Genomic DNA, 72089 nt, shown 5'->3' on the forward strand with positions numbered 1-72089 from the left:
GAATATAGGGGACCATACAAAGATGTTGCACATAATAAAATGCGATATTTCCTTATAATGGTTGATATTATTCTAGATGGACCTGGATATTTTTGATGCACCATAAGTCTGATGTCTCTACTATCTTAAAATATTTCATTGTGATGATTAATACTCAATTTGATCAGAAAATCAGGGCATTCAAGTCGGATAGTGGTAGTGAGTTTTTTAACACACAGTGTTATGGCCTATTTAAGGATTATGGAATTATTCACCAAAGTTTTTGTCCATACACACCTCCGCAGAATGGTGTAGTTGAAAGAAGATAGACATATTTAGAAACAGCAAGAGCAATAAGGTTTCAAGGTCATCTACCAATAAGATTTTGGGGTAAATGTATTTTCAGTGTTGTTCATATCATTAATAGAATCCTTTCCACAGTACTACACAACAAATCAACTTTTGAGATGATATTTATGAGATCACCTGACCTGTCTTACATGAGAGTGATTAGATGTTTGTGTCATGCTGCAAATCTAAATAAATTAGATAAATTTGGACCAAGAGCTATCAGATCAGTTTTAATAGGATGCAATGATAGACAAAAAGGTTATATATTTTATGATCTTGAGCCTCATGCCTTTTTTATTAGCAGGGATGTGGGTGTTTGATAAAACGGTCTTTCCTTTTCAAATTCTTTCAGACATTGTGCGTAAAAATCTGCCATGGGATACTGCTCAATGTTTAAAATTCTCTATACTATCTACTAATTCACATCAGTTTATGATAAGACTGCAATAACTAGTCCACCTCTAATAGAAGAAGTTTCAGTCTCTCCTATGATACAGGATTATTCCTCTTTATTTGGTAATGAATGAATACTAAACCAATAGATATATACATAGATCACCATCTCCTGCTGAGATAAAAAGGTCTAACAGATAAGTAGACCACCTATTTGGCAAAATGATTTAGTTACAGGATCAAAGATCAAGTTTCGTCAGTGCTTGTATTCAATCACAAACAATGTTTATTATAGAAATTGTTCTTATTCATATCAATGTTACATTGAAAATATATCAATAGATACTGAGCCACAATCATATCAGTGGGTCATTACTGATAGTAGATGGATTCAAGCCATGAAAGAAGAAATTCAGGCCCTTAAAGACAACAAGACTTGGGAGATTACTTCATTGCCACCTAGTAAGAAAGAAATTGGATGTAAATGGGTATATAAGATCAAATACAAGGCTAGTGAAGAAGTGGAGAGATCTAAGGCAAGGTTGGTAGCCAAAGGTTACAATCAGAAGGGGGGATTAGACTACCAAGAAACTCTCTCCCATTAGAAGTGTTTTGGCTATGGCTGCATCTAGGAGATGACATGTCCAGCAAATGGATGTTTATAATGCCTTCTTACTAGGAGATTTAGTTGAAGAAGTCTATATGACAATACTAGAAGAATTCCATTATGATAAAAAAGGTGATAGTAAGGTGTGCAGGATGATCAAGTCCTTATATAGGCCTAAACAAGCCTCAAGACAATGGAATGTAAAGCTCATTAATAAACTTGTAGCAATAGGGTTCACACAAAATCATCTTGATTATTCATTACTGACAAAGAAGTCTATAGATGTTATTGTGGTCATTCTAATCTATATGGATGATTTGTTGGTGACAGGTAGCAGCATGGAGCTTATTGAAGATGGGTAACAAGTACTTAAATATAATTTTAAGATTAAAGATATTGATGACTTACGATATTTTTAAGGCATTGAATTTTCCAGAAGCTTAGAAGGTCTCTTAATTCATCAAAGAAAATATACACTTGAACTTATCTCTAATTTGAGATTAGGTGGATCCAAACCAATTAATACTCCAGTTAAGATGAAATTGAAGCTAACTATAAATGAATTTGATAATTACTTTGGATAGTCTTCTGATTCTCTACTACTAGATCCTAGTGAATACAAAGGCTAGTTGGGAGGTTGTTGTATCTTACCATCACTAGACCTGATATTCCTTTTGATTTTCACCATATGGGTCAATTCATGCATGCTTCAAAGATATCTCACATGACTGCAGCCATTAGGGTGGTCAAATATGTGAAGCAGGCACCAGGCCTTAGTATTTGTTTGAGTGCTCAATCATATGATTCTCTTCAGGCATATTATGATGCAGACTGGGGTTCATTTCTTAACTCCAGAAGGTCTATTAAAGGTTACATGATTAAGTTTGGTAACTCTTTGATTTATTAAAAGTCTAAGAAACAATCTACTATATCTAAAAGTTCAGTAGAGGTAGGGTATCGAAGTCTTTCCTCTATTGTTGCTGAAATTGTATAGATCTCTGGTTTATTCAAGAAACTCGACATCTTATTATCTCTTCCTATTCCCTTATTTTATGATAGTAAAGCAGCAATTTAAATAGCTTCTAACTTGGTGTTCCATGAACGTGCTAAATATATACATTGACTGCTATTTTATTAGGGAAAAGGTCTAAGATGTTCTGGTCCTTATTCAGTATCTGTCTACAAAGTAGCAGCCTGAAAATATCTTGTCAAAGGGTATTGGTTGTGTGCAATATTCCTATCTTCTTTCAATTCTAGGCTTGCAGAATATCTTTATGCCATATTGCTTGAAGGGGGTATTGAGGAATATGATTATTATGATAAATAAATAAATAGTTGCTAGGTGATTAATTGCCAGTTGTAATGTACAATTAAAAAGAAGGTGCTGATTTGGCAAGTTTGTTAGAGATAATAGATATTTTTGTATCTTGATCATAGGCGGTTAGTAAAACTAACCCACAGTTAGTAAAGATTGGAATTAGTATATAATCAACACTTTATCATTTTTGTACATAATGTACATACATAAAATCATTCACAGTTTCACTCTTCCACAAATACTCTGATTTCTCTTCCTCTTCTCTATGAATTAGCTAGTCAATAAACTCACATGAAGTTCTTGATAAGAAATTTATAGGGTGGATCATAAGAAAGGCTTCTAAATTGTTAATATTATGAAGACGGAGTAGACATGATATCTTATGAAAATATTCCTTATAAGAATGAAAAAGGATAAGAATAGCTTTTAGAAGTCATATCAGAAGTTTGCATGAGTACATACATTTTTGGGTTCGATAATGACATTGACCACAGATAATTCTGTGTTGTTTGGACCAAATTAAAGCAAAAAAAATGTGACCAAAGCCTTAAGTCATGAAATATAGCCAAACACTTAATTAGTACAATGTGGGCTAATGTAACACCCCATATTTTTGAATTAGAAATCAAACTGTTGTCCCTATATGTGTAATCTCTAAAATAAATTATTTCCAAGTGAGAATAAGTTTAATGATCTATATCCTCATGTTTGAAGTGCTTTTGAGGTGAAAAATCTTTATAGAAATCACTTAGAGAGAAGTTGAGCTAAGAACCTTTGATTCGGCTAAATCTTTATTTTTGATGTTACAAGGGTCTACTTTGAATGTGTATAACTTTTTATACATGTAGAATTTCGCAGCTAAATACCCACCAAATTATAGATAATTGAGTCATCTTTCCAACAATACTAATTTCGTCTTAATCTGAAATCCGAGCAAAAAGTTATGATTATTTTCATCAGAACCAGTAGCTGTGTGCGATAAGCATGCAATGTACGCTCTATTTTGGCACTCTAGAGCATGCGACGCACACTCCATTTCACCCATTTTTTCCAACTTCTGAATCTGCATAATTAGGGGCAATTAGGTCATTTATCTAACCCCTAAAATCGTCCAAAACACAAGATTTGAAGCACCAAAGAGAATTGTAACATCATTATTCACTTTTCCTATCTAAGAAAAAAGAAAACCCTAATCCCATTCCCCAAAGATCAAGAATCAAGCTCTTAGGTCAACGTTTCCAAGAAACAAATCAAGATTCGGGTTCTATTCTCCAAACAAAGTAATCTAAGGTGCATGGGGCTATCCTAAAAACTCCATGGGCATGAGTTATTGTTTTACAAGGTTTTGAAAGCATATTATGATGTTTATAAAAAGGGTTTTGAAAAATTATTTGAATAGCCAAATGATGAAATCCTTTTACAATGATATAATATTTTGGTCTTGAGGCCTTCCCTTGAAATTGATTATACTCGTGTATATGTATGTATGCATTTGAGTTTTGAAATTTGAATTGAGAGCATGAAGATTTATACTCCCTCTCTTGTTATGAAGCCTCTTGATTTCACATGTTATGAATTATTCATTTGCATATTGAGAAGTATGATGTAATGCCTTTACTATTGTTTAAGACTTGATATTGTTTATGAACTAAAGAGAGGGTGTTTTCTTGTTAATATAAATGAAAATAGATGATTTAAAGAAGTTCATAGTTTAATACGAAGTGATTGGCCACCATATGTTTGAGAATTGAAAGAGAGAATCTTTGCATAAGTTTCATGTATTTCGTTATACTAATTCTCTTGTACTGTTTGAATAATTTGGTGGTCTAAACATTATTCTTTGAATGAAAGAACTATAACACGATAATGTATGGCTGAGAGTGTATGACTTGCAAGTCTTGGTATGATGATACCAAACAGATGAATGCCATAGTAGATTTAGAATAGCTTGGAATACATATTTTATTTGGATTTTCAAATTTAGAGTTCAGAAAGATGCATAGTTTTAAAGAACTAAAATTGGGCTTAAATAGAGTTAGATGGTTACTCGAAGAAAGACGAGTTAAAAGACTCAACACTAGAAATCGTGATTTGCCAACACGGGGTTATGGTACCATGTTGTATGGTATTTTGTAGCTTGATTCATGCCGTCATAATCTGGGACTATGGTTAGGAGCCATACTTTGTGGTCTTGTGCACTACCATGACATATTGATTTGATTAGGAATAATGGAACCATGTTGTGTGGTCTTGCGTGTCTCCCCTTACTGATACTCCAATCCTTGTGGCAAACTTATATTGGAGGCTTGCTCGCCGAGTCAAGGGCAGATTCAATATAGCCCATGGAATTACAAATTGTAGGATGTAACATCTAGCTCAAAAAAGAAATAAAGAGTAGAGTTATGATTTCAAGAATGTATTTTGAAATTTATCAAAGAATGTCCATGTGTTTTTCCTACATCGTATGTAAACTATTTTATGAATTACTCTATGTACTAATACAATTGTATTGACCCTCTATATTTCAGGATCTGAGGCTTAGTCCCAGGGTTCCGCTAAGTAGTAGATTGATGTGTCTGACATTTGAGCTTCCTCTATTTTGGAAGGTCGGGTTTATAGAACATTGTTATTTAATTGATTCATGGTCTGACTAGAGGCCTTGTCCCAGTTTTGTTTTAGACAGATGTTGGTTTTCATGTTATCAGAGATTTTGCAGACTGGTGTCATGTGTTTTGAATATTAATCACTTTCTTTTGAACTGCTCAATTTAATTATGACATTGACCATGTTTTCTTATAATAACTTTCTGTATTTCTTTATATCGTATGAATGGTGTGCATGATTGCCAGATAGAAAGGGGTGCCCGAGTTGTTATGGTTCAGGATGCCCATCGTGGACAGGGTCTCAGCTCAGGTCATGACAAACTTAGTATCAGAGCATGGTTTATGTTCCTTGGGTATCTGTGAAATCACATCGAGTAGAGTCTTATTTATGGGTGAGTAGCACGCCACAAATATAAGTAGGAAGCTATTAGGCATTTAGGAATGTTTCACTTTTCTTCATGTTCTAGATAGTGCCATTATGTTATCTATGTGGAGGTTATCCAAGTTCCTTCTTTGCTCTGATTTTATTAACTATGTCTCAATGTCGAGTCAATTTAAGTGCAAAATATTCGAGTCTAAATGATGTGGTCCCTTTTGATTGAGTCATAAAAAGAGTATAAGATTACACAAGGACTTGAGAGAAGTCCATAAGTTCCTTAAAGTGCATTAATTTAAGCCTATACCCCTATCTACATTAATTTTGTGTTTGAGTCTGAGGTATGAAGTGTATTCAGTCTCTTTCAAAACTTTCATTGCAAATGTCATGCTAAAGGGTAGTGATGTATGTCTGAATGTTAAAATAATATTTCCACCCGAGTAGTAGTATGTGTTAAGGTGTCATACCCTATTGGTAATAAGATAATCCCAAAGTTAGTAATATGACGTCACAAGCTTAGGAGTCAGAATGAGGGTGAGTTTTGCATAAGGAAGCTAGTTTAGTTGTATATCGTTGATTAAGGGATGGGTTGCTATTTGATAGTGATAGACTAATGTGGTAGCAATATTTGTAGATTGTATGGTAGTCTGTGGAGGAAGTGTTTGGCCATGATTATTATTTATTCAAAATAGGGAAGAATCTCAGAATAGATAGTTATGGTGATGGTAGAAATCACGTATAGGTTGTGTATGGAAAGAGGTGGATTAGTCAGTAAGTTATAGATAGAGACTCTATGGCATAAATGGAATTTGAAGGTAGTATAATTGTATTCATGGGTAAGTAAATATGATGTAAGAAAGTAGGGTATGTCAATAGATGGTAATGGATTATATTATAAGATTAAGATCGACTATCTTTATTATGTGACTTTACCCCCTTGATTGTCTTTTCTCTAGTAGTTCTAAACTAGTACTACATATGAGAAAGTATGCAGTAGATTTTGAGGTGTAGTAGTAATGTTGTGGAGAGGATAAGCTTACGGGCCATAGTTAAGTGAAATATGAGACTTAGGTTGATATTTCTATTCGATTGATTAGTATAGTATATGCCATGTTATACAATAGGCTTGAACCATAGATATAGAGCATAGTGGTGAGAATAGTAGCTCAAGATTGATGATGCATATTTTGTGAGAATGAACTTGTAGGCTTGATGTGAGGTGTGAAATAGCCTAGGTTGGAAACTTGTGGAACAATGAGTGGTCAATTATGATGTATATGTATACATGAGAACAAGAGCAAAATGATGAATTGTGGTTGAATCATTAAGTGGATAAGAGCTCGAGTATATAGGAATAAGTTGAACCCCGACGTAGTGTATTGTCAGATAAAGTGTCTGGTGTACGGGTGCCATGCATACTTAGATTTTGTTCTTGAATCTTGTAGTATGGAGAAGTTTGGGAAGTTGTTGTTTGGTGTTCTTTAGAGCTGAATTGAGAAGATATAGGTAGGCAATGTGCGCCTTTGGTATAGTTTTACAAATTTTGTTCAGTTGTAAGCTGTGTGATTAGAGGTGTAATGCTAGTATTCTAAGGAATTAAAGATGGACTGTTAAGTGTTTAGAAGCGTGGGTGTCTATGCCCATGATAATAGTAGTCGTAAGTCAATGACTTTGAGGGTTAGAGGAAGTTATGATTAGTGTCCCAGAAGGGGGATGTCCTAGAAAGGATTTTGTGTCTTCACATTAAAATTATTGAGGGGATTCTAGCGTCGATGTGCCTGGTGATACCCCTATGTGTTAAGAGTTATGGGTATAGATTTGATGAGGGTTTGTATCCTCAAATTCAGGGGTGTGACTTTAATTTAAGGGGGAGATGATAGATTAAAGTGGTTCCCAAATTTTCTTGCGGTGTCAAGTTTCTAGTAAGAATCATGATAAACCTATTCCTATTCAAGTAAGATCCTCCTATGTCAATTTATGAGGTCATTGTACTAATGTATTATGTATTCAAGTTCTACCTATGTCTAAGGTTTGAGTACTCTATGTAACTTATGTCATGTCCCGACCTCTAAACTGGAAGCAATAATGTTCCTTAGTGATCCAAGATTCCAGGTATCCCAGCCCTATGTTATGTTTCTCATAAACCATAAATTCGTGTCCCAAAGTATGCCTAGTTCTAAGGAACTATGTTTTTATAAGTTACTAATTCGTTTATGTCGGGATTAGCCAAAATGATAAAGTTGTTCAAACTCATTACTACGTCAGCTTTGCAAAAAAAATTAGAAGAAATAACTTCAAGTATACATCTTTTTCTCAATGATTGACTTTATGAATTCCGAACTTATGTTATACGACTCATGATGTAAGCGCCCGTGTTTCAAACTATGGTCTGTCTTAAGAACTCATGCTATGTTGAGTTATGCTAAAGAGACTCTCTACTTATGATCCAGACAGTTGATATATGAAGCACTTCATGTCTATTGTATCGTATCTTTACCTTATGTTCCATATTGAGTAGATCAACAGATATGGGTTGTAATTGAGTAGTGTTTCTCCCGTTATACTGCTTGTACTCGGGTACCTTAATGACCCTCTATTTGTTAGTATGGTGGTGGTTGTGGAAGCATAGTAATGTGTTAGGTAGAGGAGTAGATGTTCTTGAAGGTGAAATTTTTTTATGTGAATTATTTAGCTAAGGCTATAGGAGAAGGGGGAAGAAGGAGATGAACTTTTGTTACGTGGAATAGTTAGAAAGGAGATATATGGCGAGAATCCTTGTGAGAATGATTGAATTGCTGGTCTTAGTGGAGAGATCCATGAAGTGGGGTGTTGTAATGATAGGCTTGAATGTGGTGACAGATGAAAATGCAAACCGATATGTTATGTGGTTGGGACTCCTTGATTTAAGACCAAAGGGTGTCTGATGGCAGTGATAAGGTGAAGTAATCCTCTTAAAGAGAGGTAGAGTGTGAAGTCCCATAGCTTAAGCTGGCATCATTTTGTTCTGGGTTAGGTGTCAACATGAAAATGCGATGCAATTAGATTCAAACTCATGTAGTTATGTGTTTAGCGGGGGAATTATAAGATTTAGTGTTGAAACATGCTAATCATGGCTGAAGACATAGTGGAGAGCGTATCAATTGAGGCAGAGAATGTTTCTATTCTATTCTTATATCCCGCGAGAATCTCATCTCATGCCTTGTACCAATCTTAATCAGTCCGAGGATTCTTAGGAAAATTCATGCCTTACAACATTTTGATCATGTGTCATAAAACACATGCAAAGATCATATCAATGTCAACTTTTGTTAGCTCATGTTTTATGCTTATACATTTCCCTAGGGGTTATCATGAAGCTCGTTTGATGTCTTTGCGTATTTCGATGGGGAAAAATGTTCAATGAAAAATTATATTTTGTATTCTACACTTTTAGAGCTTCAAAAAATCCTTACCCATCATTCGAGGATGAATGATTCCAAGGGGAAGATAATGTAACACCCCGTATTTTCAAACTAGAAATTAAACTGTTATTCCTATATGTGTAAGATCTAATAGAAATTATTTTTAAGTGAGAATAAGTGTCATGATCTATATCCTCGTGTTTGAAGTGTTTTCGAGGTGAAAAATCTTCATAGGAATCACTTAGAGAGAAGTTGAGCTAAGAACCTTTGATTCGGCTAAATCTTTATTTTTTATGTTACAAGGGTCTACTTTGAACGTGTATAAATTTTGATACACGGATAAGTTTGCAGTTAAATATCCACCAAATTGTAGATAACTGAGTCAGCTTTCCAACGATACTAATTTCATCTTAATCCGATACCCAAGCGAAAAGTTATGATTATTTTTATCAGAACCAGTAGCTACGTACGATAAGCATGAGACACACGCTCCATTTCGGTGCTCCAGAGCATACGACGTATGCTCTATTTCACCCATTATTTTCCAGCTTCTGAATCCGCGCAATTGGGGGCAATTAGGTCATTTATCTCACCCCCAAAACCGTCCAAAACACAAGATTTGAAGCATCAAAGAGCATTGTAACATCATTATTCACTTTTCCTCTCCAAGAAAAAAAAAACCCTAATCCCCTTCCTCAAAGATCAAGAATCAAGCTCTTAGGTCAAGGTTTCCAAGAAACAAATCAAGATTCGGGTTCTATTCTCCAAACTAAGTAATCTAAGGTACGTGGGGTTGTCCTAAAAACTCTATGGGCATGAGTTATTATTTTACAAAGTTTTGAAAGCATATTATGATGTTTATCAAAAGTTTTTTGAATAATTATTTGAATAACCGAATCATGAAATCCTTTTACAATGGTATAATATTTTGGTCTTGAGGCCTTCCCTTGAAATTGATTATACTCGTATATATGTATGTATGTATGTATGTATGTATGCATTTGAGTTTTAAAATTTGAATTGAGAGCATAAAGATTTATACTCCCTCTCTTGTTCTGAAGCCTCTTGATTTCATATGTTATGAATTATTCATTTGCATATTGAGAAGCATGATGTAAATGTCTTTACTATTGTTTAAGACTTGATATTGGTTATGAACTGAAGAAAGGGTGTTTTCTTGTTAATATAAACAAAGAGTGATGATTAAAAAAAGTTCATGGTTTAATATGAAGTGATTGGCCACCATATGTTTGAGAATTGAAAGAGAGAATCTTGGCATGAGTTTCATGTATTTCGTTATACTAATTTTCTTTTATTATTTGAATGATTTGGTGGTCTAAGCATTATGTTTTGAATGAAAGAACTGTAACACGATAATATATGGATGAGAATGTATGACTTCCAAGTCTTGGTATGATGATACCAAACAGATGAATGCCATAGTAAATTCAGCATAGATTGGAATACAAATTTTATTCGGATTTTTTTATTTAGAGTTCAGAAAGATGCATGGTTTTAAAGAACTAAAATTGGGCTTAAAGAGAGTTAGATGGTAACCCGAAAAAAGTACGAGTTGAAAGACTCAATGCTAGAAACCATGATTTGCCGACATGGGGTTATGGTACCATGCTGTGTGGTCTTGTGTACCTTGATTCATGTTATCCCAATCTGGGACTATGGTTAGGAGCCATGCTTTGTGGTCTTGTGCAGTCCCATGATATGTTGATTTGATTGGGGATAATGGCACCATGTTGTGTGGTCTTGCATGTCTCCCCTTACTGATACTCCAATCCTTGCGGAAAACTTGGATTGGAGGCTTGCCGTCGAGTCAAGGGAGGAGTCCATATAGCCCGTAGAGTTACAGATTGTAAGGTGTACCATCTAGCTCAGAAAATAAATAAAGAGTAGAGTCATGATTTCAAGAATGTGTTTTGAAATTTATCAAAGAATGCCCATATGTTTTTCCTATATCGTATGTAAACTATTTTATGAATTGCTCTCATTTATGTTGTATAAAATACATTATTTTGGATTGCTCTGCGTACCAGTATAATTGTATTGACCTTCTATCTTTCAGGATCTGAGGCTCAGTCTTGAGGTCCCGCTAAGCAATAGATTGATGTGTCTGAGATTTGCAGTTGGTGAGCCTCCCCTATTCCAGAAGGCCAGGTTTATAGAACATTGTTATTTATTTGATTCATGGTCGGACTGGGGGCCTTGTACCAGTTTTGTTTTTAGACAGATGTTGGCTTTCATGTAATTAGAGATTTCGCAGACTGGTGTCATATGTTTTGAATATTAATCACTTCCTTTTGAACCATTTAATTTAATTATGACATTGACCATTTTTCCATATGATAACTTTCCACATTTCTTTATATTGTATGAATGGTATGCATAATTGCTAGATAGAAAGGGGTGCCCGGGCCTTCATAGTCCAGGATGCCCATCACGGCCAGGCTCTTGGCTCGGGTTAAGACTGCTAACCACTGCGAGGACGCTAAGTCTCTAAGGGATTGAAATAGTGCCCATGACTAGATGTGGATTATAGAGAGATAAAATGCTTCTAGGTTGGAAAGATTCTAAAGAAGAGGTACACATGATACCATCAATATAAGATAGGAATCTGCAAAAAATTGTAAGGTATAGATAGGCTCACATGATGCATACAATTTTAGGATTGATGATGGCGTAATTCAAGGGATAAATTGGTGAGCTCTGTTGTACTAAGTGAACAATATGTGCTACATCTTTAAATCACGATAAATATAATATCAAAGTCAGACATTCTATGGTGATGGGGCAAACCTTATTGAGAGCAGAACATTTAGATGGACTAACATATTTTTAGGATGTCAATACACATGATCATATCTCAGGTGAAATTTCATATCAGGATAAGATAAGGGAATGAAGAATTTTATAAGTCATAACATAAATTCACATAGATATATGCACTTTTAAGTTCAATGTTTTTTTTTTTGGTTAAAAGATGATTTTATTTAAATACTAATATACATCATAAGGGATTATAGAGTTAGCTGACGGCAGCCTATCCAATACTATGGCATTACAAGAACTAGAAAAATAGAAACTAGTAGAGTCATAGTTATGATTAGACTGGGGCACAACAGGCCCTTCAAAAGATGTAGTGATGGTCGTATCTTCCAAAAACCTCTTAACACCAAGCGGAAACTTCTTAACACCAAGCGGAGGTTTGATCCAGATAACAAAAAGTTGGTCATCATCGGGCAGCTTTAGTCCCTCTTTGGCCAGTCGATCAGCTACTCCATTAGCTTGGCGCTGCTCATGCCTCATCTTCGGGTTCTCCAGGCTGTGGAGAAGAGCCCTGCATGAGGCAACAAGAGTATTATTAGAAGATTTCTTAGAGTGAAGCACATTAATTACCTCCGAAGAGTCCGTCACTATTTCTAGACGTGAAACCTACATGCTGCGAACGAGTAACAGACCGTAAAATAGGCTACAAAGTTCAGTCTCAAAGGGGGAGGAAATATTAAGTTTTGCACTGAAATCCCTTACCCAACACCCCATTTTATGCCTAAGACATCCACTGGCTCCACCAGATTTCGAAAAGTGGTTGAAAGCCCCATCAATATTAAGTCTAAGCCCTTTTTTAGGAGGAGTCCAGGCTATTCGGGGAATACTGATGGCAGGACGATAGTTAGTAGTTAGGTAGTGGAATTCTATAGCCCATTCGAAAGGGGTGGAGATGGGTATAAGTATTTTGTGTTCGTTATGATGATTATGATTTCGAGTCAACCATATGTTCCAAAGGTATAAGGGAAACAACTCTTCCCAACTTAGTAAAGAGGTATTGAGATTTGGTCTAGGTTTTTTGCATTTAACCATCTATTCAGACCCCGCACTTTGGTCCAAGGAATCGATTTGATGCTCTAAGTTTATAGCTTTCCAGAACATCTTGACATGGTATCATTCGAGGAAGATGTGAGTAACGGTTCCTGGCCTACCACACATGGGGAAGCTAGGGTCGATGTCTATCCCAATGTTATTTAATAAAGACTTAGTAGGCAGTCTTTCATGGTAGCAAAGCCATAGAAAAAACTTGACTTTGTTAGGACATTTTAATTTCCAAATCCATCCAAAGTGTTTATTCTCTCTATTGGTGGCATGCTTAGAATGGGAGAGGAGTAAACTATTATAGACTTGACTAGTACAGAAGCAAGTACTTGAATTAAGATCCCAAATTTGGGTGTCTGTTGTGTTACAGGGAGGGGGTAAAGAAATAGCTTTGATTTTATCCAAAAGGCCAAAAGAGATATTGTACAGATCCCATCCATTGTTAATAATGATATCTTGCACTTTTAGATTCCGGTCGTTAAAGTTCAAAGGTCCAACGAGAATTGTATAAAGAGGTTTTGTGTTTGGAATCCAAACATCATTCCAGAGGGAAATATTTTCCCCATCACCAATACTCTATCTAATATATTTTTTACAGATCGTCCAGCTATTATAATATTTTTCCAAATTAGACTAGTATTTTTAAGATGAAGAGAAGTATAATTCAGAGTGAGACCTTTGGCGTATTTATGAATAAGGATAGAGGCCCAGAGGGACGAAGGGACGAAGGGTTACTATGGAGTCTCCAAGCCAACTTTACCAACGTTGTTTGATTTTTAATGCTACACTATTGCATACCCAGGCCTCCCTTTTGTTTAGGAAGAGACAAAATATCCCAATTAATAAGATGAATTTTCTTGGCAGTGTCAGTAGTTCCCCAAACAAAATTACGCTGGATGCGGTCTATTTCCTTAGTGACGCTAGCGGGAATTTTCAAGTAATGCATTACGTGCGTCAGAATATTATTGAGACAAGATTTCACTAAGGTAGTACGGCCATCTATGTTAAGGAATTTAATCTTCCAGCCCGAAAGCCGCTTTTTCAGATTATCAATAGTATAACCGAAGTCAGCTTTATTGGGAGGTTTATGGAATAATGAAAATCCTAGGTATTTACCAAAGGAGGAACAACTCTTTATCTTGAATTTAGAAGAAGTGTACTGCTGGGTCCTTTTAGGACAATTAAGGGAGAAAAAAATCTTTGATTTAGAGTAATTAATGTTTTAGCCAGCCCATGAGCAAAAGTTTTTTAATGTGGCCGCAACAGATTTACAACTCTTGGGGGTTCGTAGAAGACATAAGGATAATGTTGTTAGCAAAGAATAAGTGGGAAAGAGCAAGACCATTCTGCGAAAGATAAACAAGGTACCAATTTTTTGAGGCAACAACTTCAGAGATGTTAAGGGAAAGGACCTCCATGCACATAATGAAAATATAATGTGAAATGGGATCACCTGGACGGATACCTCTAGAGGGGTTGAAGAAATCTGTACGGGTACCGTTAATAAGAACAGCAGTTGAGCTAGTACAGATATAAGACATAACAAGATTAATGATACAAAGGGGAAAGTTGGAAGAAAATAAGAGTATTCCGGATGAAGGACCATTTTAATTTATCGAAAGCATTTTCGAGGTCAATCTTCATAAGAAAGAAACTCTCTTTTCCTTTAATTTTACGAAAGTGATTGATAATCTTTTGAACAATTACGGCGTTATCACCAGCTTGCCTATTTTGAAGGAAACTAGTTTGATAGGGGCCTATGAGTTTAGTCATCAAGGGGCGCAACCTTCTAGCGATAATTTTAGTAACTATTTTGTAGGAAGTATTACACACGCTAACAGGTCGAAAGTTTTTTAGGGAGGAGGCATTGTTAAATTTAGGAATTAGACAAATATGAGTATTATTACAATCTTCAGGGATTTTGCCATTAATAAAAGCATCTTGACAGAATTTTGTGACGGAAGGGCCTACCATACTCTAGTACTTTTGATAGAAAAAAGGATGTAAATCATCTGGCCCAGGGGCTTTGTAAGGATTGAAAGAAAATACCGTGTTAACAATTTCTTCCTCGGAAGGGATACTGTTCATATCCTCTCTTTCATCAATAGTTAAGGTAATTTTACCAATGATTAGGGGGATTTTAAAAGACTTATGATGATTAGAGCGGAAAAGATTCTCATAGAAAGTACTGGTGTGGGCAAGAATATCTTCATGAGTCGTGATCCATTTGTTATTCTCATCCCGGAGAGAAAGAATTCGATTTTTCCTTCTACGTATCAGGGTAGAGGTGTGGAAGAATCGGATATTGGCATCGTTGTGATGAAGCCAGTTGATTCTTGATTTTAATTTCCAAAAATCATCTTCTATTTTTAAAATTTGATTAAATTCACGGATAAGAAGACGTTCAAGGTCTTGAAGGAAAGAGCTGAAGGGATATTTAGGGAAGCTCTGAATACCCTTCAGTCTATTTAAAATATTCCATCTTTTGCAAATATATTTCCAAAAGAAGACTTGTTCCAAATGGAAGCTTCCTTTTCAAAAATTTTAACGGCTTCTAGAAGAGAGGGTCTAGAATCCCATACCCGATTTACCAAACTTGGAAAATCTACATGTGAGGCCCACATGGTTTCGAATCAGAATAATTTAGTATGATTCAAGGGGCCCGCGAGCGGACAGTGGCCAGAATGGGTCCTGGGTAAATGGAGTACCTGAGCATTTGGATAATGAAGGAGCCAATCATTATTAGCAAAAACACGGTATCAAGGCACCTCTATTTTTGAAATTTTTGTTAAGCCAAGTAAATTTGCTACCACGAAAACCCATGTCAATAAATTCACAACAGTTAACAACATCAAGAAAATCATTAGTGCGGGACCCATTTACAGGGTTCCCACCTTTTTTGTCTGCACTATACAGGACTTCATTGAAGTCACCGCCAACGAGCCACTTACCAGAGTAATTGTCCTTGATTGATTTAAGATTATGCCGGAGAATTCTTCTTTTGTTCCTATAAGTACTAGCATAAACACAACTTAGAAGCCAAGGATAGTCTTTAGAATTTACCTTGATCATTGCATGAATTTCCTGGTCGATAGTAGAAATCTGATCCAGCTCAAGTAGAGCATCATTCCACAAAATAGCTAAGCCACCAGAGTTGCCTGCAGCTGGAACCTCTATCATTCTTGTAAAAGGAAATTTATCAAGCAAAGCTTGATGATTCTGTTTTTTGGTCTCCAGCAAAGCCACCAAAGGCGGCTTATGCCAGTTCACCAAGGACCTGAAGTTCCTTTTGAATTCAGGATTATTACCTCCCCTACAATTCCATATTATGATGTTCATTGATCTGTTTAGTCGAGGGGGGTTGATTAGAGGACGGTCCACAGGTGGGGCTATCGTCAGTTCTGGGTCCGAATCTGGAGCACTCATTGTAGGATTCAGAATCAATACATAATTCCCTATTTGTGTGTTGAAGGGCCGCCTGATATCTATTGAAGTTTTCGAGAGATTCGGGGGACAGATAAGTATGAATTTTTTCTCGAATTTCTCGTTGTAAATCATCACTTTTAAGTCTTTTAGAATCATTATTTCTGTTCCGAGTTTCTCGCATTAGTTCTAAGGCCTCTTCTATTTCCTGAGTGCTTGTACAAATAGTTCTTAGAGGACGGTTTGAGTGAGGGAGTACCTGAGACGAGGAGGGTATGTTGTTTGGGAGATGCGCGGATGTGGTCTCCAAGGATCTCATCATCCCCATTGCGTGGTGAAGGGGACCCGTTCCTTGGGTCAGTCCCTGCACTTGCCAATGGTGGTAGAGAGGGACGATATCCTCAAAATTCGGTAGCACTGGAGGGAATGTTGGGAAGCTGGACGGCGTAGCTGGTTGGACTGGTCCTACGGTTGGCGTCTCCCAAGTTGGAATATGAAAGAAGGGAATGGTTGGTAGCTGATAGTTCATTAGTGGTTGGAGGGGGGTTGAGGCCATCTATAAGTGACTGTTGTAAGTCTCCATTGCCCTCCTCATTACATCGGAGGCTAAGACAGCTAGTATTTCCAGGTTCTGGATGATTAGCATCATTTCCCCGCGGTTGGTTTGTACATGCAGAGCTACTGAATGTCCCTAAAAGGACATCTCCATCCATGAGGCAGGGTTGGGGTTCAGTGGTACTTATGGAGTTATTTAAGCTGGCAGTGTCCCCGCCGGCTGTAATAGGAGGATTTTGGTTTATTAGAGATGTGGACGGGGAGCGGTCCACGTCATTAGCTTTACAAGTTGGCGGAGATATTTTGGAAATTTGCTTGCCACTAAGGTGATGTGTCAAGGGAAGCAAGGCTTCTTTGGATGGGGTGGGACCAGCGGAAGAGCTGTTATTAGCTATAGAAGAACTAATAGGGGGCACAGTGGTAATTTCAATAGGGGCTAATTTAGGGGACGAGTAGACAAATTGTGTAGGGGTTATTGAATTCTCAGTAGGGTCGTAATTAGCCGCTAAAAGGGCAAAGGAATTAGTAGTTGAAAATTTCCTTTGTGAAGAAGCAATTTGCTGCTGTTCCTTTTTAGAAATGTTGTGATCTATATCACTAAATTTTTGTACATATTTAAATAATTGTTGGTCAAGGAACTTACCTATATCCGTATGGAATAATTTAATATTATTACCGCTAACCTCCTTAGACGAAGAATTATGTGGAATTTTTGTTGTTTTGGAACTGCCTTCCTCCATTTGCTGTTTGGTTTTGGTGGTGGGGCGCTTTCGTCTGTTGAAATTGACAATTTCCCATTGCTCCTCCATCACTGTGTGCCTATTTGTATTTTTGACGTTCGGTTGATTATCTGTAGTGCGTTGCTTCTCTCTCGCGGACATGCAATTAATAAGTGTGTGCCCAATACATCCACATGACTTACATAATAGATCCTCTCCTTCGTATAAGATTCTTTATTTTAGATTACCAATATAGATGTGGGATTTGACGGGGACACCTAAAGGTACTTCAATACATATGTGTGTATCTCCCTCTGAGAGTAGAGGAAGTACAGATGTCTTTTTACCAGTTTTCCAAATTTACTTCCAATTTTGGAAAGAATAGTATGATCATAGTATTCCGTAGGTAGCTCGGAAAGGCGAAGCCAGATGGCTGTGATGGTTTCGGTAGCCTCAAAAGGTACAAAATTTGGGTGCCACTTTCTAATAGATAGATAGAAGCCATTGATAAACCAGGGACCATTATGGATCACCGCATTCATGTTTTCCTCTTTGATAAATTTGACGGTGTAGTAATCATATCCCAAATCAATGAGAGTTAAGAGCTTCGGAGAGTTTCCAAGGGCTGGTAAGTTTTCTCCTTAAATAATCATGGTTAACCCGTTTATCGGGTAGTTTGATAATAAAGGAGAAGGCCCAAGGTTTATAGATTCTAGCTTTATCTTCCTCGGTAAGGGATATGGCTTGAAAATTTTTGTTGAGCTCTGTAAGTTCTAGCAGTTCCAGATCCTGCGTAGGCTGGTAAAGGGGTTGTTGAGGCAGTGTATTTGTAGTAGATGTACAGGGCACCGTTTGGCTGAGGATACTGGCAAAAGTGATTTGGTCAGAGGGATTCAGCTTAGATAGATGGGCATTAATGGGTTCTGTGGTTTCTGAGATGGGATCTGCATCAATTGTCATATTATCCGGTGGTTCTGGGAGTAGTATTAGTGGGCTGGGAGATGAAGTTGACGTGGGGTTTTTCTAGTGAGAAGGGAGAGCTTCTCTCTCTAAAAGCCTAACTGATAGTTACTATTTTGAGTTCAATGTTATCATAGCCCAAAAAATATATTAGTAAAATCTATTAGGCCAAAGTTGACAATAAGTGTCATAACTATAGGTCGTACATAAACATAGGAGAAATAAATGAGAAATAAATAGTCTTGGAATTCAAAATTGCAGTTAGCTAACTGTATTAAACATTAATTTAATCAGCTTCTGCAAAGATTCTCTTGGTGACGCACATGAAGGAATCATAGCAAGACAAGCTACTCGTTCACAACTCATTATATTTCTTGACTACTCTACTATAATTCAATTTGTTTAGATCTCAAATCTTTCTAAGTTTTTTTTTTTCTTCTTGACGTTCGATATTTATTTTTCTTATTTGTTTCCCGCTCAGGACAAAAAACAATAATAAAAAAAGAGAATAACAAACAAAATGAGATAACATGCAACCAATAAATAATAAAAGAAATAAGACGCCTACAAACTGAAATCCAAAGACTACAAGCTATGGATAGAATTAGTGATCGACCAAAGATACAAGGACAAGTGCAACATAAAAACAAAAAGGGCAGCCCGGAACACTGAAACTTCCATTGTGCACAAGGTGTAGAGATGGCCCAACCACAAGTGTTTATTGTAAGTAGCCTTACCTGACATTTCTGCCAGAGGCTATTTTCAAACAAGTGCAACATGAAGAAATTATTTAAAAGGAAAGATACATTGTAGCTGATAATTAGTACAACAACTAGTAAAGAGATGTTATTTTGTCTCTTGAATCTCATTGGTCACCATGTAGGCTTTTATTTCGTCTCTTTGAATCTTCAAAGTCGCCTACAAATGGTGATTCCATCACCTAAACGGACTTGAGAAATTTGAAAGTGATAATCAACAGCTAGAAACTTATTAAATTCAACGATGTGAAGCCTGTTTGGTTTCAATTCTTCCTTAGTAGATCCCTCTGGCATAGCAACTGTACCATTCCAAAGTGTGTTATCATATACTACTATACCACCCACCTTCAACAACTGCCAGAGTCTCTCATGGTACTTTTGATAATTATCTTTGTCAGCATCAACAAAAGCAAAATCAAAACTTCTTCTATTTTCATGCTGCAACAAAGCAAATAACAAAATACATAACTAATCTTTAACTTGTTGAAATGAGATGTAAGTCAAGACTTACTATCTCTGAATTAGGCATAATATATAAACAGACATTCGAACTTGGCTTCAAATGATATGTAAACATTCCAACTTTGATTATGCATATCTAGACACTTCAGCTTGTGTTCACTGTGTCAGTTGAACGCTTCAACTTACAAAATGATCATCTAGACACATCCAAAATTTATTTGTCATGTCAGAATAAGGTAACCAAGAGACACAACCGGAGGTTTTTTCATGTAAAAGAAAAAAGGATAATCCGGTGTAGTAAAGCTCCCGCTATGCGCAGGGTCGGGAAAGGGGCCCACCACAATGGTGTATTGCACGCAATCTTAGCTTGCATTTCTACCAGAGAGCTATTTACATGTGCATTCTCAAAATTGAAGTACTTACTTGCTGGTTAAAACTAAGTAATTTAAGTATTTGTTCATGTATTATGCCTATTATCTACAAAGTTTTCACTTACATCTTCCAAGAGTTCATCAAGGACTGATAATGCTGGTGATTGTATGAAGTTGATTTTGTGCTCAACTCCAGCCTTCTTGATAACTGGCAATCCCATCTCATATGTGTCCCTGTCCATGTCTATTGCTGTAATCTGCACCCAAATTCCTTCTTTCAAAAGTAAAAATATAAATATATATTTAGGCCTATAAATCAATAATAATAGTCTCTCCTTTTCACTTTATTCGTCTTACTTTTGTTCGATTTGTTTAGGATCACAAGATTAAAAATTATTCTAATACAGGCTGCACAATACATAAACATGTCCTTTAACTTCACCACAAATTACATTTTTGACCTCTAACATTGGGTGTGCACAAATAGACATTTAAACTTGTATAAAATTGAACAAGTAGACACATATATCCTATATAGTGTACTACACAGGACATATGATGTGTGTCTCCTTGTTCAACTTTATACAAGTTCAAGTGCCTTTTTGTGTACACCCAAAATTAAAGGTTATAGATGTAATCTGAGGTCAAGTTAAAAGACATGTTTATATATTATGCCTTAATTTTTAGTTTAAGATAATAAGATTCAAAAATTTGTTTTACTTTCTTATATTTCTCGTCTAAGTTAAAATCAGACAATTAAAGCTGAAAGGTGTATTGACTAGCCTTTCCATCTTGAGGAATTGCAAGTGCTGTAAGGAGCAATGAATATTCAGTGAAGACTCCAATTTCAATAGTCTTTTTGGGATTTATCAGTTTCAGAAGTAGGGCTATCAGTTGGCCAGAATCTGGTGGACTTGCCATTATACTCCTGTATAAACAATAGTGAAGTCAGAAATTTTAGTAACAGATTCAGAATATAAAAAAGTAAATCAACATAAAAAGATAAGGAAAATACTCAGAAAAATACTTGAACTTTGACTGGATTTATAGTTGCGCGTACTGAACTTTGCAGGCGTCTTATTATCTCCTACACTTTTTTAAAGTAGAATTAATTCCCCTCAAAACGTTATATTCAATTTTGGAGTAGAAAGTGTAATACACGCGTCAATCTCATATTGACACGTGTATATTTAAAATTAATTTTTATTTATTTTCTTCTCCATTTATAATTAATTTTTCTCCATTTTGGTCCGCAACAGCAGTATCATCTATCTATTCAACCACGATGGTTTGTAAATCCATGATTTTCACAATGGTTTGTAAACCCATGTTTTTAATACATTCATATTTGGATTTGTAAAAATGGTTTGTAAATCCATGTTTTAATACATTCCGTCCTTGCATTTTTTTACAGAAAGCAAAGTTTGAAACTTATTGCCGAAAAAGTTTAAAATTCCGACAAATTGTCAGGTTTCGATGAAATCGCAAATTCTCGACGCAAATTGATAGCTGGGGATGTAGTGAATAATTCTATGGCAAGCCCCAATTATTACAACTTCCACTGGTTCCAATTTCAAAATTCTAATTCGATGAATTCAAAGGAAATTGATAATTTGCCGGCTTTGATTCAAAATTTTCAGCAAATTTTAATTGAAAATAATGTTGGAAATGCTGGTAAGTCAAAAGCCCCTTCAGAAAATGATCATAATTCATCCAATTACGATTTTTTTATTACTACTTCGGTTAATTTGGTCGGAGATGGTGCTCAGGTGATCGTAAATAAAATTGAGCAAAGAGATTCGATTGAAAATGAGATGGGAAAAATGGAGGAAGATGAAGAAGTGGAAAATTGGTGGACATGGTGGTGGTTGTGCGGCGGAGTTGGTTGGATGGTGGTAGAGAAGGAAGTCCTTTATTTTCATTGTTGGTGGTGGGAGAAGAAAGAAATTAATAATAAAAAAAATATAATACTTAATAAGTTAAACAAGATATATATTTATAATACAAAGAAATGTAAAAAATAATTTTTTTAATATTTTCGGCTGCTCACTCTCTTTAAGAGAGTGAAATACACTCTCTTTGCCATGCCGACCCTAAGGGGGGAATTAATTCTAGTTTTAAATAGTTTGGGGGTAATAGGACCCCGCAAAGTTCAGTATGCGCAACTGCAAATTCAGTCAAAGTTTAAATATTTTTCTAAGTATTTTCCCTAAAAAGATAATGAGTCAATCTATAGTACTTACACATAAAAGAGATAATGATCAAAAACGCACTTGAACTATTATTATTTTTTCGAGTTCCACACATAACTATCACGTGTTTAGTGAGAGATATTTTCAGAATATAAAAAAGTAAATCGACATAAAGGGATAATGATTCAATATATAGTACTTACGCATAAAAGAGATAATGGCTAAGAATGCATTTGAATTATTGTGTTTTTTCAGAGTTTCACAGATGAATTATTAGGTGTTTACATTTTCTATCTAAACTATCATCAACTATTTATTAAAATACTTTTCAAACTGAGTAGATCAAGTGTTTGAATGCAATCACCAAAAGGTATGTAACAACTTAATTTGGCCATAAATTTTTATTCATATAATAATTGACTCAGTAAAATTGAGATATATTTTGATAATTAGAACGTGATAATTCAGATTGAATATGCAAATATTAACAGATCAGATAGAAACTATAAGAAAGTGATGCTTTAAAGTGTATTTTTGACCATTATTATCTCTTGATTTGTTTCATTATTCAATTAATTCCTTTAAGGATATGTATGGAGTGTCATTGACACCATTTTTTTATAGAGTGTCATTGACACCATTTTTTAAATAAAATCAGTGTACAACATGCACCATCAAATACTAGTTAACATCTGTTTTGATAAATATTTAATGATATCTCAAATAGAAAAAGTGAACACCTAATATTACAGATAGAACACTCACAAAAACATGGCACTTTAAATATGTTTCTGACCATTATTCAATCTATCTTAACAACACAATTTTCAAACATAGGGGTACTAATGGCCACCCCTTAACATAAGGTGGCTCTGTCACGATATATATATATATATATATATATATATATATTAATGAAACAAAATTCAAGTTAGATTATGCACTATAGAAGTTGATGGCTAAAATGACATTAACAAGTGGAAAAAATGTGAAACAAAATGAAAATTACAGTGGATGATTTGCAGTTATAATTCTGATCTCTTTGAGAAGCTCTTGCTCCCTTGGGTACACTGGAGTCTCCAGTATATACTTGCATCATCAAAAAAAAACAAATAATAGATTAATTATAAGTTAAAAAAGGAAAAAATGAAAATACACATAAGAATAACAATTAAGTTGGCAAGTAAGTCTTGCTTAAATAGTTGAACATTTTCATTGATAATCGACAGATCGAGGGTTCAAACCAAAAAGTTCTCTCTATTGTGTTTTGGTATATTTTACAGACCTGATTGACCATATAATTTGGAATTTCAATTTGAAAAGAATTTGGTAAAATTTCTTTGGTCCATAGAATTTGTTTAGTTTATGGAAATCTTAAAAACCAAATCACAAAATCTACTAAAAATTTACTTTTGGGCCAAAATATACGTATTGATTTCTTTTTAAAAAAATTCCAAACTTGTAAATTTTATATAAAAAATCATATAATTATTTTATTCATGGTTTTTATTAAACGATTGTGTTATGATTTTAGGATAATGTATTATCCAGTTTACTATAAAAATAATAATTTTATATTAAATTTATGAGTGATTTTCTTTTTCAATTTTTAGAAGTTATGAATATAAGTCATGTTTCATGCTTTCAAAAAATGAAGTGAAATATGTTTTCAAAAACTATGGTCAAATACATTTTAAAACTTCAATCAATACTTCACTCAAATCTAATTTTGCAAAAATATTTGAAAAATTGTAGTCAAATACTAGTTGTCGTATCTCTTTAATTTTAAACAATAAATTTATTTTCTTATAATTCATGTTAAATTAATACAAACAAACCAATTGAAACGAAAAAAATAACAATATATTAAATAGGTAACTCATACAATTCTGGACTTCGCAAGAGTCCCTTGAAGAGGGAGTCAGAGTGCAACTCCTCCATTTCTTCTTATGTGAATTAATTACATCACTTATCTTTTGGCCTATATATATAGGGTGATGCATGGACTTAATATGTGATTATAATAATTTTATTCAGTTTGTAGGTATTTGTTTCTTTTATTATCTATTGGCGTGCATGTTATTTTATTTTGTTTGTTGTTTTTATGTTTTTTATTATTGTTATTTGTCCAGAGCGTGGGTTCTATCGGAAACAATTTCTCTATGTCGTTTGAGGTAGTGGTATGGATTGCGTACAGTTTACCCTCTCTAGACCCCACTTTGTGAGAATACACTAGATATGTTATTGTGATTGTTGTTGTTAAGTTGGATGTATATTTTTTACAAAAAAGGAAGATTTTTTAGATTTATAATTTTAGATATGTCATAACATTTGAATGACGATAAGATTTTTAATTTAAAACTTGTGATCTTAAACATACCACAATATTTATGTGGTTAAAAGGGAAGCTTGGTGCAGATAAAAATGATTCGACAATATAAAAATTATATATTACTTAAACTATTGTTATATTTGATCCTCCTATTATGAAGGTTATTTGGCATCTTATAACCATGTGCACTAGATAATTAAGATTTTGCAGCCTCCTAAATCCTGCCTTACTTCCTTAGCAAAGCATAAATATATATATCTATAATCTATAATCTATAATATATTAAAAGAGTGATTTGAACTTTTTGCCCTTCATTAAAAGTCTTTGTTATATACAAAATTATCTTTTCATATATTTCTTTAATTATTAATTAATTATTAAAAAATTAAAGAGTCCCAAAATATATGGTAAGATTGTAAGTTAATGTAGGTAAGATTTTTTATTTCTTTATCTAAATGAAAAAGGATTATTAAAATATATTATTATATTATTATAAGATAAAGAGGAATATATTCTTTAAAAAGTGAGCTAATTTTAACAGTAAATTCTTTTTACGTAACTAAATATATGTAAAATAATTTATAAAAGGAAAAAGAATATGTTTAAAAAGGATGAATAAATTTGAGAATAAAAGAATATGTTAAAAAAGGATGAATAGATTTGAGAATAAGTAGCATGAGTAAATAAGGACTTCTAAGTTGTAGGTTTGGTAGCATTACGTAACTAAATATATGTAAAATAGTTTATAAAAGGAAAAAGAATATGTTAAAAAAGGATGAATAAATTTGAGAATAAGTAGCATGAATAAATAAGGACTCCTAGGCTGTAGGTTTTGTAGCATAGTTATAGAAGTTTTCACAAGCATATTCATCGATGAAGAAATAAGAAATAAGAGGGAATTTAAAAAAAAAAATGAGAATGAGACATTTAAAGGATTTCAAAATTTTAGCATTCTTGATTTTGATTCTTTTTATTTCAGATGTCATCTAATTACTCTATATACACATTAGCTACGTGGCTCTAAAAACACACAGAAAAGAAAGTTAAGATAGATGATGATGATATTTATCTCTTACGTTTGAGTTATAGTGTCTTTTTGATGTTTTTGCTTTGGTATTATTCTATCATAATTTTCATACAGGATTTTATATCTTTATAAACCTAAAGTACAGGAGAAAGAATAGATCATAACACATCAAGGAATTCTTGGAGGTAGGTACCGCTATTGACTTGTATATTGCTGAAATTTATTGGTACTTTTCCCTTTTTGTATGTTTTTTCAAAGATTATTTTAATGTGGACGTTAAGCAGGTTGATGCACATGTTCAGCAGCTCAAAATTAGCAGCTCCAGGTGCGGGATTAATACTACATAGTGCATGCCAATTAAAATAAAAATAGTTTTAAAAAATATTATTTTTCTTTTAAAAAAAATTTTGGCTTATTATTTTTTACCTCATGCCCGACTTAGGTAAAGTTGAGTTTCTCTACTCATGGAGATAAAGAGATTATTTTCAAAAGATGCCGACTCACGTAAAGTTGAATTTTCTTAGTTGTATATATCTTAAAGCTGTTTAGTAAAATTCTTAATTATTGTACTTTAATTTATTTAGGGTAGGGTTGTATGAAATTAGCATATGTCAGTTTTCTTGCATTTAAAATTACTTTGTTACGTAGTTCTGAAAGGCTTATGCGTCTTTAATTGCATTATATATTTGATGTCGCTTTTGTAATTAAAATTTCGGACTTCGTAATTTCTATAAATTCTGGAGGAGATCAGGATGAATTAGAGTTGAATGACTATGGGATGCGGCAAATTGCTCATGTGTGTTTCCTAGGGGAGTTGTATAACTATGAACTTGTTGATTCCACTGTGATATTTAGAGATATGGATCTCCTTTTAATCAATCTTAGTTGCATATATGTAATTATTTATTTTGGAAAAGTCATTTATCTTCTGATTGGAGCCTTATTTCTGATTTTGATTCATTCTATGTTGTAGGTAGCTCCATTTGAAAAGATACATGGTCTTTGTCCATGCATGTTAGCTCTTACCAAGATTATTATTGGCTTGGGTTTGTCACTCAGGATTAATATTCTGATAGCTTTCGGAGTGACAGTAGACTGTAGGATATTATTAACATCAAAAGCAACTACCATAGCCAGGGCAATTTTGGCACCTCTGCAACTTGCCCCAAGGTTTTTGGGCTCGAAGAAGAAAAGTACAGGCATGGTATATCTGATGGCTATGAATTTGGGTTCCTCCACATTAAGGTTTAACATCAAATCATGTAGCTATTTCTATGATGCTTCAAATGTTGACAAAAGGTTAATTTTCTAATTACAGCTCATGGAGGTCATAATGGACGCTTCTAATTAGATAATGCATGTGTTTATAGAATATGGAGGTACTCGTTAGGGTGGTTAGGAGGGTTTCATTTAAAAAGATCTATCCATTGGTCATCTTTTTAGACTTCAGGTTTACATAGAAATCTTTTTAGGAGTAACAAAATCATAAAGAAGAATCGCAAAATGGCATTTGATTGTTTTAGGAATTTTGATGTAATTTTCTTATGTTGTTTTACATCAACCCGTACATATGCCTTTTAGGTCTTTGGTTATTTCCTCTCTTTTTTGTCTCATGTGAGGTTGATGGTTAAGAAGGGGAGCCTAGGAGTAACTGGTAAAGTTATTGGTATATAACTAGGAGGTCATACGTTCAAGCTTTGGAAATAGACTCTGGCAGAAATGCAAGGTAAGACGGCATACAACAGACCCTTGTAGTCAGGCCCTTCCACGGACCATATGCACAGAGGGAGCTTTATTAGTACACTGGGTTGTCCCTTTTTTTTAGGCTGATGGTTATATGTCCGTTGTTGAATTTGCAAGCAATTGATGATGCGGGTCATGATAGAGAAAGTATGTATAAAGTGAAGGAATTGGAAGCTATCGATTGTGCTATACAAAAATTGGCTAAGCTTCTTTGGGCATAACTAGGAAATAGATGATGAAAGCTGCATAAATTATCAAGTAATGTTTTCTCAGCTAATTATACTTCAATACTAACAATTTAAATTTCCATGTTCTGATAGTAATCCCAAGAAATATTAAATCCCATGTTCTGATAGTAACCTCCTGTCCTTTGTCATATTTTGATAAGAATGTTGATGAAAATCCTCCCATGCCATGTAAGTACTGTCCACTTTACCAGTTATGAATATAGTCTTTGTGTGTCTCTCTGAAATATTTAATTTTGACTTTGTTCAAAATCAGTTAATTGAATGTCATTGTCAAAAGAACTAATGAAACTCAATATATTTCACTAACTTAACAAGAAAACTTATATATGGAGGAAGTTACAGAAGTTACAATGTATTAAACATTTGACAGATTATGATGTCTTAAGAAGTAAAAAGAGCCAAAAGTGGGCCAAATTTACATACTTTTCGACTCTTGGCGAATGGTGATGCTAACTGTATTTAGTAGCATAATAAACTTTTTAATGAAAGAAATTGGTTATAAGAAATGGTCTTAGCTTTCTAAGATTTCTTCCACAATGAAAACAGAAATTTCATTTTTGATGGTACAAGTATAGTTAGGAGTTGGAAATACATCAAACATACCTACTTGAGAAAATGGGATTTTAGCTGTATTTGAGAATTATGTGATACAGACAATATCCACACACAAGGATACCTTACTACAAGCAAACAATTTTTTTTAAAACTCAAAACAGTGACTTACTGGTCACATAACGGCAACGTTAATTGCATGTAAAACCCATTCATACCAGGAATTTCTAAAAGATACAAAAGGGCATTCCAATAGACTAACCACTCATATGCATGAAGTTCGGCTAAGGATCGGTAGATAAGGATCTATTGTGTAACAGTCTTACCTGGCGTCCAAAGGACATAATGTATCATTTAGCAAATTAATTCTTTAATTGGCAATTCCTTTTACAACTTTTTCAAATCCAAAAAATTCACTGCTCAAATAGTTCTGTCCTTAGGTTTATATTACATATATGACATGTCAAAGAAAAAAATATATGCAATATACAATGCTATAAAATTAACTTACATACAGCATTCCACAGAAAGGGCAGCTGAAAACAATATCAAGTTTGTCCATCCTCTTCTTTAGAGGTGGCTTTGATTTTGCCTTCCTCTTTTTCATAGCTCAGGTTACTGTTAAGTGCATTTAAAAACACAGGTCAAATGCAAGAACGTTAAGCCAATATCTGAGATTGATCAAAAGAAGCATAGTGCAAGAAAGCAACTGCTATTTATGTAGCTAAACGACAATACTAATACTATTTACAAGAAGGTGGTGTTGATACCCTGTTACAATTTAATGATGATTTTACACATATTTATTAATATTAATATTAGTATTTATATTAGTATAATCATATAGCTAGCACATCTCATGGGGTACTTCATGAGAACATGTCATGGGGTAATAATAAAGAAACAATAATACCTGAGACAGAGGCACCATCGCAAGTTTCACCTTCCTACGATAGATCATATAGTTTATCAGTTTAATGTTACTAGTCAATAAGACGTGCGTTGCATGTGTAGATTACATCAAACCATCGATTCATATAAAATATATAAAAATAGAACAAATGATTGAAAAATAGCAATTGATTTTAAACAAGTTAGATACACTTTCCGTCTCATATTAGTTGAACTTTTTTTATTTTGCACTATCTTTAAGAAATTATTAATGAAATCGTCAATTTTACTAATATGTCTTTTATCCATATTAATGGACATAAAAGATAATTTGTTTAAACTTTCAAAGAATATATTAATTGTAAGGGAAAAATAATTTTTTTTAATTAATTCTATCTTGATTTAGAAAGTGATCAACTAATATGGGATATTTTTAGTAAAATGATCAACCAATATGAAATAAAGGGAGTATAATATTTTTTATTTGATGACTAAAAATATTGTCTTGATACAAACTTTAAGAAATAATAAATAATAAATAATAAATAATAGATGTAAGTTTACTCTATTAACCTTTGAAATGTAATAAAATTTAATGTGTTAGAGAATACATTAACTAATAAATAGTAATTGATAATAAGATGAAATAGACACAAATTAAAGGGATATAAAATCTAAATTATGGTACCATAATCGTTATATATTCAGATGAATTAATTCTTAAACAATATTTAACAAATATAATTTTGACCGTAAATAATTTTCAGATGGCGCTAACGTCAATAAGAGGAGAGGAAATACACACAAATAAATATTTATTTGTTAGATCATGAGTACTTCAAAAAAATCGCTAAATGATCCATAAAAAGCTATATATGATCATCGCTACTTAATGATATGTAGTTCCTGTAGAAATCTTTCAAGCTCAAAAGATTTTCATGAAATGTGAATGATTTTCATCTGCGTGGCTCTTCTCTCGCTATCTTTTTTATAAAGGGTCCATAAATTCATACAATTATTTATCTTTCAACTGCTATCTGCAAAATCATGAAGCCTATTTTTTGGCTTTTAACACTTCTCTCTCACTCGCACACAACCAATCTCTTTCTGTTCATTGGCTTGATTCTCAACCTCTCACATCTTTTCTCAGCTTGACCTCTACTTTTACCGAGGAAAAGATAGTAAATCTGTCATTAGAGTAAATATAACATAATTTAAAGGGTTGCAAAGATTTAAAAAAATTACACATGATTTTATTTAACTTCATTGAAAATAAACCTTTATATTCATGTTATTATTAGAGGTTATCTTGTGGAGTAGTTTTTTTTAGAACCGATAAATCTTTACCTCCACAAAAAAAAAAAAAAAAGAATCACTATCCTCGAGAAGTGATAAAAAAAAGTAACGAAAGTACAAGAAACAAAAGATAATTACAAAATTAAAGATAATAGCAGAACAAAAATTATCACGAAACAATACAATAATCAAGAGATTAGAACAATACCATTAAATTTAATCTTTACATAAATTTCCCTCAAAATTTGATCGAACATTCATCTACCACCTATACACTACAACAAATCAATACGATAATCGAGATATGAGAATAATAAGATCAAACCTAATATTTCATCTACACGTGTAACCGCAACGAAGCAATATACCCGAGACGAAATTATCATTAGATTTAAAAGAAAAAACATCAACATAATTGGCTAGATTATATTACTTTGTGGATAAAAGTATGGCATGCTGGACTTTTTGAAATTATTATACATATAGGAAAAGGTTCTCTCTAATCATATATTTAAATTTTTAAGACTCCTTTTTTTTTTCTTCTTACAAAATATTTAGCATTCCTTATTTTTTCAAAAATTAAATACCATATGTTTAAGGTAATTTCTCACTTTTCACTTAGAATAAGATTTTACCATATATTTTTCCCTCTTATATACCATATATTTTAAAATCCTCATTCCTTATGTTTTAGGAGTGTTCCATATTTAATAAAAATTTAATTGACTTTAATCCACATATGCACGACATTAAAAAAAAAACTTTCAGCAAACTTGAACCACCAAATTCATTGACGTATTTAAGAATTTATATAAGGTAAAAAAATTAATTGACTTCAAAGACCTAAAATTTAGGTACATAATTAAAATAAGGAAATGTGTAATAACTAAATTTTAATGAATTTTTAAGTTTTACAAAAATCTGAAAAAATAGTGAAAAGACGATTTTGTCTAAAGCAGAGTCTTTTAATGAAGGGAAAAAAGTTCAAACAACATTTCTAAGGTCCTTCACACTTTTAATATATTATAGATATTCCTGCATCGAAATTTAAACAGACAACTTGTAGGACATCTTTCGAAAGCAGCAAAATTAGGGATTCATTTGATATCTCATCAATCAGAATATCATCACAAGACCAAATGAGGTCCAACTTTTTCATGGTTAATATTTTCAGGACCAGTGCATAATTAGTTGCCACCCTCATTCGTTCCTTCCACCCAAATTCATCTGTGTAGAACAGATTGTTAACAAGACAAAAACATTAATAATCTATCAGACTACTTTTTTTTTTTTTGCAAAAAGCTCAAGTAAATCTAAAAAAAAAAAAAACTCAAGTAAGTCGACACCACAACCAAATGAAAGCCATAAGAGTATCTTGAATTTCAGATCATAAACTATAGCCAGCTTCTTTTCAAAACAAAAGCCAATCAGCTTCAAAAAGAAAAGACACGACTTAAGTCCTGACTTTTTCAGTAATACAATTTCATCTTGTTGCAAACTTGCAAGATCAATAACACAACAAGATGAAAATCAACCAGTCAAATAGATAGAGCATTTACTCACATGAAAATCGCGTAGATAACCAACACAATGATAAACGGCAGGAAACATAAAATCTCATGTTTTGACAGTAACCTCCTGCCCATCATCCATGAACCCGTGGAACAATAAGGCACGTCCAACCCTCCTATGGGGTCACTGAAATTATTAGTGATCTTCTTCAAATCGAGTACCTCGCTTATGTATCTAACTACAAAGAAGATACTCAAAAATGTTTAAAGCATCATAGTTATCAAACATATAATAAGACTTCACGTAAGAGCGATAACTAGAACAATATCCATATACAAGGACACCTTACTTTAAGAAAGCAGTTTTTTTCACAACTCAAAACAATGACTTATTGGTCACATAACGGTAACTTTATTGCATGTAAGACCCATTCATATTAGGAATTTCTAAAAGATACAAAAGGGTATTCCAATAGACTAACCCACTCATATGCATGAAGTTCGGCTAAGGATCGACCAACAAGGGTCTATTGTGCAATAAAATTACCTCCCATTCAATATTCACATGGCGACAACTTTACTTTGCCAGTTATGCCAATTTCTATGGGTATTTTAAACGATGAGTTCAAGTACTACTAATCAGATTCTAAATTTAGTACACAAACATAGTGTTTAATCAAAAAGTTTTTAGCTTTGACGGATCTTCCACTATTTTTCAGAGAAACAATTACAATAGTAACCCAGAAAAGGGAAATAAAATCACAATATTTCTATTTACCTGCTTCTATTTTTATTCCGTACCTCAAATTCAAGTATCTGAGCTGACATGTTTTAAAAAATGAAATCTTCGAACATGCAAACAAAAGGAGGAACAAAAAATCAAAACTAGGAACATATAATGCAACAGTTGTTTTAAGGGAATCAAAACATACAAAATGTAAGGCAAAAAGGGTTTAAAAAATTAAATCTTCAAACAGGTTAAAGCATAAAAAATGAAGGAAACAGGGAAAGAAGAGGGAATTACAGGCGAAGCTTGACATACTGTTGTTAAATGGATGCAGTAGGAAAGTACTCTTCAAGATTTGGTCTCTGAAAGTTCAATTTTGAGCTTCATAATTTCAGCTGATTCATCAATTTTTCGATAAAATAATATGTAGTATCATAATAGAGAGAAAATGTTTGAGGAAAGAGAGAATTTCAAAGGAAATTTCTGGAGTTCAGACAAAAATAAATATATTTGTTTACTTTCCTAATTCATTTTTTTTTTGTATTTTTAAAATTATTAGGCATTTTTTTAGTTTGGGTCATACTTTACCATTTTACTCTTCAATATGCTTGTTTATATATATAAAAAAAAATTTAAATTTTTGTATAAATCTTACTCACTATTTATCAATTAAAGTATATTTTAAATGATTACAAAATTAAAAAATAATTGTTACGATTTATGGTTTAAATTAAGTTATATGTTTTATGTTATTATAAACCATTTCATTATAATTGTATTTTACGTAAAGTATAAATATATAAACGCCTAAGTATAAAAATAACTCTTCGTAGAAATAAGGTTATTTTAAAAGTAGAAAATAAGCAAGTATATTGACAAAATTTCTCTTTCATCAACTGTACCTTTTTATCTTGAACATTTTGCATTGTTTTCTTAACGTTTTTATATTTAATAAAATAACACATGCACAATTAGTATATTTTCTACATACGTTATACTAAAAAAAAAGTTTGATACACGTGCAATGCATGTACACTATTCTAGTATAATTAGTGTTGACTTAACCTTGAAGGGAGACTTAGTATAACGGGTAAAGCGTTAGAATAATAATGATAATTGTATAAGAAATTTAAATAAAACGTGTTTGGCTTAGAGGCACAATAATACACTTCTTGAAGATAGTTGGAGTCTCTCTCACGAGCAAAAGGAAGAACTAGTAACAACTCTATCTTCGGAATTCAACTAAGCCACAAAACAAGGAGCATTCAAGAATGTTGCTCTTCTATTCTTGAATTGGTGATTTCACCATTTGATCAATGTCTTTCAAATATTTTTCAAGGGGAAAGTGTTTTCTGAGTGCTTGTCTTTTCAAACAAAAGAAACACTATAGGATAAAAATTTCACGCAAGATAAGAGTATTAATTAAGTAATAGATAATAGGTTCATGAATATTTTAAATAAAAAAATGTCTTTCTTTGAAGAACCTAAAACGTAAAACTTAATAAATGACTTGTAAAATTGACATTCATTTTCTTTGTAACTCAAAATCTTTTAAGTGATTCATTTGTTTCAAAATTAATCGAAACATAAATCAAAAATTTTTAACCGATGAATTTGTTCCAAAATTGATTGAAACATAAACTTTAACAATAACAAAATTCTTTTGAGACATTAATTTAGCAACATGCATCAATAATGGTGTCTTTTGGACTTGAACCATTAACTAGGGAAGACTTTCTAAATCATTGTCTACTTAGTGAACAAATCTTGAACTAAGTGATTCATTCAATGAAGTAGAAAAATACTCCACTCATATTACTATGTTTCAGTGAAAATCAAAACCCTTTGACACATTACGGTCATGTGCCTTGAATCCTTTTAGCTAAGTGCTTTAAGATTTTTCTGTTAAAATCTTATTGAAGGGACCTCCACTTCTCACTTAATATGGTGAATTCATCAAGAGTAACTTTGCATACTTTGACCAAATAATCTATGAATTTCATTAAGAGAAATTAATCTTATCCTCCTTTACAACAAAGTATCGACAAATCTATCAAGAGTGTTCCTACACACTCCAATCGGGATCGGTGTATAAACTTATTATGAGACTATAATCTCATCATTCTCTTTTGTAGGAATGCTATCAAATCTATCAAGAGTGTTATTATTTATTCCAACCGAAATCGATCTTATAGATTTATCAAGAGAAAAGAATCTCAACTATGCACATTTACTCACTCACTAAGAAAAAAGAAATTTTATTGATATTCTTCACAATGGTAACTTTATTTGTTTTTTCCTTTAAACTCAAGATTACATCATTAGGTAGGGTTACCATAAAGTGCAATCAATCTAAAATAGGCTTTATTCCCATCCCATTACAAGTTTGTACCACTAATTTCTTGCCTAACCCTTTAGACAAGGGATTTGCTAAATTGAGTCTAGACTTCACATATTGAAGCAATATTATGTCATCCTCCAATAATATTCTCATATGATTGTGTTTGAGATGAACTTGTCTTGACTTTCCACTATAACAATCTCTTGAATCCCAAAATATATCAGCTTCATTATCACAATATATAGTCAAATATGGTATTTGCTTACCCTATAATGGAATATCTATCAACATACTTCGCAGCCAATCAACTTCTTCTCTAGCAAAAGACATAGCGATAAATTTTGACTCCATAGTTGAGTGAGTAATACATGTCTGATTCTTTAATCTCCAAGATATTGCTGCTCCAGCTAAAGTGAAAATCCAAGCAGTAATAGATTTAGAGTCATTTGGATCAGAATTTCAAGTAGCATCACTGTAGCCTTCAAGAACTTCTAGAAAGGTAGAATAATGCAGGCCAACATTAATTGTACCTTTCAAATACCATAAAACATGAATTTATAAAGCATTTCAATGCTCAACTCCAGGGCTACCAGTAAAATTGCTTAAAGTTCCTACTGTATAATCAATATCTGGCCTAGTACAATGCAAGGCATATAAAAGACTCTCAACAATTTGAGAATGCGTCAATTGATCAAGAATGTCACCAGAGTTTCACACTAATTTAATGCTAGAATCAAATGGTGCAGCAGCAAGCGTGCCGTCAAAATGACCAAACCTCTTCAAAACCTTCTCAATATAACTTGAATGAGTAAGAGTCAAACCATTTGTTGATCTTATAATTTTGATGCCTAAAATTATATCAGCTTCTCCAAGATCTTTCATTTCAAACTGAGAAGCAAAAAAGCATTTTGTTTCTTTGACTCTTTCAATATCAATTTCAAATATCAATATGTCATCTTCATAAATACATATTATAATACTAGAATTTTCTTGAAATTTACTAAATATGGAGATATCTCCACCATGGATTAAGTAGTCATTAGAAATCATAACTTTTCTAAATTTCTCATGCCATTGCGTTGGAGCTTGTTTTAATCCATAAAGAGATTTTAGAAGCTTACAAACTTTACATTCTTGACCAGGAATGACAAATCCTTCAGGTTGTTTTATGTAGACTTCTTCGTCAATATCTCTATTCAGGAATGCAGTCTTCACATCCATCTGATGAATCACAAGACCATGAATTATTTCTAGATCAATAAACAGACGAATAGAAGTCCTCCGAGCTATAGGTGCAAAAGTATCAAAATAATCAATATCTTTCAATAGAGTAAAACCTTTAGTTGCCAAGAGAGCTTTGTACTTATCTAAAGTACAATCAGATTTCATTTTTTTTTTCTAAAAATTCACCGATAACCAATTGGTTTGAATTCAGGAGGAAGATCAGATAAAATTCATGTATTATTTGACAGGATAGAGTACTTCTATTAATTCTTGTAACCTATTTTACCAATTTTAAAATCGTATCATTTTAACTTTAACTTAAAATTAAAAATTCAAAGTTTGGAGAAAAAAGGTTGAGGTGTATTTGTAGTGAAATAATAATTCACTCACGTAGCTTAAATTTTTATTTTAAAGTACATTTTCAAAATATAATTTTTAACTTTCAAATATTTTTGTAAATTTCTATTTCAGATAACTCATTCTTTTTCAACTTAAGCATTATCGGAAGGGATGTAAGTTATTTGAAGTATACAGTAATTTTTATTCTCTCACATTTTACCAATTCCTCACACCACATATGTCATGACTCAATTTCTCAGGTCATGATGGCGCCTATTATAACCCACCAACAGGCAAACCAATGTCGTAGTCTAGAACGACTACTAACAGACTACCCAAATATATATACATATATATATATATATATATATATATATATATATATATATAGAGAGAGAGAGAGAGAGAAGAAGAATGCGAAATAGATGAACTAAGAAAATCAAATACATAACAAATTCTCAAAACTTGATGTTATCAGTACAAGAGCTTCTAATATAACAAGAGTACAAGAGAGAAATAGACAAAATAAATTACATTGATACAATTTATCTCCGAATACAACATAGAGACAAATCAAGTACATAAGAGGAAGGTAAATAATACTACGAATGTCAGGAGCTCACTCTAAGTCTCCGAACCATGGTTGCTCCACACGATATACACATCAATGGAAATAACCCATATCATAATCTGCAAGCTGCAAAAGTGTAGTATGAGTACCAAACGAATGGTACTCGGTAGACAACTATCAACTGATCTCCAACGATAAAGCAAGTATATGTAAAATATAAATAGAATTGGAACCACACCCAATATCTAGCAACCACACAAAATAGGCAATGAGATAATAAAGATAACCTATCCCATTCATGTCCAAGAGACTAACATATAAGGCTAAGACAGTATCAAGGATGAACTATCCTATTCCAGCCATACTAAAAAATCTCAATACTATACCGTATATCCTTAGTCAATACATGAATAAAGGACGAAAGAAGCTTATATAGCAATATATAAGGCCTAGGAATGAGTATACAATATGAACTGATAAAGGGCGGGATATACGATAATACCATAGCTATATATAACTAGATATACATATATATAGATATAAGGTCAAATTGAAGCACAACCTAGATCATCATATCTTTATTTTAGTGTCTCATAATCCTAGTAGGATTTAGTACTAACATACTCAGAGTTTCTAATCCATTTGTCTCATCATGAATTAATTATGCATAATAATGAAATTGAAAGATAGAAGAGGCGAGAATTATACCTCAAATTTCAATTTCGAATGAATGACAAATTTCTCATACACTAACTATAATAATAATCATAACAATAATAACAACAATATCAATAATAGCGTGACTGTGTGAGTAACCGGCAATTCTGAACAACCAAATACCTATACGAGCCTATGCGTGCCCCTACCACTCCAGGCTCAAAATTTTTAATCAGCATACAACTACACAAGGCATAGTCATCACCCATATCTATGCAATCTTCCCATACAAGTTGATAAATATAGGCTCATACTGGTGATAGGCGATGCACATGCAAGTATGAATGCAATATAATCCACAATATCATAATATCATCATTATAACCATCACTACCATAACCATTATCATCATAATTATCCGTTGGCCTTGTCGGGTATATATATATATTCCATACATAGGGCTAGCCGAACTCGAACCGATAGATATGCACATAGGCACATCAATATAATCATCCTCTATCCTTGTCAGACATCAATATGATCATTCATAATATCCTCCATCTTTTTTGGATATTAATATATTCTCATAGTGTCCTCTAGCCTTGTCGGGTATAAATTTCATTAATATCATATCTTTCGACCTTGTCAGTTATATAAGAATATCATTACGATCATCAATACACATAAATATATAATAGGTGCACTGACTCAAGCCATGTCTAAAAAGGTATACATTCATAAGTCCATGTCCCAAAGTAGGCTTGAAGTGAACTTCGGGACTAGATTATTAAAAAAGTATAAAAAGGGTCAGAATCTCTCACGACCGAAGTGATTAGTAGTATCAAATCGTAGATCAGAATCTGTCGCGATCAATTCCTTAAAACCTCATTATTAACCTCTATTATATATAAGTTATCCATTAAGTTAGACAGTTATTATTGTATAGAAATTTATTTTTAAGATTAAAAGTGGGTTTTAACTCTTATTTAGGAAGAATAGTTATAAGATCATATTTTAACTAGAATCACATCATTTCCAGATATAATGATCATAAATGTATTGAATCTATGCATGTCATAACTAATATCCAAATCAATGAAACCATAAGCATCATACCGCATCTTCCTTCATCCCATACCGGAGAGATGTGTATATAATTATATATATTCATAAACTACAATTGTATCCTTTACAAGGATAAACACTTTTCGTAAATTCAACCCATATCATAACAAGGTCTTTGGCCCAATAATATGTCTGGAATAATTACAACATTATAATTACAGCCTTAGGCCTACATGCGTATTCGAAACTCATATAAAAAATCATGTATATAAATCATCTCATATCTATAAGTCATAGCATATTCACAAGGCATAACATCTCTATAAGCTATAAACCATACCTATAATCATCTAACATATAGGAGGCATGTCACTTCTAGGAGACATACTACATCAATGAAGCATAACTCATAACTTTAAGGCATGTAACATCTATAAGACATCTCATATTTATAGGTCATATATCATGACTATGAGGAATATCATCTCTATAGACCCAATATTATATCTAAAAGGAATTAACATTTCTAAAGGCCCAATATCATTTCTAAGAGGAAATAATAGCATCTCTAAAGGCCCAATATTATATCTAAGAGGAAATATCATCTCTATAAGTCATTATTCATAATTTGGGATAAGTCATAACAATTTACCAAGTCACAAAGTAAACTTATTCTAAAGGCTCAATAGCCTCAACTATGCCTAGCATTCGCAACTAAGTCCACAAGTCTTGGCCTAAGTGGGTCGGACGATCCCACTTCTAATCATTAAATTCCATATTTAGGCAATCTATGCCCCAAACTAGGCTAAGGTATCTAGTTCAAATTCTAGATGTCAAGTAAGCTATAACTAATCCTAAGATAAAAACTTCGTCTAGAAACATGAGCATTTATGCAACTCCATATAAATTATGGTTTTAAGATCACTAGACTAGCCCAACTAAGGTTAGTCATACTAACCATGATTCTAACACTTAAACCACATTCCAAACCTAGCATTATATTGTAATACCCTAAACTTTTCTTAAGCTTAATTTCTTCTTGAGAAGGTTAAAGAATGACTCCCTAGGTGAGTATCATTTTTAACCATATAAAATTTCCCTAATTTCAATATTTTATCACATGGAAAATTTTATAAGCTTTCTGTCAATATAATATTCGCCCAAATCCGATACCCGGGCAAGAATTTATGGCTAAATTAAGTCCTAGTCGTAAAACACTGTCATCTCAGTGCTTGGCGCGTCGTGGAAGGGGCTTATTTAATAATTATCAAATTTCAGTAGCCTAGCAAAATTGTTATTCATAACGCTGAATTTCTAAGTCCCAACTAGTGGGACAACGCGATGGCTCCACATCGTGGTGATCCCAAGAATCCCATTTGTCAATTTTCAGTGAGCCACCGCAATAGTGGTGCATCGCGGTGGCCAATAAAATTGGGCTCCCAGTTATATTTTTCAGTTACATCAAGGATTAAAATGGGGTATTTTGGGCAATTACCCTATCCCTAATCCGTCCATAAACATATAATCAATGGCATAACAAAGCACTTTATGCCCAAAATCTTCATTCTTCACAAAGCAAAAACCCTAAGCATCCAAACCCTTCCCCAAGAACCTCAAGAATTCACCATAGTTTTCTAAATTGAATTGAGATTCAAGGTTCCCAATACAAAGACTTTAATAACCCTCATCCAAAAGTACGATAAGGAGTCTTAAGCAAGCTTATTCATCAAAGTTCATAATTCGAGGTATGTGGGGTTTGAACAAGAACACTCCTTCCATTCTTGTGCCCAAACTTTTGGTTTTCTTAAAAAATATTAATGTTTTCAAGATGAATTATGCCTAAATTTCTATATTTTAAGTATATGAGATTATGGATTTATTCAAGTCATGAATTATATGATACTACATCTATTTTATGATTTGAATTGAGAATTAATGTAATGAACTGCATATTCCTTCCATGATTGATGTTTGGAATAATCTTATTATTGAAGTCATGATTTACCCTCTATTTTGAATTGAGATTTCTTGAATATGTATACATGTTTTAAGGTCCAATAATGAGTTTTAATATATTCTATAGTATTTCAAGAAGGTATATCATTGAAGTTTCAAAGCTTGTTAAAGATAGTCTACTAGAGTTTAAAGAAAAGAGTTGATTTTGATCCTAAGATAAGAAAGGAATCCACATCTTGTGATTTAAGTTAAAGGGAAGAATATTGGCTCCCATTTCATAATGTTGAATTCTATAAGGTGGATTTTCCTAAAAGTTCTGAGCCTAGTATGGGAGTAGTACTTAGCATTGAGTTGGGCTTGATTCTGAGGTCGCATGCCCCAGAACTACGAGCCACCATAGGATTTGATTTATCCTAAGTGGGTTAAGCTAGTGATCACTAAAAGTAAAGGTTCTACTCCGATGGCAAGGATAGAACAGCTCTCCCCAATGTGGGCAAGAAGTTGGACTCCATGTGGCTCACATGGTTTATGTCAGTTAGAAAAATCTCCCAAAGTAGTCCCTACTCTATCTAAGGTAAAAGTACTTGTATTTCGAAAGTTATGATTCTAAGATTTCTAAGGTTCCCAAGTGCTATAATCTTTATGTTTCAAAGAAGCTCTTTGTTTTCCATAAGATTAAAGTGTATGTTCTGAAGGTTGTCGTTTTAGGACTTTATCTAGTTGGCAAGCTTGAGTACAAAGAAAGTGTACGGATTTCAAATAAAGTGAAATGACTCATGTGATTTATATGGTATGTTTTCTATTCATGATTTATGAGGATTTTATTCAAGTTGTGTGAGTCACCTATTATAGCATGCATGTTTTTTATAAAGACTTATAATATGGATTATTTAATTGTATATACCCCCATATACTCAGTACATTCCCAAGTGTTAATCCACATATATGTCTATGTGCTACATTGTCTTATAATGTAGGTTTGGGTGCTCAGTCCCAGCCTCGTCAGTAACTTCCGAGTACCTTTGTCTACATCTCCACAATGGTGAGGCCTCATGGTTCGAGGACCTATCTTCAGACATTTCAGTATTTTTAGTTGATGTTTTATTGCTTTCAGTATAGTTCAAGTCAGTTGGAGATTTGTCCTAATGGCTCTCTAGTTCATTGAGTAGTAGAGGCTTTGTCAAACTAGATTGTCAGCATATTTAGGCATTCAGTATTTTGTTACTTTCACAGTACTCTTTCATATTTTGGTGAGACGTGATATGATATGTTTCAGTGCATTGCTCTCAGTACCTTGGTTTAAGCATTTAGTGGTAGTATCAGGCTCAAAGAGTTAGCTTGGGGCTACTTGTAGCCTTAAGCACCGTGTGACGTCTCGGAACCCATTTTCGGAGCGTTATATATATTGTATCCATGCTACAAATTAGTCCAATTTAGGAAGAAGGAAATAGGATTCTAAGAGGCAATAAGCATTTCACCTTACGGGATTAAAAACCCTCATCTAATCCCCAAACTTCAATAGTCAAGACTAAGATATTCTATCCATAATCAATCTTAACATTCACATATACACAATATACATCACACATCATCTTATGAAGAAGAGTAGACAGAATCCTACCTCAAAGTCGAATTGTAAACCCTTACATCGTTCACCAAACGTCTATCTTCACTACACAGTCCCAAAATGTCATCACACTATAAAAATCGTAATCTACTCATCAATACAAAAATAATGATATCCATGTTGCACCATTGTTCTTCGGATCCAAAAACGACACCAAAAACCTCAAGTGGGTTCCACTTATGAAAAATACGTTTACGAGGCCAACCCAACATGATATCAAGCTCATGAAATCAAAACCCTCAAAAATAGCTAAAAACCAAGCAAACTTTGGGCTAAAATCAATCCCTAAGAAGATTTGGAGTTTTGGCTAAAAAAAACTAGAAATTCATCAAGAAAGTGATGAAATCTTACCTTAATTCAGGTGATAATCACGATAATAGATGATAGTCAAGATCCTAAGTCACCCCAAAAGCTCAATTTTGAGTTATAGGATTCTTGGCTCTCACGGATGAAGAGAAAATGACCAAAATTGTGACATTGGGGTCTTTTTATACCCCTTACAGGTATGGAGATGTTGCTATCACACTCCTTGGACTGTAATTTCCACAATGCGATCATCATAGCCCTCTTGTGATCGCATAGTACAATCATTATGTTCCTTGTGCGATCGCCATACACCAGCATCAACAAACTTGAAAATTTTTTCAAGTTTCCAACAGCTAGTGTTATTAGTGGTATGCTTCACTTTTGATCTCGATGATGGCATAACCCAAGAGATAAATCTTTGAGGTCTGATGAGTCAAAGTGAAAAATACATGCCACAGAATTGGACCATGAAAGATAGAAAACTGCAGAGCTTTGTAAGGTATAAATAGACTCACATGGTGCACATAATTTTAGAATTGATAATGGCGTAACTCAAGGGATTAATTGATGAGGTCTGTTGGGCTAGGTGAACAATATGTGCTATAGCTTTAAATCGCAATAAATATGGTATTAGAGTTAGATATTATGATCCCTCAATATAGTGATGGGCAAACCTTATTGAGTCCCTAAGGAGGTATATGTGGTGCCCATATGGAGGGCAAACCAACAAGAGCAGAACATATCGAAGGACTGACATATTTTTAGACCGATAAAATTTTGACGAAGGCATGCGCATAGTCATATCTTAGGTGAAATTCCATATCAGAAAGAGAGAAAGGAATGAAGAATTTTGTAAGTCATAACATAAGTTCACATGATATGCATACTTTTGAGTTCAATAATATCATAGCCCAAAATGTATATAAAAAGGGGCAGTCCAGTGCACTAAAGCTCTCGATATGTGCAAGATTCGAAGAAGGACTCCACCATAATAGTGTAATGTAACCACCTTACGTTGTATTTCTTCCAGATGTCGTTTTCAAGACTTAAACCCATGACCTCTTGATTATATGAAAAAATAATTTTACCAGTTACTTAAAAAAGACTCCTCTTTATAAATTCATAAAATCTATTAGGCCAAAGTAGACAATACTTGTGAGAAATAAAAACAATCTTGAAATTCAAGATTGCAGTTAGGTAGCTGTATTAAACATTAACTAGTATTAGTACCCGCACGATGTGCGGATAATATTTAAGTAAAAGTAATCATTAAACAAAGATAGATTAAAAAAATAATTTAGATTTACAAATTTATCAAATAGTAAAACATAAAAAAAAAATTTCATTGACCAATAGATAAGACAACATAATCTAATGAAATGTAAGTCAAAATCTCCAATCATTTATAGTTTCTTGAATAGGTCATAACAAATAATTCATAATAAACTACTTCAAAATGAAAAAAAGCAGATAAAATCAATTTAAATTTGTTAAGAATATTTACCTATATACGAATATTGAAAGGAGACCAAGTATAAAGAAAAAATATTATCGTTCTAGTTATACCATTTATAACATTCACATTTAAGTCAAAATAGGATCATAAAATACTAAATATAAAAAAGAGATAAAACTTATCTCTAAAAAATTTAAAATTTTAAACGAATAAATCATAGTAATCTCAAGCAAGATATTGAAATTTTTATTTTTCATTCGCGTCAAAAAAATTGTTATACTTTTTAAATTTTATTAATAGATTCATTATTTAGTGAGACTATATTACTAAAATTTGTATTTGGATAAAGAAATCACTAAGGTAACAAACTTATTTTTCTAAAGAAAGAAAAACACTATGAATAATTAAAATCATTTTTAATAAATAATCTTTTTGTTTCAAACCTTATTAGTTTGAATATATAGTGACCTTCTCATAGGTTTCTTCCTCTTGAAATCTCATTATTAATTAGTGACAACACTCCTTCAATATGCGGATCTTTTACTATACCAAAATATGATATTGAATAACGATTAATAAAATTAAAAAAAATCAATCATTTTTATATCATAATTATGCAAGACCTCAAAATAATATATAATCAAGAAATTATATTATTCCTAGTATAAATTTATATTTGTATAAAGAGATTAAAAAATTAACAAACTTAATTTTCTCGAGAAACAAGAATCACAATGAATAATTCAAATCATTTTCAACGAATGATTTTCTTGTTTCAAACCTATGTTACATTGTGATTACATTGTTCAACCTTCTCATATGTATATTCTTCTGCTGAAATCTCATTCTGAAATATTGATAACATTTCATCAATATGTGTGATTCTTATTATGTCAAAACCTTTATATTTAAAGCCTGAAACTTATGAAGAAAATTTTGAATTAATATTTAGCAAACTATTGACAATTCTTATTTCTACATATTCATAATGAAAAACTTGATAAATACCAGTAAGGCTAATGATAAATAACAATAACACACACACACACACACAAAGAGAAGAAACGTGTGACAAATATTTCTGTGTTATTGAATTAGTATATATAGCCATATAAGGTCAAATTTTCCATATAATAAAAAAATGTAAATTATAAATTAACTTTTTCAAGTTAGTACACAAATTAACTTAAATTATAAAACTTAAGATATTTATTTTTTCAAAATTTAAATTTTTCATATAAACATCACTGAATTGATATAAACAATATTTTAAAATGTGATAAATAAATTAAATAATCCAAAAATATTGTGGCATTATATTTTTTTGTCTCTAATTTTTGTTAATACATAAGAGATGCTAAAGCCATGCAATTACTCCATTTAAATGTGGTGATCTTGTTGAAGACTAATACCCCACTAAAATAGACTAATGCATATTAATTTAAAATTTCAACAAAATAATCTCCTTTCTTTTATAGTCCAAACTTACCATTTAAAAATTATTTCATTTGAATTAATAAGTTCATAGTAGATTTCACAAAATAAATTAATTAATTATATTTATTTTCATTAAACAAATAATGTACAACATAATTGTATACGACTACACAATCAACTAATTAATTTCAATTAATAAGAATCAATTTTATAATCATAATATATAAACTCAAGTTCCTTAAATTTAATGTTGTAAATTTCAAAATATATTTATGGCTAAAGTAGTAGTCAATGTCCGTTGTTGTTTTTTACCACTATATGTATATCAATAACGTAACTTTGCATATATTTTTGTTAAAATAATTTTCAATATTAGCTGATTTTTACATCAATTTAATCTAATTAATTTGATGAAAATAAAATTATCATTAATATTATAAATATCTACTTATCATAAATCTATCCTAATTTTATATCTTGATTATATTTAATTAATGTACAATTCCATAAAGGACTCAAAAACGGAAACAATTGATATTAATTACCTTTATAATTTCGGAAATTCAATCCCATAAATTTCTCATATTTTTATAGTTTGATTATATTAATTTAATATTAGTTACCTTTATAATTTGGGGAAGAATTTTAAAAAGGTGACAATTAATTTTTTTCTCAATTACTGATTTATTTCTCAAAAAATTCTTATAAAATTATAATTTGACTATAGTCAATTGATTATTTATAAGATTTGCTACAACTTGAAAAAATGAAAGTTAAGCTATAAATTGTAATTTCCTATCTAATAATTGATTTATACGGTTTTTTTTTTTCATTTTTTATTAAGGATGGAGGGATCCCAAATCAAGCCACCACAACCCAGGTAAATATCTTTCGAGTATATAACTTATTCTTCTACTATTTTAATACTCTTTCTAGTCCATAATAAATGAATTATTGGAATATGACACATCTCTTACGAAAAATATTTTAGCGCATAAATTATAGGTTACTTTCCATTATTACTCTTTTAATTATTCTTAAATGTGAAGTGCTTAAGAATCTCATAAAATGGAAGGATAAAATTGAAAGAAATTTTTAAAATGTCTCTTGAAGAATTTACAATTCATTTTGGACATTAAAAAATAGCTTCAACACGACAACTGAGTTTGAAACTTGCACCGCCACCAATTATATAAGAAGAAAGAATTCACGTGTTCAACTTGAAAAAGAATCAAACAAACTCGCACCTGAGTAAACGTTCAAAGATACATGCATGCATGTTCATAACTAGAACAAATTATACTTTTAGCCAAAAGTCCATGATCTACATTGCTAAAAGTCGAATTTGTATTATGTTAGCATCAATTTTATTGAAGGATGAATATGAATTATGAAGCCAATCATGCAATAAAAACAGCCAAGAACACATTCTGCACAAATTTCAAAACTTATCTCAATCCTGCACGTCTTCTTGGTACTTTAAAATTATTGATATTTTTGGTAAGACAAGAGGAAACAAAATCTTATCCAGTGCACATAGTGACATGATATCTTCATCATAGGGTGGAATACAGAATTTTTAAAAAATAAATATGTAATAGTGGTGTTTGTAAAAATGAAAGAAAATTATGGAAAAAAGGATAAAAGGTATTGGGAAAAAATTTCTTTTCCATTTTCTTAAATGCTTAATTGCTTTGTACAATATCCTATGTATACAAATAAAGAATCAAATTAAAGACTCCTGAATAAGGTACAGAATAACTAAGGTAGAAAACTAAGGAGATATTCTTCTTAATAAGGTAGGAAATAAATGACTTCTAAATAAGGTATGAAACAAAAGATTTACCCAAGATGTACAAAAGGAATAAAATAATATATACAATGATCTACAAAAGTTGGATGAAATCATCATTATTAAATCAGGCCCAAGTCATGTACTAGTCCATCATCGAATAATGTTGAGGCTGCAGGAGACGAATAATGAAACAGGTGAATGAAACGGGTGAACCAACCCGGTCCTACAATATTATTCCAACAGCGTTTGAGTCAATTTCCTCACATCTCTGACATATACAGCTACCTCCCACCAACATACGTATTGAATAAATCTGTCCACAAAAATTTGGACAAATAAAAAATACATGTAATAGTGGTGTTTGAGTCAACTTATCCACATCTTGACGTATATTGTTACCTCCCACCACTATACATATTAGATAAATTTGTCAACAAAAATTAGAACGAATAAGAAAAATATGTAATGCTGGTGTTTCGGCCTATATACACACATCTCAACATACGCTGCTACCTTCCACCAATATACGTATCATCGGATAAATTAAATCTGTATACAAAAATTTAGACCAAATAAGAAAAGTTCTAAGACAGTGAAGATTAAGTTAGAAGTGGAATGGGCCTGGTAGGCCAAATGTGTAGCAGCTTAACATATTCCAAGAAATAGTCACATTACTACTACATCCAATTAGTCAATGCAAATTTAATTGCAAGGTTACATTCGTGTATAATCTTAATTTTGTTATAAATGTACCGCGAATGTCTACCTTACCATATATAGTGAATACCTACTTTATCATATATTGTGTATGCCTATTTAGGGAAAAGTTACAAACCCCAAGGTTAGTTTTCCGCTATAAATAAAGGGGTTTTCCTTCATTGTAATTCATCCATTAAGAGAAATATCAATTACTCTCTCTTCTCTTTCTACTCTTGTTCTTTATTCTTTATTGTTTTATAACACGTTATCAGCCCGAGACTCTACCAAACAAGATGAGATTATATATAAATCTAAAGGTAATTTCAAGGTTAGTAATTCCTTATGTTATCTTTCTTTTGTTACTAATAATATAATTATTGTTGGATTTGTGGAAAAATAATTGGTTTGGAACCATTTAAGTTTTAAATTTATTCCTCAAGAACAATATTATCAAAAGGGATGATAATATGTTGGGTTTAAATTCCATTAATTTATGCCTAAGACGCTTTTATATGGGTAAGACGTTGAGTTTGAATCTCAATGCATCATATTGATGATATTATGATGGTTAAGGCAAAATAATGTATATTTCATGAAAAGTCATGAAATTCTATCCATTGAATATGCTTCATGCCATGAACTGAATGTGGTAGCAATATATGATAAGTTTGAAATATGACAACTTACTTCATTCTTGAGGTGTATGTGGTAGCAGTGCATAATATATCTGAAAGAAGACAAGTGATTGAATGCACAAATAAACGCGTGGAGGGACACAATATAATAATCATCAAAAGTTATGATATTTTCACATGTTTATATGATTATAAGATATGCTAGAAAAAAAAATTCTCTACATCATATGTATGCCTCGATTTGCTTCTGAAGTAGTAAAATCTTGAAAGAGGTTATAAGCTATCATAATTTGATAGGCTTAAGGCACAATTATATTTCATTCCTGGGGAATGAAAAACTTATTAATATAAACGCGCACTTGATTGTGATTGTATCACAACTCACCTCCGAAAGAGGTTGAATAATTTTGAAATCTACTTTTGAAGTAATAAATCTGAAATTTATCAATGTAATAGTAAATCTGAAATTTACTAAAGAAAAAGTTCATGTCATGGTAAACTTGGAGTTTACTAGAATAAAAGTTCATAAATTGATATGAACGATTGTGACATCTCGAAGACGTGAATGTGTTGAAGAACTAAAAGATTCTTCAAGAATTGTTTATGTTGTTTGTTCTCGTGATAAGGTGGTTGGACCAACTAATATTGGGATTGGATTCCTTCAAATTTGGAAATTATAAAAGGTGAATAAGGGCCCGTTCATCTATCATGTGATATATTAAAATGATTCATCAATAAGATGATCACATGAACATTTATTGTGAACCTGCAGTTTGACATTCATAAAGTTGTTTTCTCAATAAAATTGAGTTAGACATGACTTTCAGATTGTGTAATCAAGATAATTCATCTTGATGATGATGGTTTGACATTGAATGCCTTTGAGAAATAGATAAACCTTCGTTAATGAGAACAAAACTTCATGTGTTGGTCTGAAATATGATATATTGCATACAATAGCACTTGTATGCATTAGACTAATAAATTATGATTATTTTTTCCCTCTCAATTGGATCAAGGTCATGAACCAACTATTCCATCTAATAGTTTTGATGTGCGGTATACGATTAATGAATATACCATGATACACAAAGATGGATTCCTCAAAGAAGTAAAGGATGTATGTTAGTTTTCCTAACATAAGGGAGAGATTATAAGCGCTATGAAATATGTAGGAATTATCACCAGATCCTCATCCAAAATATAATTCAAGTCAAATACTGAAAGCATCTCATATTAAGTGCAAGTGCTCTTATTTTGTGTTCCTAAAGGACAAAGTCTACGCATGCGTGGAGCGTGGTAGACTAATCGATTTCAAATGAAATAGTCCTTAAAAAGGATAAGGAGTAAATAATCATAATAAGAAGGCAATGTGCTTTTGAAGAGTTTACGACATAACACTTCATAAAACCTTATGAAAGGTTCAAGTACCTGAAAATAATGAAGTGATGAGATCTCAAAATGTTATGTCATATTGAGAATCGATATAAAATGATGTGTCATCGACGATATCTCTGATACAATATTGGACTAATATTGTAAAAGATTACGAGGATCTAAATTCTACGTTTATTTAAGCATGCTAATGTAGAAACATTATCAAGTGACATGAAAATATGAATTTTGGTAAGCGTAAGACTTATTTTATTTGCAGTCCAGACACTTGAAGATGTCTATCATGAAATGTTGAATATTGTCACTTGACAAAACTTATGTGATAACCTTTTAAGGATTCAAAATGCTTGAAGCATATAAAAGTTTCTGGGAAACTTATTTATAATCCTTATATTGTATAAGCTTATGGCTTGAAAATCATTGGAACTCTTGGAGAGTTTTCAAAGCAATAGATTATTTGCTGAAATTCAAAATATATCAAATTGGATTGGTTATGAAGTACCAAATCTTAGTGCAATTGATGCACTCATGTACCTTTCAAATACTACAAGGCCTATAGCATTTTCGGTTAATATGTTAGCAAGGTATATTTCTACTCCTACTAGGAGACATCAAAATGGGATAAGATACATGACCTTATTTATTCTAAAAATTGCAGTCTCGATCTTATTGGTCATGCTGATGTTGGGTACTTGTCTAACCCGCATAAATCTCGGTCTTAATGTGTTCACATGTGGGGATACTGCCATATCTTGAAGATATACAAAGCAGTCTATCTAGAAACTTTATCGAACCATGATGAGATAATAGCTATTCATGAAGCAAGCCGAGAATGAGTATGGTTGATATCTATGATACATCTTATTCGAGAAAAATATGGCGTGAAATGTGACAATGAACCCACAATTTTATACGGAAATAATGCAACATGCGCAGCAGATCTTGATGGAGGATTCATAAAAAGAGATAAAATGAAGCACATTTCATCAAAACTTTTCTAAGAATGGTGATATTAACGTGCAACAGATTCGTTCAAGTGATAATGTGGCTGTTTTATTCACCAAGTCTCCTTAAATTGCAACTTTCAAGAAGATGGTGCACAAGACCAGGATGAAATCTCAAGGATGTTCTCATTATGAGGAGTTAATATGCGTTTACTCTTTTTCCCTTACGAGGTTTTGTCCCACTGTGTTTTCCTTGTAAGATTTTTAATGAGGCAGTCTATATGCATATTGTTAGAGATGTGTACTTTTTTTCCTTCACTAGATTTTTTCCCACTGGGTTTTTTTAGTAAGATTTTAACGAGGCACATTATCTATCTAGACATTCAAGGAGGAGTGTTATAAATGTACCATATATAGTGAATGTCTACCTTATCATATATAGTGAATACCTACTTTACCACATATTGTGTATGCCTATTTATGGAAAAGTTACAAACCCCAAGGTTAGTTTTCCTCTATAAATAAAGGAGTTTTTCTTCATTGTAATTCATCCATTAAGAGAAATATCAATTGCTCTCTCTTCTCTCTCTACTCTTATTCTTTATTCTTTATTATTTTATAACAAATTCAATTTTTAATAGACTTCATTCCACAACTCGGAGAGAAAGTTACATCTTTCCAAAAAAAATCCAAAGAGATTTCTTCTCATCTCGTCTCCACTTAATCGGAGCATGAAATTATTTTTTTAGGTACACAATCTGTATTATGTCAAAACAACTTCAACACAAGTTTAAGATTAAATTAAAACCTTCAACACCTTCAACACAAGTTCAATATGAACTATCAAAGAAATGTGTTATTTTATTTTAAAGAAAAAAGATGAAGCAAAATAAGCCAAGTCCTCCAAATTTACGGAGTGTCCTTAAGAAAATAATTTCCTTTAAGTACCCGAGGTTATGGAATTTTTCTCCCAGGATAAAATGGCTTCACAATCAGATTGTAGCGGTACCTCAAACTTTCTAATTTTCTTCGAGCTCACTCAACCGGAGATGATCACAAAGAGTTTTTAGAAGTAGAAAAGTGATTTTCAATGCAGAAATATTTTCATCATAAACCAGTGGAAAAATGCAAGTTTATATAGCCATGAAGTACCGCTTCGAAAAGGAGGCAATTGTTCATTGGAAAGGTGTATCATTTTGTAATAGTCATGTCTGTCCATTCTGAAACATCATGTCTTTTCTGAAAAGTCACAACTGACTGAACAGTAACCCCTTTTTCGAAATAATGTATTTTTTTCTTAAAGGGTTGTGTCTCTTCATTTTTCATTCACACCAATTGAACCCAACAATACCCCACATGAATGGATAATGGATATTCATTGTAAGAATTTAAGGATAAGTATGTGATCATCAAGCAAAGAATGATTGCATTAGATATGTGAGTTTCCCTTTAAACTTTCTGTAGTGAACATGCATCGGATGCACTCGGTCAATTGATAGATTTGATATCTTTGAACCATCGAGCTTTAATGTACACCTAGACAATACATGTCACACAACTAGATGATTCTCATAGCTTTATTCGTTTCAGCCATGAACATGTCATAGGTTCATGAGAGCTTTGAGAATAGGTCTTTACTAACATTCTCCTTGAAGCATCTTTCACTTTGCCCTCACATAGGTTATTTCTAAATGTTCAATCGTATAGATTAAAATATTTAGTCAAATCTTCCAAATTTAGATAATCACTAAAACACTTCACACCATAAGTTTTATCCTTGTTTACTAAACACTGTCTACATCATAAGAATAGGTTGGGTATATTGACAATGTTGAACCTATCAAACACAACATTGTTTGATCTCTTTGAACCTAGCTCTTAGAATCTCCAGTCTGCTAGGGAGAATTACCGTGATGCTGACTTGTCCTAGGTCGAAAATCCATTCCCTTAGATATTCTCTTAACTCCCTCTCTATATAAGCCTTTTGTAAGTAGATCCGACACATTATCCTTTAACTTCACATAGTCTACATTGATAATTTTACTAGAGAGAAGTTCTCTAATGATATTATGTCTCTGTCTGATGTGACGATATTTACTGTTGTACATCATGCTCCTTGCCCTACCTATTGACACTTGACTATCATAGTGTATACATACTGGTTCCAAAAGGAATATATTCCAAGAAATTTCAAAGTCATTCTACTTCTTCACTGGCTTTATCTAATGCGATAAATTTTGATTCCATTATAGAGTGAGCAACATATGTCTGTTTGAACGATTTTCAAGAGACTGCTCTTCCATATATAGTAAATACATATCCACTCGTGAATTTTACTTCATTTGATTCAGTGATCTAATTTGCATCACTATATCCTCCCAATACTGCGGGATATTTATTATAATATAAAGCATAGTCTTGAGTGTATTTAAGATACCTCAAAACTCTTTGCATTTTCATCCAATGAGTTTTATTGGGATTACTCGTGTACCGACTCAACTTACTAATAGCACATGTTATGTCTGGCCGTGTACAATTCATGATATACATTACACATCCCAACACTCTTGCGTAGTCCAACTGTAAGTCACTTTCACCTTCATTCTTTTGAAGTGCAAAGCTCACGTCCAATAGAGTCTTGGAAATATCAAATTTTAAATAAATGAATTTATCAAGTACCTTTTCGATGTAATGAGACTGTGACAATGCCAAACTTTGTGGAATTCTATTGATTTTTATTCCTAAGATCATGTCCGCAACTCCAAGATCTTTCATATAAAACTTGCTCTCAAGTATTCATTTCGTAGCATTTATGTCAAAAATATCTCTACTAATGATCAACATATCATCCAAATACAAACAAACAATGATCTTGTGATTTAGAGTGCCTTTAATGTAAACACATTTATAACATTCGTTTATCTTAAACATGGTTTGGTCAAACTTTGCATGCCACTGTTTAGGTGCTTGTTTTAATCCATAAAGTGACTTAACCAGTTTGAACACCTTTTTTTCTTCACCAAGAACCACAAAACCCTCGGGTTGTTCTTTGTAAAATTTTTCCTCCAATTCTCCATTTAGGAATGTTGTTTTCACATCATTTGATGGATTTCAAGACCATATACCACCGCCAAGGCAATTAACATCCGAATTGACATTATCCTTGTTAGTGGAAAGTATGTATCAAAGTAATCAAGGCCTTCTTTCTGTTTGAAGCATTTTACTACAAGTCTTGCCTTGTATTTGTCAATAGTATCATCCACTTTCATTTTCCTTTTTAAGATTCATTTAGAACCTAAAGGTTTATTTCCTGGAGGTAGATCAACCAACTCCCGCGTATGGTTGCTTAAGATTAAATCAATCTCACTATTGACTATCTCTTTCCAAAAGGATAAGTTTGAAGACGGCATTGCTTCTTTAAATGTTTGAGGCTCATTTTCTAAGAGAAATATTACAAAATTCAATACAAACGAAGTTGACGCTCTTTGACATGTACTACATATTGAATTCTTATCATTATGCATATCCTCACTTGATTCATCTCGAGGTAGTTTAGACCCCCACTAGACTGTTCTAGTCTAGTTTTATACGAATAAATATGTTCAAAGAATTTAGCATTATCTGACTCAATTATCGTATTTTCATTGATATTAGGATGTTCAGATTTATGAACCAAAAACTGACATGCTTAACTACTTTTAGCATATCCTATAAACACGTAATTTACTGTCTTAGGTCTTATTTTCACTCTTTTAGACATAGGAACTTGGACTTTCTCTAGACACCCCCACTCTTTGAAATATTTCACATTGGGTTTCTTTCCTTTCCATTTTTCATATGGAATTAATAGTGTCTTACTGTGGGACACTCTATTATGTATTCAATTAGCTGTAAGGATAGCTTTCCCCCATAAATTTTGTGGTAAATCTGAACTTATTAGAAAGGCATTCATCATTTCCTTTAAGGTTCGGTTTTTCCTTTTCGCAATTCTATTAGATTGAGGTGAATACGGGGCCGTAGTTTGATGGACAATTCCATTCTATTCACATATTTTCATAAAGGGAGATTCATATTTTCTACTCCTATCACTTCTTATCATTTTGGTCTTTTTCTCTAACTGATTTTCAACTTTTTTTTCAATATTGCCTAAACGTATATATTGCTTCATCCTTACTGTTTAGCAAATATACATAACAATTCCTAGTACAATCGTCAATAAAAGTTATAAAATGCTTTTTCCCACTACGAGATGGTGTTGACTTCATATCACAAGTGTCAGTGTGGATTAAGTCTAAGGGATTGGAATTCCTTTTAATGGATTTATAAGGATGCTTAGCATACTTTGATTCCTCATACATTTGACATTTTGATTTATTGCACTCAAAGTTTGGCAAAACTTCTAAGTTAATCATTTTTCACAATGTTTTGTTATTGGCATGTCCTAATCGTTCATGCAAAAAATCATTAGACTCAAACAAGTAAGAAGAAACAGAACCTTTATTGATTTCAACATTTATTACATTCGTCTTAAATAGGTCCTCAGTGAGATAGTTTTTTCCTACATACACTTCTCCTTTACTAAGTATAATTTTTTCAAAAATAAATATATATTTGAATCTATTTTATCAAGAAGTGATACAAAAATTAAATTCTTCCTTAACTCTGGTACATACAGGACATTGTTAAGAGTTAGCACTTTGCCTGATATCATTTTCAGGTAGACTTTTCCTGTTCCTTCAACTTTTGCAGTTGCGGAATTTCCCATATAGATCTTCTCTTCGCCTTGAGTCGAAGCAAATGCAGCAAATAACTCTTTATTTTCACAAACATGGTAGGTGGCACCAAAATCCATCCACCATTCTCAAGGATTTCTCGTTAAGTTACATTCCGAAAGCATGGCACATAGATCGTCCATTTCATTCTTGGATTCAGCCATATTTTTTTGATTCTTCTTTTTGCCTTTCTTCGGGGCACGATAATCTATAGAATTATGGACAATCTTGCCATAATTAAAGCATTTCCCTTTGAATTTCTTCTTAGGCTGATTGCTTTGTTGTCCAGTTTTTTTTTCACTTCTTTGAGTTACTAGGGTCGTCTTCTACAATGTTAGCTCCATTCATTGCAGAATTACATTTAGACCTCCTCTCAGTGGCTCTGTTATCTTCTACAATGCACAACCTCACAATAAGGTCTTCAATTGTCATCTTCTTTTATTTGTGTTTCAAGTACTTCTTGAAGTCCTTCCACAAAGGTGGCAACTTCTAGATTATTGCATCTATGTGAAATGCCTTGTTCACAACCAAACTTACAACAAAGTTTATGTGACAATTAAGAACATTTTTAACATGTTCAAATAAGGTATTCATTAAATTTATACCTTCTACAAGGAGATCGTGGATAATGACTTGCAACTCCTGTACTTGAGAAACGAAAGTCTTGTTGTCGATCATTGTACTCTAGGAATCGCACAACATAGAGCTTCTTGGTTCCCGCATTCTCAGTCTTGTATTTCTTTTCAAGCGCATTCCACAATTCTTTAGATGTCTTCATTATGTTGTAGACTTTGTACAAGTCATCTTGGAGGTTGCTTAGGATGTAAATCCTACATAGGAAATCAGAATGTTTCCACGCCTCTATTACAATGAAACACTCCTGGTCCGAAGTTCCTTCGGGTACTTCTGGAGCATCTTCTGAAATAAACCTTTGATGACATAAGGTTGCTATATAGAAGAACATCTTATGTTGCCATCTCTTGAAATCAACTCCAAAAAATTTTTGGACTTTTCCGCTAGTGCCATAGCGGGTGGCGCATTTGTGCGACTGGTTATGACAATATTAATTGCCGCCACACTTGTTACACCATCAACATGACCTTTTTAGTCATTTTTTCTGTCACAAAAAGACAGTCAACTTTAGTATAAAATTATACCTATTACAAGTTCGTAGCAACTTATAAAAACTACTTATTTCTAGTTTAACGATGAAGTTTTTATGCCTTCCATCGTTAACCGAATGATCTTTAACTTGTGATGAAGATTTTATTTATTCAAATCACTTATTAAGTTCAAACAGAGTAGAAATCTTAAAGCTTTAATCTCCAAAACCAAACAATACAGATTATTAAAAAAAAAACTTTAGTGAAAAGAAAATTTCACCAAACAAGCAAAAATAAGAAAAAATTCCAATTATTTCCTTAAGTTTGTTGTTTCGCGTACACAATTTGTATTATTTCAAAACAACTTCAACTCAAGTTCAAGATTAAATCAAGAACACTTATAAAGTTTTTCAACACCTTCAACATAAGTTCAATATGAACTATCAAAGAAGTGTGTTATTTTATTTTAAAGAAAAGAAATGAAGCAGAATAAGCCAAGTCCTCCGAATTCACAGAGTGTCCTTAAGGAAATAATTTTCCTCAAGTACCCGAGGTTACGGAATTTTTCTCCCAAGATAAATGGCTTCACAATCAGATTGTAGCAGTACCTCAAACCTTCTGATTTTTTTCAAACTCACTCAACGGGAGATGATCACAAAGAAATTTTAGAAGTAGAAAAGTGATTTTCAATGCATAAATATTTTCATCATAAATATATGAAAAAATGCAGGTTTATATAGCCATGAAGTTCCTCTTCAAAAGGAGGCAATGGTTCATCGGAAAGGTATATCATTTCAAAATAGTTATGTCTATCCATTCTGAAATAACATATATTTTCTGAACAGTCACAACTAACCAAACAGTCACTCCTTTTTTGAAACAGTATGTCTTTTCCTCAAAGGGTTGTGTCCCTTCAATTTTCATTCACACTAATTGAATCCAACAGAAACAAGTGAATAAATCAGGCTAGACAACGACATGGTCCAATCTAGAACAAAGTCAAGGTAGGATTATTGAAGAATCTAATAGTATATAATACGATAGATCTTAGAGTCTAAAAGTATGTAATATGAATATAAGCCATAAATAGAGTTGGACTCAATATGTGCAGGTTGTGTTGTGCATAAAAGGGATTAGAGTTAGTTCCTAGATGCAATGCCTATAATCTGGGTTGTAAAGGTTCACATATTTTAGTGAATTTAGGACAAATCCTACAGATGTTGCAAGGTAAATCTAGAAAATTTGAGAGGTTTTCTATAAGTCAACTCGTATGAGTTCTGTTAAGGCTCACATATTTTAGTGATGAATTTGAGACAAATCTTGCAAGATTTGTAGGTCATATATTTTTACATGTATGACCTTTTTTACTTAACAACATTGTATTTTATTTCACTATACTCTACTATTCAGCAAATTCTTATTTATCGAGGAACCGATATAAGAAAATTGCCTCCGGACCTTTGGATGAGATACGCATGATGCTCGAGCAACTTGATGACTCCTTAGTGCTATTAAAAGATGTCACATGGATGAATATTATCATTAAGGATGGTCAAAGGACTTTGACGAGGTCACCCTAGAGGGTATTTTCTTATATTTGGGTTACTTTTGGGCCCTAACTATGTAATATTTAGCCAAACTATAAATACTTGGTAGCTAGACTTATTTTAGTTAGTTTTTGATGATTGATAATGATGAATTCATAAACCTCCATTGAGAGTGTTTTGAGAGCTTGAAAAAGCAAATGTTGATCATTGATTAAAAAAACATCGGTTGTAAGGAAAATTCAATTTCTCTTGCGGTCATGTAAGAGTTAGTTGCTATTTGGTAATCTTTAAGGGAGGTTTTTGGGTTTGATACACCCTTTGATTGCCCTTTTGTTATCATATTTGTATTTATCTTTCTATCTTTGATATGTTATCCCTCTATCTTTACTTTTTCACATTTAGATTCGAGTCTTCATGGCGAAAATTGTATCATTTGGTATCAAAGCCGAGCTTGATTTCGTTTCAACGAATTCAATCTTGGGTTTGTTATCTCTAAAATTAAAAAAAGTGTCAAAAAAACATTTTTAAGAAAAACCCCTAAATTTTTTAGTGATTTTGAGTCCTTTTATTGTTTCTACACTATATTTGTTTCCTCTAGTATTATTAGGGTCGGAACCTTGAGATTTGTGGCTTGATTGTGTGCATTTGAGAAGAGACCACCCTTCTTGTCTTGAAATTTTAGGTTGAAGAAGTTGAAAAAGTATTCCCAACATTGAGAAAAGCTTAGGGTTAAAAAAGGGCACCATTTGGAGAGGTTTGAAAAATTCACCATTTTGATGGTTTTGAAGGTTGAAGAAAATACAAGTGCATTTCAAAATCTAAAAATTTTGGTGATGTTTTGAGGGATAAATATTGTTTCAATGTTTTCCTTATGTTGACAGGAGCGTACGTTTAAATTTTTGTGGAATTTCAAGCCAAACAAAGAAATTGTGCATCTTGAAATTTTAAAATTGTTCTTGGTGTTCTTGAGAAGATTCATATCTTCATGTTGAACATGTATCAAAAATTTGTTGTTTAATCCAAGAAATAGAAGTAAAAGATGTGCAAAAGTATTGGTACAAATCCAATCCAAAGTACCAAGGAATATTCCAAGAGAAGAGGACAAAAGAGGGACCACAAAGGGGCATTTTCGCCCCTTCAAGAGGCTGGTTCGGATAACTTGCACCTGAGGTGCCTTGGCATTGTGCCTGATCTGCTAAAGCAGGTCCAAGCTATCCTAAAACAATATCTTCTACGTCCCACCTACTATAGAGTTGTGTTGGATGTGCTTTTGATCCGCTACAGCTTATTCCAACCGTTTATGAAGCCATCCAACTCACTTTTTGCAAGGTTCCAACAATCTAACTTCATTTCTTGAGAATTAACTTCATATTTTGATTCCTAAACACTAATTAACACTAATATTTGATCTATTAGTTGATTAATTAGTTCTTGAGTTTGATTCCTTCATTGTCCGTTCTTGTGTGCTTTTCACTTTTATTTTCGTTTAGCCTTCTTGATTCAAGTACGATAGTTTATTTTTTGAGTTTTATTTTTAATTTAAAACAAGAATCCACTCCAGACACAAGTAGAAATTGATACCTTGTGGACCACCAGAGTATAAGAAACTTTTAACATTCGTCACTCCAATTATGAGGATCACAAAGGTGAGATTCATACGAGTGTTGGTGAGGAGATTTACTACTAATATTGTTTGTTCATTTTGTACGTACAAGGTGATATAAAGAAGCCTGTCTTTGATAGCCTTGAACAATTGTGACTACAAAATAGGAGACTATGATTGTGGTGAAGATAGTTATGGCTACAAAGAAGATGGAAATTATTGGGGCTATGAATATAGCCACAATTAAGATATGGATGAAAATGAGGGCTACTACTCCAGAAGAGAATATGAGTTTTATGGTGAGTATGAAGGTGATGAAGAGCCGTGTGATGGTTCTTATGAGAAAGATAGAGCACGTGGGGAGTACTACACTTCCCACTCTGAGCCTAGAGGTGGTGTAAGGTATAATCCATTCATTTACAAATCTTATAAGGATCATGGTGAAAATGTACGTGAGGATTATGAAGTTTCGTATTCCTCGTCTTGTAGTACTTTTTATCAAGGTCGAATCAATGTGAATAGTTATGCTAACTATAGTATAGGTTGCTCCATGGGAATGAAAGAGTGTGCATCTCTAAATCCTAGGGGTACTACATCTTACTCTTTTTATCCTAGTGCCCAAACATTTAAAAATGGGAACCAAGGTAGATATGAAGGGTATAGTAGGAGTCAAGATCTTCCTACTCTACCTTTCTTTATAAGAGATTCAGGTCCAAAAGAATATCTTGATTCAAAATGGGAGTGTGAAAGAATTTTCGTGGATTATAATATAAGCGAAGTCAAAAGAGCTAGTGTGGCCTTAAATATATTCAAGGTCCAACACTGTTGTGGTGGGAATCCATAAAAAAGTTCAGCCGAATGTGGAGTTCCTTTAAATAACTCATAAGGGGTACCCATGTACCAATGGGGTATACTAAGTTTTATAATGTTGATCCAAGAAGAAATTTTCACTCTAAGAAGGTAAGAATTTATGGGGTTCCGGGATACCTCCTTATGCTAGATGATTGGTGTTATAGAAACTACATCATTCCAACCATGCTTGACTATCTAGGGGTACCTCAAGAGCCTCTACTTGTTCCATACTTATTGGATGGGTATAGGGTTTTTGAGAGAGTGAAGATTTTCTTCACCTAATGTGGGTACTATAAGGAAGTGTGGTATGATATCTTCCCCTTGGAACATGGACATTTATGCATGGGTGCCAATTGGTTTGCACAACATAAGGTTCCAGAAGTACAAAATTGGCCTGAGATTGTAAAGGACCAATGGGTAAATCATCTCTTTCCATCCATTCTTCCCAAATCTCAAAGAGACGTGACCACTTACTCCAAACCTAAAGAAATTAAGAGACAAAAGATTGAGAGGAGTAAGGAAGTGAAAGGTGGAAACCTAAAAGAGAAAAAAGAAGAGGTTGTGAGGAGTGAAGTGAGGGGGTTTCTACCAAACCGAGCTAACATTGTTTGTCCATATTTTAATAAGGATATGTGTATAGGTACCAATATGGAAAGCAGAGGAGAACAAGAACAAAAAGAGAAAATTCCCCTTAAAGATTCGACGAGGGCAATCGTAGATGCTTCCAAGGCTTATGAAGTACCTTCACACCAAGTCAAAGAAGAATATTATCAAGAACCTCAAGGTAAAATAGCAAACTCTTACACTTTTGTACATGTGAATGTTGATTGTGTGGCTAGTAGCCCATTAAGTGCGAGTAGTAGCTTATCTATATGTGAATGTCATGATTCTTTGCCTCTTGTTGATGATGTACCCATTGAGAGTGTGAAAACACTAGTTGATCCTATTTCTGACCTCATTGACTCTTCTTGTAAGATTAATTTAAGTCCACCTAGTATTGAAGCCAATGTGATGAATGATGGTATATTTTCTTATGAAATTCGTATTGATCAACTTGTGTGTGGAACTAGTACACCACTTGAGGATGATTGTGATATGATTAATAAACATCAAGTGAGTTATGATATTGAAATTTTTTGTCAAGTAAATAGGAGTAACCCTTTGAGCATGTCCTTTAGTAAACATCCTATTGTTTGTCTTGCTCATAGGGATAATTATGTGTTTGAAACTTCTTCGGAACTTGATATTTATGTCATTAAGAGTGAAATTACAAGTTCTAATCCTCCTTCATGGATTGATCCTTCTATTTTTAAGTACAATATCGTGTTCGAAGATGGTGTAATCACTCCTAGTGAACCTAGTGGTGTGAATAATATTGATAGTGTAGCTCATCTTGAGGGATATAGCCTATAGGACAACCCACTATGGTGTGACTATATTTCTCCTAAAGATGGAAATCTCTTCCGTGAAGATGAGAGTACTTTTAAGGCAAATAAATATGAAGTTTTAAAAATGAATGATCTATTGGGTTATGATAACTTTGATTTGATTGAATATTTAAAAAAAAACAATTTGTGATTGTTCATATGAAAATGCTTGTGGTTGTGATTCTTTGTACGATACCCCCTTCTTGTTTGATAATTATGAGGATAAATTGCTTGATTCTTCTGATGACTTGAGTAATGATTCCCTTGATGTTAGTGGTGGTATGTGTCTACTTGAGGATTCATCCCTTGAAAGAGAAAGTATCAATTGCTTAAAAATCATTTCGTCTTCTACTTTGTGTGCTCTTATTATTGACAATACTCATGGTGATGATCTTGAATCTAATAGTGAGTATATACACAACGACACATTGGTTGAAGTTAACTTGAGTGATACCTTTCTCTACTCTCCATTTGCTTTTGATGATGCTTATGCTAGTGTGGAGAGTATATATATTGATTTGGGTGATGTGTTTAGGGGAAAAAAGTGTTGTCTAGACCCATGTCTATGGCCACTCTATCCATTTGACCAGTGACAAATTTAAATATGGTGATTTCCACAGACCTAACTTGATGCTTGGTATATTTGACAAGCAAAGTTTAGATGAGGATGTTATAATCCTTCCCTATGATGGAACGTCTTTCTTAGGGATTTACAACCCACTTGATAGACCCAAGTTGTGCATGGGAGATATTTCCAACAAAGATGAAGTATGGAAAAGATCCAAAAGAATTCAACAATGTATGTTTCCAATATTGACTAAGGTTTAACTATTTATAGGTCAAGGAGAAAGTCTCATCTTGAGAGCACTTTGGATGAATTCCATGCTAGTTATCCCTGTCTTTGTGAATTGTTTGCAATTGATGACCCCTTTCTTAAGGGATGTTTTTTAAAAGAAAAAGGTCGTATGTGCTTAAATGTTTTGATTCCATCCTTGTGTGCATTATGTTCTATATCTTTTAATCCAAATGGTCTTCTTGTTGATAATAACACCTTGGATGATTCTTTTACATTTGATTCCTTTATATACTACCTCTTTGCTCATGATGATATCCATTCTACTCTTAGATTTGCTTTATGTAGAGGTAGGAAACTTATTGGTTGGTCTACTTATTTGAATGACAATGCTATATGGATCTTGTGGACTTTAAAACCAATTGAGGCACCACTCTTGATGTGGTCTCTTAAAGAGGTGATGAAGTAATTGCATCTTATGGCTCCTAATATGAAGGTAGCCTTACCTTTAGAATTTAGTGATGCCATAATGAACTTTGTGGTTTCCTTACCTCTTAGTGATTACTACAGTCAACTCTTCTGTTCATTTTTCAATATTGATTCCCATAGCCAATTCCTTTGTGCATTTTTCAATAAGTTTCTAATGTTTGCCACAAAGGATTCTTGGTTATATCTTAAGTGTATGCAACCTTAGAATGATGTTATGATTATTTTTGCTAGCCCTGATGATACAAGAATGACCAAGGAAGACACAAAAACAACACCAAAACTGCGCATAAGTTCAAAGAACCAAGGACCCCTTTGATGACCACTCTCAGATTCAAGAACAAGAACAAGAAGGAAAATTTTACAAGGTGTTTAACACCAAAAACATCCATCCACCAAACTATATTAACAACAATAAAAGGAACAACAATAACAACAACAATCCACACGGCTTCACTATTAAAATACAAACTACAAAGTTACAACTTGATAAAGATAGAAAGATAGACAAATGGAGGTATAATCTTAAGAACCCAAGAGCCTATTCTACTTTTTGACCCTTAATACTACACACTATAATCATCTATCTCTTACAATGAAACAAAAGAGGAGTCCACCACTCAAGCACCAATGTATCAAGAAAAATTCAACACAAAAATGATTCCACACTTGTGCAATGCCCTAATTTTGGTTTTGGAATCCCTCTCTCTAAGAGAAGTGTTCTTTAAATATCTTTAAACAACGAAAGAAATAAACCCTAAAATGTTCTATTTATACTACATTACAATAATAGACAAAATCATAAAAGGGCCCTTTAGTGACTAGTCTTCAAAAATACTCAAAAGTGTCATGATTAGGATCATATTTGTATCATCCTCTCCATCTTAAGAGGAATTTGCCCACAAATTCATGACCTCACCTCTTTTACAAAGGAACTTCACAATCTCCTTCACACTGCTACAAATATTCTACATCTTCCTCACCTTGCATTTTAACCTCTTTCTGCTCTCCATCTTGAGGCTTTCCATTAACCTTAGTTGATTCAATTACTACTTCTTCCCCAAGATAGTATAATTTTCCCTTCCTTAGGATCACGTTCCTCCAGTTTAGGCACTTACTAGCCTTGTGCCCCCACCCTTAGCATTTGAAGCATTGAAATCCCTTGGGATTGAAAGTAGAATTTAATTTACCTTTATACCTTGGAGAATGTGTTTGGACAGCCTTGGTGGCCTCGGGTTTGGTAGCCATGAATGAGTTCTCTTTGAGCTCCCTCTCAACCTCTAAAGCTGTGTAGAAGATGTCATCTATGGTGTCGAATTTGTGAAGCGTCATGTGAGTAGAGATATCCTTGTTTAACCCAACCTTGAAGCACACAATGTCATGACTTACTTACTCGTCTCGGTGGTCAAGTTTCAACATCAATTGTTGAAATTCATCATAGTAAGCCGTGACACTCCTGCTCCCTTGCCTCAAATTAAAAAATTAAGTATCGGTCAAGTACCTTTGCCACATAAGTTTCTTCAACCGAAACCAAGGAGGAGGTTGTCCCCCAATTATCTCATTCCCAAATCATTTAACATACTCTCACCATGTATTAGCATACCCTTTGAAGTGAGCTATAGCATAACAACTTTTCTTTTCTTCGATGAGATCATTAAGTTAGAAGATCTTGTCACAATACGACTCCTATGCAAGGTAGGCTTTGAGATCACTCTCACCTTTGAAAATGGGAAGGCTCACTTTGATAGAATTGAGACCTACATCTCGATTTGGGTGTCCATCTCTCACCTCTCAGCGTAACTCCCCATGTCTACCCCTCATTCTTTCTTCTCTCAAGTAAACATCATCATATGGCCCATAACCATCATATTGTCCTCCCCTACCATAGCCCTCAATATGGATGGGTCTATTTGGGTTAAGTGAAGCTTGTAGTGACGGGATTAGATTTGGATAGTGAGGTCTTTGATCAAGTGGAGTTTGGATGGGAGGGTTCGGGTTTGGTGGTGGTATTTGGGTTCCAAGCCCTTTTTGTTGGACTTAGTGGAGTGGAGGATGGCTTGGTCTATCTTGTTCTCGGCTTCGAGAGTAAAGATTGGTTTGATTTATGGCAATTGGTGGATACAGCATTTGGTACAAGGTCTCGAGAGTATTAGTTGGGGAAATGTTTTGAGTGGTGGAAGGTCGACTCCTTTGGCTTTCCATAGGTTCTAATCTCTTACTCATTGATGCCACATCCGTATCTAATTTCTCAAGACCCACATTCAACCTAGCCATATCTCGGGACATAGTTTCAAGGCAAGCCAAAATGAGATTGATGGCATTATTGTCCATTGTTTGAGCATTTGAAGCCTTGGGTTACATTGCGGTGGTACCGAAAATAATTCTTCAAGTTACAGTCCAATCAAGACTCCAAATCAGTCTGCAACGTCACACACAATAATACAAAGCCTATAGTACAAAACACATGCTATTTCAAAACAACCTCCCACAATGAGATCCCACCTTCAAGTTTCTTCAAACTCAAACTCAACAAGGATGGCTCAAATAACCTCCAATTTAGCTCAAATTCAAACCCTATACTCCTATAGTGTTAAAGAACACAAATCTAACACTAAAAACACAGAAAAACACAATCAAAAACTCAAAATTTGACCTAGGGTCAAAAACGGGTTTAGTATTTTTTGGGGGGATTTTCGATTTTGATACTTCTTTTTTTATTGAGATTTTAAATTTTTAGACTCTAATAGTGTTAGGGAACAAGGATCTAACACTAGAAACACACAAAAATCAAGTTTTTTTGAAAGACCCTAAAAATGTGAACAGTAACTTTTTTTTTCTTTTTCACATTTTTTTTTAATTTTTAAAATAACAATCCCAAGATTGATTTTGTTGGAACAAAATCAAACCTTGATTTGATACCAAATGATACAAGAATGACCAAGGAAGACACAGAAACAACACCAAAGCAACCTACAAGTTCAAAGCACCAAGGACCCTTTTGATGACCACTCACGGATTCAAGAACAAGAACAAGAAGGAAGAGTTTACAAGGTGTTTAACACCAAAAACAGTCAGCCACCAAATATATTAAAAACAATAAAAGGAACAACAATAACAACAACAATCCACACGGCTTCACAACTACAATACAAACTACAAAGTTACAACTTGATAAAAATAGAAAGATAGACAAATGGAGGTATAATCTTAAGAACCCAAGAGCATATTCCACTCTTGGACCCTTAATACTACACACTACAATCACCTATCTCTTACAATTACACAAGGGAGGAGTCCACCACTCAAGCACCAAAGCATCAAGCAAAGTGCAACACACAAATGATTTCACACTTGTGCAATGCCCTAATTTCGGTTTTGGAATCCCTCTCTCTAAGAGAAGTGTTCTTTCAATATCTTTAAACAACTAAAGAAATAAACCCTACAGTGTTTTATTTATGGTACATTACAATAATAGACAAAATGACAAAAGGGACCTTTAGTGACTAGTCTTCAAAAATACTCAAAAGTGTCATGATCATGATCATACATGTTTCACCTAACCCTCATGTCATGAGGATGTTGTATTTGTTTTTCTTTCCTTTGGTTTTGCAAGGTTCGGATTCAAGGTTGAATCTTTTTCAAGAAGGAGAGGATGATACAACCAAATTGCCTCCGGACCTTTGGATGAGATACATATGATGCTCGAGGTGCTTAATGACTCCTAGTGCTATTAATAGATATCACATTGATGAAGATTACCATTAAGGATGGTCAAAGGAGTGCAAAACGGGGCTCAAAAGCCCCTTGGAAGGGTCATGTGCCCAAGGCGTTTTGTATCCATTTTTTTATCTACTCTAGCATTTCAAGAGCGAGTCAAAACAAACCCTAGTGGTCCTTTTCTTACATTTGGGTCAGTTTTGGGCCGTAATAATATAATATTTAGCCAAACTATAAATACTTGGTAACTAGACTTATTTTAGCTGGTTTTTGTTGATTGATAATGATGAATTCATGAACCTCCATTGAGAGTGTTTTGAAAGCTTGGAAAAGCAAATGTTGATCATTGATTAGAAACATTGGTTGTAAGGGAAATTCAATTCCCCTTGCGGTCACGTAAGAGTTAGGTGCTATTTGTTAATCTTTAAGGGAGGTTTTTGGGTTTGATACACCCTTTGATTGCCCTTTTGTTATCATATTTGTATTTATCTTTCTATCTTTGATATCTTATCCCTCTATCTTTACTTTTTCGCATTTAGATTCGAGCCTTTGTGGGGAGAATCTTATCAAGAACAGATAAAGTAACTCAATCCATCACTTAGTTAAAAAGTCATACGTAACCCAATTTGCCCTTATTTGTGATATTAAGACTTGTAAAAATATCATTTGGTATTAGAGCGAGTTATTTTGAGAGGCTAACACCTTAAAAAATATCAAGCTAAATGTTGCGCCTCCAATTGGACATAGTGAGGATCAATCCACTACTAGGCCTCCATTGTTCACTGAGAAATACTTCACCTAGTGGGGAACTCACATGGAGAACTTACTAAAAGCTTAAGACTATATGAGCTATGGGATAGGATTACTTATTAACCAAAGATACACGGACAAGTGCAACATAAAAAAAGGGCAGTCTGGTACACTAAAGCTTCCGTTATGCGCAGGATTCGAGGAAGACCCGACCACAAGTGTCTATTGTGCGTAGCCTTACCTTGCATTTCTGTCAGAGGTTGTTTCTAAATAAGTACAACATGGAGAAATTATTTAAAAGGAAGTATACATTGTAGCTCATAATTAGTGCAACAACAATCGTACGTAGCCTTACCTTACATTTTTGTCGGAGGCTGTTTCCAAACAAGTGCAACATGGAGAAATTATTTAAAAGGAAGGATACATTGTAGCTTATAATTAGTGCAGCAACAATCGTACGTAGCCTCACCTTACATTTATGTCGTATGCTGTTTCCAAACAAGTGCAACATGGAGAAATTATTTAAAAAGAAAGATACATTGTAGCTAGATAATTAGTGCAACAACAACTACTAAAGAGATATATTATGCCTAGAAGGAACAAAGAAGAAATCAAAGTCCCTTGAATCTCCTTGGTCACCATCTAGGCTTTTATTTCGCCTCTCTGAATCCACAAACTTCAAATCCTGTCGCCTACAAATGGTGATTCCATCACCTAAAGGGACTTGAGAGATTTGAAAGCGATTATCGCAACAGCTAAAAACCGACAACCTTTAATCCTAATTCTTTCTCTAGACGGCAGAATCTTCAGAGTCGCCTGCAAATTGTGATTCCATCACCTAAAGAAACTTGAGAAATTTGAAAGCGATCATCAGCAGCTAGAAACCTATTAAATTCAATGATGTGAAGCCTGTCTTCTCTTCTTTCTTCCATAACAGATCCCTCTGGCATAACAACTGTCCCAAACCATAGTGTATTGTCATATACTATTATACCACCCACCTTCAACAACTTCCATAGTCTCTCATGGTACTTTTGATAATTAACTTTGTCAGCATCAACAAAAGCAAAATCAAAACTTCCTCTATTTTCATGCTGCAACAAAGCAAATAACAAAATGGATAACTAATCTTCAACTTGCTGAAATGAGATGTAAGTCAAAGTTAAGACTTACTATCTCTGGATTAGGTATTATACATAACCAGACACTCGAAGTTGGCCTCAGATGAGAAGTAAACACTTCAACTCTGAGTATGCACATCTAGAACCTCAACTGTCTCCACTGTGTCAACATTTCAACATACAAAATGTACGTCCCACGTTAGAGTAAGGTGGGCAAGAGACATAATACGAGGTGTGTACATGTGCATTCTCAGTGCTTATATGCCGATTAAAACTACGTAATTTAAGTGTTTGTTCGTGTATTATGCCTATTATTATCTACATAATTTTCACTTACATCTTCCAAGAGTTCATCAAGCACTGTTAATGCCAATGATTGTATGAAGTTGATTTTATGCTCAACTCCAGCCTTTTTGATAACTGGTAATCCCATCTCATATGCATCCCTGTCCAAGTCTATTGCTGTAATCTGCATCAACATTAATTTTCATAAGTTACACTATTAATTAATAAGAAATCATATATATATATATATTATATATATATATATATTAGTCCTATAAATCAATAATAATAATCTCTCCTTTTCATTTTGTTCGTCTTACTTTTGTTTTTAGTCCGTCTTAAAAAGAATGTTTTTTTTCATTTTTAGAGATGGAGTCAGGATTTCTGCTGAGGGAATTCAAAATCTGAAGAAAAACTCACCGAAGGGGTTCAACATCTACAATATATACATAAGGATCATTTTAATCATGTATTAATAGTACAATTTTTAGTCAAAGGGGTTCCGACGAACGCCCTATTACTAGGTTGACTCCGCCTCTCTTTCTTTTTGACAACTCTTTAAGTTCTTAATTTTTCACGTGACATGTTTATGATTACAAGATTAAAAAATCATTGTGATACATGCTGCATATTTTTAATTTATGATTATAAGATTCAAAAGTTTGTTTTACGTGCTTTCTTATAGTTCTTGTCAAGTTAAAATCAGACAAATAAATTAAAACTGAAAAGTGTATTGACTAGCCTTTCCATCTCGAGGAATTGCAAGTGCTGTAAGGAGCAATGAATATCCAGTGAAGACTCCAATTTCAATAGTCTTTTTGGGATTTATCAGTTTCAGTAGTAGGGATATCAGTTGGCCAGAATCTGGTGCACTTGCAATTATACTCCTGTGTAATGAGTGATGGAGTCAGAAATTTTAGTCAGAGATATTGTCAAAATGTAAAAAAGTAAATTGGCATAAAAAGATAATAAGTCAATCAAAAGTACTTACACATAAAAGCGATAATGGTTAAAAATACACTTGAATTATTATTATTTTTTCTGAGTTCCGCACATGAACTTTTTCTATCTGAGCTACGTATTAAAACACATTTTAAAACTGTGTAGACTAGGTGTTTGAATGCATGCAATCATCAAAAGGTGAGTGAAAACTTAATTTGCTGATAAATTTTTGTTCATATTATAGCTGACTCAGTAATTTCGAAATGTATTTTAATAATTAGTAGGTGATAGTTTATATAAAATATGCAAATACTTAATAGTTCAGATAGAAACTCGTAAGAATGTGATATTTGAGATGTGTTTTTGATCATTATTATAATGAAACAAAATTCAAGTTAGATTATGCACTATTGAAGTTGATGGCTAAAATGACATTAACAAGTGGAAAAAATGTGAAACAAAATGAAAATTACAGTGGATGATTTTCAGTTATAATTCTGATCTCTTTGAGAAGCTCTGGCTCCCTTGGGTACACTGCAGTCTCCAGTATATACTTGCATCACCAAAAAACAAATAATAGATTAATTATAAGTTAAAAAGGGAAAAAAGAAAAAGAAAAAAGAAAATGCACATAAGAATAACAATTACATTGGCAAGTGAGTCTTGCTTAAATAGTTGAACATTTACATTAATAATCGATAGACTAAGGGTTTGAGTCAAAAAATGTATTTTCTATTGTGTTTTGATATATTTTACGTATCTGTTTGACCATATATTTTGAAAGTACTTTTTGAAAAGAATTTGGCAAAATTTGTTTGGTCCATAGAATTTGTTTAGTTTATGAAAATTTTGAAAATCAAATCACAAAGTCTACTAAAAAATTACTTTTGGGCCAAAATATAGGTGTTGAATTCTTTTAAAAAATAATTCCAAACTTTTAAATTTTATTTTAAAAATAACACCTAATTATGTTATTCGAAGTTTTTATTAAATATTGTGTTATGATTTTAGGATAATTTATTATCTAGTTCATTATTAAAAAAATGATAATTTTATGTCAAATTCATGGATATTTTTTTGTTATAATTTTTAGAAGTTATGGATATAAGTCGTGTATCATGTTTTTTTTTAAAAAAAAAAAGTGATATATTTCCAAAAATTATGGCCTAACACATTTTAAAACTTCAATCAAAACCTTGCTCAAATCTAATTTTCCAGAAAAATTTGGAAAATTATAATCAAACACTAGCTATTGTATCTTTTTAATTTAAAACTACAAGTTTATTTTCTTATAATTCATGTTCAATTAATATCAAACAAATAAATCAAAACCGGAGAAAAAACAATATATTAAATAGGTACCTCAGACAATTCTGGACTTTGCAATAGTCCCTTGTAGAGCGAGTCTGAGTGCAACTCCATTTCTTCTTATGTGAATTAGTTACAACAATTTATCTTTTGGCTACTTCCTTTACTATAAGATCAGAAAGAAAAAGGGATATATATATAGGGTGATGCATGGGCTTAATATGTGATTATAATAATTTTATTCAGTTTGTACGTGGTGTGT

The 72089-nt window shown here is 33.0% G+C and overlaps 2 protein-coding genes across 2 annotated transcripts; both read right to left on the reverse strand.

Moving 5' to 3' along the window:
- Positions 1 to 11986: 11986 nt before the first annotated feature.
- LOC107869814 (probable caffeoyl-CoA O-methyltransferase At4g26220) lies at positions 11987 to 36404 on the reverse strand. The gene is made up of 7 exons (XM_016716241.2): positions 36137 to 36404; positions 31497 to 31663; positions 23357 to 23436; positions 20939 to 21083; positions 20281 to 20412; positions 15971 to 19760; positions 11987 to 12377 (listed from the first exon to the last, which is right to left on the reverse strand). The coding sequence occupies exons 1-6, from the start codon at positions 36402 to 36404 to the stop codon at positions 19473 to 19475; spliced, it is 1080 nt and encodes a 359-aa protein (XP_016571727.2). The 3' UTR covers positions 11987 to 12377; positions 15971 to 19472.
- Positions 36405 to 68495: 32091 nt separating this feature from the next.
- On the reverse strand, positions 68496 to 72015 carry LOC107868231 (probable caffeoyl-CoA O-methyltransferase At4g26220). Its single transcript, XM_016714860.2, has 5 exons — positions 71882 to 72015; positions 70993 to 71072; positions 70320 to 70464; positions 69630 to 69761; positions 68496 to 69265 (listed from the first exon to the last, which is right to left on the reverse strand). Exons 1-5 carry the CDS (start codon positions 71939 to 71941, stop codon positions 68978 to 68980), a joined length of 705 nt encoding a protein of 234 aa, XP_016570346.1. The 5' UTR covers positions 71942 to 72015; the 3' UTR covers positions 68496 to 68977.
- Between the last annotated feature and the right edge of the window lie 74 nt (positions 72016 to 72089).

The sequence above is a fragment of the Capsicum annuum genome, chromosome 4 (assembly GCF_002878395.1).
Source record: "Capsicum annuum cultivar UCD-10X-F1 chromosome 4, UCD10Xv1.1, whole genome shotgun sequence".
NCBI classification, from domain to species: Eukaryota; Viridiplantae; Streptophyta; class Magnoliopsida; order Solanales; family Solanaceae; genus Capsicum; species Capsicum annuum.

Coding starts and splice junctions, on each gene's coding strand:
- LOC107868231 (XM_016714860.2), bottom strand. CDS start 71,941: ATGGAGTTGCACTCAGACTCGCTCTACAAGGGACTATTGCAAAGTCCA. Junction 71,073..71,881: donor AAAGTCCAGAATTGTCTGAG/GTACCTATTTAA, acceptor TGGTGATGCAAG/TATATACTGGAGACTGCAGT. Junction 69,762..70,319: donor CAATTCCTCGAGATGGAAAG/GCTAGTCAATAC, acceptor ATGTTGATGCAG/ATTACAGCAATAGACTTGGA.
- LOC107869814 (XM_016716241.2), bottom strand. CDS start 36,404: ATGAAATCTGATTGTACTTTAGATAAGTACAAAGCTCTCTTGGCAACT. Junction 31,664..36,136: donor TGGTCAAGAATGTAAAGTTT/GTAAGCTTCTAA, acceptor TGTTCTACACAG/ATGAATTTGGGTGGAAGGAA. Junction 21,084..23,356: donor ATAACTGCAAATCATCCACT/GTAATTTTCATT, acceptor TTGTTTATACAG/GAGTATAATGGCAAGTCCAC.